At 27.5% G+C, this 57,402-nt stretch overlaps 5 protein-coding genes and 1 long non-coding RNA gene across 13 annotated transcripts; 3 read left to right on the forward strand and 3 right to left on the reverse strand.

Moving 5' to 3' along the window:
* The first annotated feature begins 826 nt into the window (after nucleotides 1-826).
* LOC132929902 (myosin heavy chain, non-muscle) lies at nucleotides 827-26,555 on the forward strand. 6 transcript variants are annotated; one of them, XR_009662176.1, is made up of 31 exons: nucleotides 827-1,980; nucleotides 7,891-8,047; nucleotides 8,116-8,243; nucleotides 16,965-16,988; nucleotides 17,202-17,225; nucleotides 17,287-17,379; nucleotides 17,441-17,603; nucleotides 17,699-17,842; nucleotides 17,909-18,276; nucleotides 18,356-18,526; nucleotides 18,587-19,372; nucleotides 19,459-19,718; nucleotides 19,787-20,003; nucleotides 20,098-20,427; nucleotides 20,686-20,809; nucleotides 20,869-21,077; nucleotides 21,160-21,288; nucleotides 21,364-21,496; nucleotides 21,585-21,763; nucleotides 21,839-22,072; nucleotides 22,128-22,313; nucleotides 22,388-22,582; nucleotides 22,646-22,810; nucleotides 22,979-23,406; nucleotides 23,475-23,620; nucleotides 23,683-23,872; nucleotides 23,966-24,083; nucleotides 24,144-24,307; nucleotides 24,385-24,530; nucleotides 24,604-24,707; nucleotides 25,728-26,555. XR_009662176.1 is itself a non-coding variant. In XM_060995536.1 (31 exons), exons 1-30 carry the CDS (start codon nucleotides 1,633-1,635, stop codon nucleotides 24,659-24,661), a joined length of 5,985 nt encoding a protein of 1,994 aa, XP_060851519.1. In that variant the 5' UTR covers nucleotides 827-1,632; the 3' UTR covers nucleotides 24,662-24,707; nucleotides 25,728-26,555. The 6 variants fall into 6 exon arrangements, 5 of the variants coding, with proteins under 5 accessions (XP_060851519.1, XP_060851528.1, XP_060851547.1 ...); XM_060995536.1 differs by having other exon boundaries at nucleotides 24,636-24,707; XM_060995545.1 differs by having other exon boundaries at nucleotides 23,478-23,620; nucleotides 24,636-24,707.
* Nucleotides 8,592-12,347, reverse strand: LOC132929966 (uncharacterized). Its single transcript, XR_009662182.1, has 3 exons — nucleotides 12,124-12,347; nucleotides 11,891-12,049; nucleotides 8,592-10,265 (listed from the first exon to the last, which is right to left on the reverse strand). It is a non-coding gene; the product is annotated as an uncharacterized LOC132929966 (long non-coding RNA).
* LOC132929951 (intraflagellar transport protein 20 homolog) lies at nucleotides 26,537-29,968 on the reverse strand. 2 transcript variants are annotated; one of them, XM_060995616.1, is made up of 4 exons: nucleotides 29,696-29,968; nucleotides 27,048-27,179; nucleotides 26,825-26,979; nucleotides 26,537-26,742 (listed from the first exon to the last, which is right to left on the reverse strand). In XM_060995616.1, the coding sequence occupies exons 2-4, from the start codon at nucleotides 27,172-27,174 to the stop codon at nucleotides 26,626-26,628; spliced, it is 399 nt and encodes a 132-aa protein (XP_060851599.1). In that variant the 5' UTR covers nucleotides 27,175-27,179; nucleotides 29,696-29,968; the 3' UTR covers nucleotides 26,537-26,625. The 2 variants fall into 2 exon arrangements, with proteins under 2 accessions (XP_060851599.1, XP_060851590.1); XM_060995607.1 differs by having other exon boundaries at nucleotides 29,686-29,968.
* A 177-nt stretch (nucleotides 29,969-30,145) lies between these two features.
* On the forward strand, nucleotides 30,146-31,750 carry LOC132929944 (28 kDa heat- and acid-stable phosphoprotein-like). The gene is made up of 5 exons (XM_060995593.1): nucleotides 30,146-30,320; nucleotides 30,446-30,666; nucleotides 30,734-30,864; nucleotides 30,929-31,080; nucleotides 31,349-31,750. The coding sequence occupies exons 1-5, from the start codon at nucleotides 30,311-30,313 to the stop codon at nucleotides 31,405-31,407; spliced, it is 573 nt and encodes a 190-aa protein (XP_060851576.1). The 5' UTR covers nucleotides 30,146-30,310; the 3' UTR covers nucleotides 31,408-31,750.
* Nucleotides 31,751-32,060: 310 nt separating this feature from the next.
* On the reverse strand, nucleotides 32,061-34,421 carry LOC132929935 (tRNA (cytosine(38)-C(5))-methyltransferase). Its single transcript, XM_060995583.1, has 4 exons — nucleotides 34,161-34,421; nucleotides 33,861-34,050; nucleotides 33,486-33,780; nucleotides 32,061-32,610 (listed from the first exon to the last, which is right to left on the reverse strand). The coding sequence occupies exons 1-4, from the start codon at nucleotides 34,213-34,215 to the stop codon at nucleotides 32,164-32,166; spliced, it is 987 nt and encodes a 328-aa protein (XP_060851566.1). The 5' UTR covers nucleotides 34,216-34,421; the 3' UTR covers nucleotides 32,061-32,163.
* Nucleotides 34,422-40,426: 6,005 nt separating this feature from the next.
* LOC132920159 (fatty acyl-CoA reductase wat-like) lies at nucleotides 40,427-55,787 on the forward strand. Of its 2 annotated transcripts, XM_060982326.1 has the most exons (10): nucleotides 40,429-40,742; nucleotides 40,812-40,905; nucleotides 45,136-45,396; nucleotides 47,295-47,440; nucleotides 48,284-48,393; nucleotides 51,127-51,319; nucleotides 51,794-51,941; nucleotides 52,041-52,165; nucleotides 52,258-52,515; nucleotides 55,234-55,500. In XM_060982326.1, the coding sequence occupies exons 1-10, from the start codon at nucleotides 40,591-40,593 to the stop codon at nucleotides 55,310-55,312; spliced, it is 1,566 nt and encodes a 521-aa protein (XP_060838309.1). In that variant the 5' UTR covers nucleotides 40,429-40,590; the 3' UTR covers nucleotides 55,313-55,500. The 2 variants fall into 2 exon arrangements, with proteins under 2 accessions (XP_060838318.1, XP_060838309.1); XM_060982335.1 differs by lacking the exon at nucleotides 45,136-45,396 and having other exon boundaries at nucleotides 40,427-40,742; nucleotides 55,234-55,787.
* The last annotated feature ends 1,615 nt before the right edge of the window (nucleotides 55,788-57,402 follow it).

Genomic DNA, 57,402 nt, shown 5'->3' on the forward strand with positions numbered 1-57,402 from the left:
ATTACCTACCTGTAATACGATTTATGAATAACAAGATACCTATACCGGCCGGTATACACGCTCTAAATTTATATAGCACATGATGACATCAGACCATCTTCCTCGATTTTTTTTTTTATTATTAATTTAACATTAAAATTTAAAAACTGGTTAAAATTGGTATTAATCGTAACATAAATTGTTAAGAACCGGAATCGATATTTTTGTTTATTACTAAGAACCGCATTGAAACCGGAATAAAAATTTCTAGAAAGTATAAGAACCAAGTAGTGTTTCCAGTGGTTGAAACATTATATTTCATACAAAAAGGAATTTTTTGTTTTAAAAAGAAAAATAAAATAAGTTCTGTTTCAGCCTTCCTGGTTCTTTTCTTTGTAAAAGGAATTTGTTGTAGATAGTATAGAATATAGATAGGTACTTAAGTAGGAATTTTTTGTACTGGATTTCATAAAATGTATTTTGGTCCCTTAGTTGGTTAAGTATTGTAATGTAAAAAGAATGATAATTTTCTCAAGATTCTACGCCTTGAAATTCACGTTTTGAAACAAAAGTTAGAAAAAAGAGCTCGAGTACTAAAGTGCATTTTATTTTAATCCAATTAAAAAAATGTATTATGGAGGTGATGATTGGTTGCTTGATATAGTTGTGATATTATAATTCAGTTGGCGGGAGATGAGTAAAAGAACAGGAGAGCTGGGAATTACGGCGTTCCTTCGATGGCCAAACTGGTCGGCGGCTTATTGTGGTGCGCGCACGCGCGACTATTTTCGCGCCGGTCGCCAACGCCGTGTATGATATTCATATTATTATTATTATTCCGTATTCGGCGTATTCCCCATTCACATACATTGCTGTTATATTACTAATATTCATTATTCGAGTATAATATTGTATTATGGTTGTATTATTATAATAGGTAAATGGTAATACGTTCGTCGTCCTTATTATTATACGTCATCACCCGTTGGCTAAATGTTATTTTTTATCAGCGGGTGTGCGGCTCGTCATCGTCGTCCCACCGCGAACGGAAAACCATAAAGAACTATAAAGAACAGCTTCTCCCGGGTGGTACACTGGTACGGCACACGAACGGACTGAGGCGGGCCACTACCTTACGAGTTGAGAACAGAGACGATCGCAGTCCGGCACCGATAGAGTTGCGAGTGTTGCGACCGTACAACTCGGCGGCACACCACCACGACGACCGCACCGCGCGAACCGTCGTCAACAGTCAACACCGCCACCACAGCGCATCGTCTATTCGTCTTCGATAGTTGTTCAGTGGAGGAGGAACGCGAGTCTTGACTGTTCTTTCTCTCTCTCGCTCGCTCTCGACCGTAATCGCGTTATTCGTATCGCGCGCGCCCGACGGACGCGACAACCGCAGACCCGGCACAGGCCATAGAATACAGATGCGTTGCAACAACCCGGACGCGTCCGCCACTGACTTTTGACAACCACCGATATTATATTTTATACTTGCATAATCTCGAGAAACGTTATTTTTTACGCGTTTAATTATTTTTGATTATTTAAACCGTTTTTGGTTTTTTTTTTTTTAAACATAACACACATATTTGTATCCGTCGCGCCCGTGGACGACGTACGCGAGTGCGCCGAACCCTCGTAGCCATGGACATGGACACCGACCGCTCGGACCCGTTCATGAAATACCTGGCCGTTGATCGCAATCAGCTCAACGATCAACCCACACAGGCAGAATGGACTCAGAAACGTCTAGTGTGGGTGCCCCACGAGAGCCAGGGCTTCGTTTCGGCCGGCATCAAAGGCGAACGAGGCGATGAGGTTGAGGTCGAAATCGCCGAGACCGGAAAGCGTGTGCTCGTCGACAAGGATGTCATACAAAAGATGAACCCCCCCAAGTTCGACAAGAGCGAAGACATGGCCGAGTTAACATGCTTGAACGAGGCCTGTGTACTTCACAATATCAAGGACCGTTACTATTCAGGACTGATATATGTAAGTCAATATCAGTACTTTTATATTAGAACCTCGGTTAGAACCATCAGATTGCCCTGTGTGATTTACAATTTCTATCGACTAACAACCGGTTTTTAATTTGACAATGAAGCATATTGTTCACCTGTGCACTTAGTAGGATAAATTACATCTATTTGTGATTTTTCCAACCAATCTACATAATCATTTCTTAGTTCTTATGATAATATATACAATGCATGTAATAAAGTTGCGACATTTGCTGAAAATTTATGAAAAGTCCCAGAAATACATTGAACATAAATATATTAAAATGTACTTATAATGGGAACTTTTAATTGGGTTAGCACTTTTAATAATCTTAAAATGTTTTAATTAATAAGCATCATCAATTTAAAAATTAAATACTTAAATTATTTTGATATCATTGATTTGTATGTTCAATGAAAAAATATGCATTTTATATTATTTATTTATGTTAAAGAAACAAATATTTTTCATTTTTAAATTGATAGTGAACAATTATCAATTGTATAGAATTGAATGATGTTCACTTGACATACAACCATAAAGGTTTATGAATAATTTGAAATTTTATTAGTATAAAATAATAGATGATCTTAAATATAATTATCTTAAAGTATTTATATTATGTATCTTACTTTTGATTACAATTATTTTAAAAGAATGATTTTTTGTTTCTAATGATTCCCACTTTTATAAATAGTCAAATAAGTTTATAGATACCTATCTACAAACATTACTACTACCTACCAAGTTGTTTTCTCATATTACATTTTTTATCTTGTATTAGAAAATTTTCCCAGAACATCCAGTGCAAATTCATAAAGTACCTACTTCCTAAAAATAAAAACTCCTATTAAGCATTGAATATTTAATTAGGTAACTTATTTGTTAGGTAGGTACCTACGTACTTATAGAACATAAAATATTTATTAATAAGTGTAATTAAAATTAGGATAATTTTTATCATATTCACTAATTTTTACACATTCCAACATTAGTTCAATACTCAACAAAATAATAAAACTATTTTTTAAATACTTTTCATGATGTGCTTACTACACAATTAAAAAAAAAACAAGCATTACCTATTATAAAAAATTAATCATAAAACTAAATAATCCACTGGGTCGTCAGATATGGTAACATTTTTTCAATCCAATAAAAATACCAATAAGGTATAAATATTTTTAATTTAAATATTCTTTAGCTTAGTAGGGCAAGGATTACCTATTAAGTAGTTAATGTATTTCTTTTAATTTAATGAAAATAAATATAAATGTTAAGATAGTAGCTCTACTATTGATAAATTGTTAGAAATCCATATAAGTACTTGTATATAATATAATTGTGTAAGTATTTTTTTAGACAAATAATAGTTAAAAATCTGTAGATTAAAAAGTAACCGTTTTAATGTGAAAGTTTAAGATGGTTTTAAATTGTAGATACTAGTAAACCATATTTGGCTTCAAAATTATACAAGTTTAGTCAAGATTATAGGACAAGGTTGTCAACAACCCTTTACATTTTTACCTATATACATTTAATTATTCAAAAGTTTTATCGTAATCAATCATTTTTTGTTGGTATAATATGTATTGGACATTAATACGCTATTTTAATATAACATACTAATGGTAGGATTTTAAAGCACTATAGTTAAATAGTTGAGTTATACCAGAAGTTATTTAGATATGAATAGTAATTATATTAATGTATATAGAGATGAATACCCATTATAATATAATTATTTAACACTATTAATCGAATACATTTAACTTTAGACTTGCAGTTAATGTTTGATGTATACTTCTTTTCTTAATAGGTATAATAAAATACTAATAATTTTTTTGTTAAATACCGACTACTTGTTTAATATAAATAATTATTAAAACATAAAACCGAGCATAAAATAGAGTATGTTGCAATTGATTAGAATATTGTTCATATTTAAGAATTTTATATAATGTTAAAGTAAATTTTTTTTAGGTTATAAAATATTGTCATTTATTTACATTTTTATTCCAACTAGGTAACTTTAAAACTGTTTGAACTTAACTACCTAACACCTAAAAAAAATTAATTGTATATTTTTAAATTTTAATTATTGTTTAATAATGTAAAAAAATACCTAATAAATAAAATAATTATAAACTTAACAACAATAATAGTCAGTATAACTAGATAGGTTGGTATTCATATTAATAAGTTTTTAATGATGAAAAAATCTATGAAACTAAGATGGTATTAAAACAAAAATATATATATGAAATAAACTGACCATCTCTATTATTATAATAGTTGTGGTAAATGCAAAATGAGTAATAAAAGTAATTTTTAATTCAACATTTATATTATGTTTAAACAATTAGAATACTATTCAATGTTATAACTATATATAACTTAGTAAAAACTAAGGTTTTTTAATTACATATTTGATTAATATTGTTTTTATGACATACTTACATAACGTACGTATTGTATTTTGTTTTTAGGTAGGTATAATATTTCGGTTATTGAGTTAATAACTTAATTTTATGAATTCAAAAAATATATTTACATTATTTAATTATGCGGTAATTGTAATTTCTATTTAATTCTATTAAAAATGTTGAATAATTAATGAAAATAGTGATTAAAAAAAATTTAAAAATAGAATATTAATTTAAGTATATTATACTATTAGTTGTCATAATACGTGTTGGTATTTTTAGAATGTTGCTTCTGTTTTTCAGTTAAAATATGCTAAAATCAAATCTAGTACTAGTTACATACATAATTTATATTAATATGAATTTTATTTCTCAAATATATTTAAACAATTTAAATCAGTAGCATTCATATTGTTATTTCGAAATGAACCCAAATACCTACTAAAACCTTTATTATTATTATTATTATTAAGCACCTTGGAATGCAGCCTGCAGGTCATATCAGGTCAGCCAGTGTGACATAATCTTGTCTGGACAACTCACCCTCGTATAAACCTCTACTGTAGAAACAGAAACATACTTAGCGCATTTGTTCGATGTGTTCATAATTCGTAATACTATATCATATGTAATAAACTTATTACTAAGCGAAAACAAATTATTATTAAGACTTGATTACTCAGACACAGAATAATATACTAGATGGTGTTTGTTTCATTCAATATTCAATCCTAGATTTGGTTGTTGGTCACCACTTGGTGTTGTCTTCTATATATAATAAGAACATTAAAAGATTAAAACAATTAAAAATAATGCTCGTTAAAAAGAAAACCAAGATAAAATAACTATGTGTCGCTTTGTCATGCCATTGTATAATATACGTTCGTTTAATATAGATGTTCATCTTTTTTTGTCTACCCAATTATCATTATTGATATAATACTCAAAATAAAATCGCGATCAATTATTTTTATTGTACTTGAATGATTGATTTTTCGACTTAGTTAGATCTGTTATATCATCTTATAATTATCGTATATTTTTTAATTTAATTCGATTTTAAAATCATAAAATAACAGTGACAATACAATTTAATATTTGCCTATATCACTGAAAACGTATTTCGTAAAATATGGTACTATATAATAACATAATATAACTTATATAACTAATAAAAATATTCAAAAGAATCTAAATAATGTTATACTATTGTGATTATTTATAATGAAAAAATGTTCTGTCTATAAAAATATTACTCTAAAATAGTATATTTTCTATTAAACTGAAAATAATTATAATAACAGTATTTCTTTAAGTTAAATCGTTAGTTACATAACGTTACCTACCTATCTTTGGTTATGAACTAAATTGAGAGAGTTCAGTGTATTGCTTTAATTACATTTTCATTTGTCGTGCTAATGGATCTGAGAATAGTCGAAATGTTTTTGTCAAATATTCTAATTAATATTTACTGTGTATAGCTCTAACGCGTATTCTTAAAAGAGGAGTGGTTATATTATGTTCAAGGAATGAGTAAAGCCTCAATCCTATGAGTCATAGTCAACATACTCGTACAACACTTTTCCAACAAATATGCGTTTTTTTATTAAATTATATTTTCTCTTGGTTATATATTTTTGTATAGCATTTATTTCGCGTGTATATTTTTTAATTTTTGATTAATTAAATTTACTTTTTTTATATAATAAATTAAGTAGTATGTATAACTATAGTTTAAAAGAATTTTTCATTTTATTTTTATGTATCTATTTAAGAGGCCAACCCGCTAATATGCACTATACAAATGTCATTTGTCGTAACCGATTAGTAATCGCAACAATAATGCTGTATGTTGGAATCCTGGTCCATTTTAAAAATTAATTCTATTACGAAACGCAGGAGAAACCTTGTCGGTGTATTGAATCATTCACGGAATTCGTTGGAAATTAGCACCATTTAATCAGATTTAACGGCCATTCAAAAATTCCTTATAGAAATCAATTAGGTCAAATAGTTTATCAGTATAATAATGCAATAAAATGCAATTTTTTTAATAAATGTACTTACAATTTATTTATTATTTTTTATAATAATATATTATTAAATAATAGTAGTTATAAATTATACATTTTATTCTAATAACTAATAAGTCATAAAAATATATATTGATGTAAAATGTGTTGTTTACGCGTCTACAATGTGTACTTTGTTTATTAAAACTTTTTTAAGAAACAATAGAATTTCTATTTTTATAGTTCATAATATTCATACCTATTATTACATTTTAACTATCGTCTTTCAGTTGATTTTGAAAACGGGAAAATATAAATCAAATAATATTAACTTTTCCAAATCCAGATTAAGTAAAAGAAATTGTATTTTTACACGCGCGCGCGCGCGCGTGTGTGTATTTTAAAAGAGTTTTCCTTATAAATTATAATGCATAAAAAAACCTGGAAAATTCAAGGTCACCCGTGCAAAATATTAAACGTATTTAATTTAAGCTAAAAATCTCATGTTAATCGTTGCTATTTATATATTGAATAGAGATAGAATTATATCCTCAATGTAAAACTGAGATAAGGTTATAAGTTAATTCATTACTCAATTCATGTTTAATATTAAAGTATAAAAGTTTTTCCCTATTATTTTAGTAATTTTAAATGTGAATAGTTCATAATATAAAAATCACAAAAGTCATCTTGCAATTATATTATTATATAGTCAAGTACCAATGAGATAAAGATTAATATTTATTATATCTATATGTAATATATTGACTAGTTACAAAAAATATAGTTAACCTACAATAAATAGAAGGTATAAAATATTTAATTCATTTACTATACAATCATAGGTAATAGCGCGTAATAGGTATTCATTAAAATAATACAAAAATGATAATTTCGTAAAAGTTTAAATAGTTTATTATATTTTTACTAAGTATAGAAGTTAACCTATACATAACAGAGAAAATAAATAAAAAATATATTCTTTAGGACAATAACGGATGTTGTTTTTATGAAACTGGTTTTTATTTGTAGTTTTGTCTGGGATTTGGTCTCTGTTTGAACTATCATAAAAACAGGACATGATGGGAAATTTAACACTTGTATATTAAAAGAACCATTAAAAATGTATATTTAGTTAAAATAATTGTGTAATAATAATACTTACAAATTCCCAAAATAATAAGAATTAAAATTATCATTCAATAAAATCTTATTTTGTGAAAATTTAGGTTGTTATTATCTCAAATTGTATTGTTGAGAATTAACATTATTTTTTACTTATAATCATTTGTCTATTCAGACAATATTTATGTTGAACACATTATATCACTAAATGTATGACAACGGGTATAAGAGGAAAATCAGGTTTATAATATGTTTCCCGAATCACACCAGGGACTAGGATTGATTATTATTTTTTTTTTTTATAAATATGTTTTATATCTAACTTTTTAAATTTTTAGACATATTCTGGTCTCTTTTGTGTAGTGGTAAATCCATACAAGAGATTACCTATCTACACAGAAAACATAATGGAACGTTACAAAGGTAACAAACGTCACGAAGTGCCACCACACGTATTCGCAGTAACTGATACTGCATACAGATCGATGTTACAAGGTTAAATACATATTTTTATATAGATATAAAAAAAAAGAAATATATTATAAGTTTTTTTTGTATTTTAGATCGAGAAGATCAATCTATACTATGTACTGGAGAATCAGGTGCTGGAAAAACCGAGAACACGAAAAAAGTTATACAATATTTGGCTTACGTGGCTGCATCAAAACCCAAAGGAGTGATTCAACACGCTGTGAGTAACAACATATTATGTCATGTAATCATTTTTATACATTTCGACTTCGACCCACTTATCACTTATTCGAAATAATCGAAATATATCGTCATTATAATAAACAGTTAATCAAATAAAATAATTTCTTTACAAAAATCAATAAATAAACATTTTAAATAGTGACATTTCCATAATATTAATTAGTCAACATATTATAATAAAAAATTTTGACAGTTTCTATTCAAAAATCATGTTTACATTATTGACATTATTTCAAACTTGACTAAAATGCAATAATTAGTTTAATTTTAACGAATTTCGTTTTATCAATTAATTTGAATAATTAGTTAAAACAAACGAAGGACAAACATTTCAAAATTTAAATTGATATAAAATAAAAACAAGCGACTACATATTTAAGTTGTTGCAAATTAATTTTATACATGTAGATTTTGTACTTTTAGCATTTCTGTAGGTTTGAAATGAAGGCGTAATGTTGATTTAACTCTAAACCACTCCCATTTCTATATTAGGCTCTTAGATGGATATCTGAAAAGTAATTCATGTAATACACCGTGCTTTTTGCCTGCATTAATAGATCTCACGTTTACTGTTGTTTTATTCATTATGTCGACGGACGCGTGCAAAACTCGACTCTAATAATGCACATATATCGCATAAGGTTTTCCGTTTTTAATCTGTAAGGGTTTACGTGAAAGCTGGTATACTATGAAAACCAGAATGAAGTTGACCTTAGTTATGGATTTGCAATATTTCTACCCATATTTGTTCTATTATTTATGTCTTTATGTTTCCTTTAGTCAGATCACAAAGTTATTACATTAGTATTATACCCTAAAGTGATTTGTACTCTTTCTAATTGATAGATGTATGTTATTACTTGGCATATACTTTATTTATATACTTCTGCTGTACATGATTGATACATGCGACACGTCGTACGTTTATCTTGTATACTTGTACGTCATGCATTTTTGCACTGTCCATTGAATATTAATATTTGCCTTAAACAGCTGCAGCACACCGTACACTATGTACGAATCATTACTTGGTGGCAAACGCGGTGAAAGCTATTATCTTTATTGGCTCGAACAATACATAATCTGTCCTTATTTTGCTTGGAATAATAGCGAAACTCGTCATTGTTGTGTACATACTGAAGTTAAACACCCATGAATGGTTGGTTTTAACTCTAATATGGTAAAATATTCATGTCTAACTTAAGTATCATGCAGTTATAATCGTCAATGTCTGCAGTGTATCGTCAGTAGTCTATTCCAATTTAGGCGGTTTCCGTTGAATGCTTAATTATAATAATTTTCTTACTGTTCCGACGACCTTACACGCCGATTTTCGAATCAAATAATAGAACATAAAATATCAAACCAAATTCGGTTAGGCCGTTTGTTTTTGACTAATATCTTTACTTGTCGTTCGTGACTCGTATTATTTTTTCATAATATATAGAGATATTCGAATCTATCTTGTCGATGTCTTGTACATACTCATGTCACTTGTGTGTATAATTAATATTCATTATGTAGAATGATTTTGTCCAAAGAGAATAAAATGTCGATATATTCTATATATTATGCAGAGAATTAATGTTTATAGTTGAATACAGTGAAAGTAATGTTGAGATTTGTCGGACTCCCGTGCGGCTACAAGGATGATGTTGAAGTTTGCTGCCTTATTTGGCGCCAAACTGATCAGTCCACATATGGTCACAATTTTTATTTTCTTAACCGTGTCATGTGCAAATTCTCATTATATAAGACATCCGCCAGGCTACCCAAATTCACATACGGTTATCATATGCATTAGTCTATTTTTGGGCATATGAATAGGTACTAACGATGCATTACCGTGTATTATATTTATTATATGTATATGTATATCATAGAACTGTCACTGATCAAAAAGTAATATGGCCGTATATTGTATAAGCAATTACTATTGTATAAAAATAAAATACCATAATTCATTCATATTAGGTTTTTGAGTTGATAGAACATTTTACTGAAACAAAAAAAAAATAATAATAATTTTAATGGATATTTAGAATTATACGATTTTAGTATAGTGTAATAATATTATAATACATAAAATGCAGAAGTTTGATTTTTACTTTGTAGACGAATTGAGATTATTTTAACGTTTTGAAAAATAAATTCTTGAGTTTCTTCAAAGTAAGTTGCTTTTTATTTAAATTCGTTTATTTAGCACACAGTCACGTCTGATTTAATAGCATAGGTTTATGAATAGGTTAAAATGACGGGTATTTAATCAGTTCGGCACGTGCTAGTGTTGAGTGTTAAATGTTAATATTATTTTAGCATTAATATCAGTGATAAATAAATAGCTTAATCTGCTCAATTTAAAACATGACATTTATTAATTTAGTTATATTTGAAAAATGTTAAGTTATAATCAATTAGTATGAATCGATTTTTATATTAATCACATTTATACTAACTTTTATTTAAATTATTTTTATCTGTTACAATATTGACAACATATTGTATTTATTCTATAATACTGAGTAATTAGATTACTACAATATTAAGAATTATCTTTACTAACGTAAATTGATTATTATATTTCAAAAGCGAAGACAGCTTTTTAATTTGGTATTAGATGAGTGAATAATCAAATACTTTAAAATGATAATATCGAAAAGATATTGTTAATTTGTTATAGACACTATATAGTGTCAAAAATTAGTGTTTTAAAGATGTTTCACGACTGGCACAATATTGACACTTGAAAAACTGAAAATGGCTTGGTTAATTATTTAGTTATTATTTCTAAAACTTGCTTTTTATTTTAATAATTCCTCTATTGATAAAAATCGTAAAATTGTGTACCGTTCATTTATTTCAATTTTTGGTATTAGCAATGTAGAAGCGCAATATCAACTATAATTGTTCACAAAAAAATGGACTGTCTTTTGACATTATAATCTTTAAGTATTAGGTATAATAATGATTATTAAATGCGTTGGTTAATTTAATTTAAAATTATATTTAAGTAAGTTGGTATAGATAAATAAATTTTTGAATTGTATGATAAAATGTGATGAATACTTATTAATGGTCTTTGTTTACACTAGTAAATATTGCGATTAGTATTTCTAGATTTTTTAATTTATTAATTTATATTAATTATTTTTTTTTCGAATTTTGAAAAATCCAACTTCATAATGTTGATCGTAGATGGATTTTTCTTTTTTATCAGTTCTTTCAAATTATGATAACATAATTATATAGTACATTAGTATTATAGTATAAACGATTGTCATTTTTTTTTGTGTGTGTCATTTTAACCAATAAATGCGATCGTTGAGAGCTCAAAACTCAAGACATTATACTATGTTGTACAGCATACTCCAATCATCATTTAAAACAAAATGTTTAATTATTGTATAATAACAATATTATACATAGGTACTATTATATTCCAGTTTGCATAAAAAATAAATTAATTTCATTGTTCACTCAAATGTAATGGACCAATGAGCCACAAATCATTTAAAAGGGACCATTAGTTTATTATTGATTCATTAAAATGTTTAGTGATTGATTATGCAATAGCAATAGTGTGTGTAACAGTATATACTTGCTTTGTTGTTTTTTGTCACTTACGACGTATATTATTTATACGGGTTAGAAGTTAGAGCTCCGTTGGGTCGTCTTGGCCTTCTATTTGTTGTTTTTATTTTTCTGTCATGTTGAGCCAACGACCTGCTTAATAATGCCACATTGAGAACCTATTATGGAATTGACGTGATGTAAAAATCGCTCCTAAAACAAACGATGGAATAGCGTATATTTTGTAATTTATCCGTCTTCGTGAAGCACACATTAAATATACGTACCTCTGCCTAGTGTTTATTCCGAAGCTGTGTCCCAAAACTTACGTGCGTGTTACCATAAATAGCTTTTTGTTCTTATCACGACGTCCGTGAGTTACGCGCTAAACATGTTAGCGATTGGCCTTGTGCGTGGCAAAACTTAAATGTAAAAAAAAAAATTACAAATATGTATAAATACAATCCATAATATCATAACATTCATAACCGTTTATGTGAAATTTCGTCTTGTTCGCTATATAGGTGTTCCGCGTACGATTCGGTTTTTTTTTATTCGAACGCTCGTTATCGTTGTTGGCATTATGTATGCATATATGACTCATACGTTTGGCCACCTTAGGGTCCCACTAGCGATTTCTACCAGATAAGTTAGCTTAATCGTCTTATTAGGTATTATAATTTAGAAAACGCTCTAGAAATATCGTTATCATAAAACTATGTACTTGCAACCTAATAAAAAACATAATACCTATGTGTAATTATTTTTAAACGCTTATAAAACGTAATCAATTCTCATAATAATATCGAAATGTGCAAAACATCTTCTTTTGAGATTCGAATCCTATGGTTAAAATAATCGTTTAAGTTTCCCAATTTTTAGTATAATTTTAATATTTGAAGTGGTGCCCCCTTCACTCAAGTCCACAAGTCCTGTATTTTACTTTAAGCCCTCAACATTTACTTATTGTATTATATGTGTATACAGATTGTAAATATTCATTTTAAAATAATAATAAAAAAAAGTTTCCTAATTTAGAATATGACAATCAAATTTATAAAAAATTAAAATACGTGTACAGAGTAGTAATAATTTCTTAAATATTAACAAATAGAAAAAAGTTGGCGATATTATATAATATTTTCCTATAGCGTTTCCTAATGCGGACAGATATATTAATGTTTTCAATCGATGTTTACAAATCATCATGGTTTGTTTAAAAACTATTGACGACAGCGATGATAATTTATGATTATAATGATTTAATAATAATAACAATAATAAACGCGTTTGAATCGTATATAATACCATAGACTTTATACTCTGAGTATAAGGTTTATGTATATTCCGCATACGTGACACGTGTGATTTTGATGTTAAATATTACAATGATCATAATATTTTGTTATTATTTCAAATTCAATACAGCTAAGTCAGCCTAACAACGCGACATCCGGTAATATGTTAGTGATAACGCATAATCTACAAAGCTGTACGAATAACAAAAATCGTAAACGTATACTTGAGTAAAGGTATTTTAATGCCCATTACAGGGGCGGAGCCAGACCAAGATAACAGGGAGGGTGATTTTTAAAGAGCACACATTAATTTTGATAAAGTATTTATTTAGGTACATTCATATGTTACTTTCCAGTCTCGTACAGAACAAAAAAAAATATATTTTTATAGTTTTAATAATAAAAATATATCACTATAATTTTGTTACCCTTGAAGTATAATTACGTCAAAAACTAAAATCGGGGACTTCAAACTATTTTTTTTTTTGAGAGAACGGGGGGGGGGGCAATCGGCCCCCCAAAATCCGCCACTAGCCTATAGTATTAAGTCTTAGGGTATCGAATAAGATTTTGAATACTTATTTGTCGTATAGAATATTAGACATTTATATTCCTGCAGATCCAAAAACCCCCATCACATTTATTAATGATAATTATTATTCGTTTCTCCTTACATCGCTAAATGCCATAAATTATATTTTTTATATTCGTAAGAAAATTCTTAATATCTGTTATATTTATGTAAAATCCTTTAAATTGTTCATTGGAAGATTTAACAATATTTTTAAATATAAAATTAATCAATTCTCTTATTGATGTGTAATTAATAAATATATTATATTAGAATGATTATTTCTAAATTATTATTCTGGGCCATCTACATTGAATTACTATAATATATTATAATTTATAATAACAGTGTTTCTAAACTTTTTTCTGTGGCGACTTCTCAAATGGATGTTCAATTTTTAACGACCCTAAATGTATATTTTGTATACACGTTTGGTATATACATATTTATATATGTTTGTGATTAAATCCTATTGGAGTCGCGACTCGCGACCCCCAGGTTGAGAATTACTTATTATATGATGATAAATCATGGCTGTTAAAATCAAATAATGGATATTTATCATTTTTTTTTAATGTAAAATTGAATTCACAGGAATACAAGATGACCATTTTTATTTTTAAAGCTGGTATTCGTTATCTTAAATACGTAACAGAAGAATTCTGGAATTGATTTAAAAAAGTGCGCCCCATTCCACTAGACACTAATACAATACGATTTTTTGATTTATACTTGTGCACATACTTGTTTTTATAGAATAATACATACACACGAGTTGCTTAATTCCTTTTCGGCGATAAGAATAACTCTGTTTATTAGTTGTGTTTCTCCGGGAGACGTGTATGAGTGTACATTGTGGATATTATATATCTATTATAATATTATTATATTTGTGGTATCCTATAATAGTTACCTCTGTATCGTATATTTGTATTATCGTGTAAAGCGATATTTTTTTTCTATTGCGCGGCATAAAACGCGACCGGAATCGTCTAAAACGCATAGCGCCGCGTCTTTGTTTCGTGCGCGCGTTTATGTTAATCGTCACGTTCTCCGCCATGCGAATTTGAACGGTGAAAAGAAATCGCGGTATCGTTCAACGCATATAAATAAAAAGTACTATAATATATATTATTATTATTAGGTATTTACTTTTAATAACGATGTTAAAAATTAAAACAATTTTTTTTTAATAAAAATCGTTAAGAATGTTTGCGCACCTTAGTAAAACGATAATATTTTTCTAACATTTCATGCACACCACGACCACATAACAATTATGTAGTGTTCTAAAAACAAAAATGTAATATATTTGTTTTTGCAATGACTTGTGTAAAAATAAAAATATATATTTAGCGTTTTGTGTGTTGGTGGATCTATTTTCTTACTCCGTGCGTGTGTGCATAAAATTAAAATATGTTAAAAAAATATAGCCAAACATACGATTAGCAAATTACCTGATCAGTGATGATCATAAACCGTAACAATTACCACGACATTTTATTGTGTTATTGAAAAGTGATAAAATATTTAACTGACCGGCTTATGATCATTTTATATATTTTTTGTTGATTTATTAAATAATATTACTACCTAATACCTATCGACATTTATTTAGCAAGTTCGCCCAGTAAAACATAATTGTGAATTCTTTTGTATATCTATCGTAGCATAGGTATGTGTATTATTATTATTAATCATATAGAATGCGTGAGATATAAAAAAATAATTTTAAAACTGTTAAAAATCAACAAATGATTCGTTCGTTAGTCATCGGCGGTCGTAATTTATTGACATTAAAGAACGTGTCTCATAGATTATTAATGAGTGTTCGACTAAAGTTGTACAGATAGTTGCAATTTTACGCGTTCAAATGGGTTCTTAAGTTGATGTGTCTTATCAATTATAGTTTAACTTATTGTTTATAGTAGGTATTTACTATTTACACAAATGTACTAAGTGGTTTTTTCTCTTATGAGCGTTTGCTTGCCTAGTTGCCTATGATAACGTTATGATAGTGTTTTACATTAAACAAATTTAAAATAATTATTATAATATGGAGTATGGACTATTCTAGAACTGTCTATGTGCTTATCAATAATTGTTCAACTTATAATTGTTTTGAAATAATTCCTTTAAAGTTTAAATTTATTGTTACAATACAATTTAGAACATTTACTTAAGAGAATGTCAGTGCACTGTTTGTTTTCTCTCTCTAGCCTACGCGCAACATAGACAAAACGCATTTACGCAGTCTGAGTAGAACTCGCTCAATTTTGGTTCTAGAGTAAATATACCTATTATAAAATTAAATTTTGATAATATTTCTGAGTACAGGACGATGAGTTTTTTTAAAAAAATTAAAATTTTGAAAATTTAAAGGTTATTTAAAAATATTGTAATTTATAGTTATTTCTAAACGATATAATTAACGTTGTATTGGAAATAATGGAAAAAACTCATCGTCTTGTACTCAGAAATATTATCAAAATTTAAATTTATAATAAGTATATTTACTCTAGAACCAAATTTGAACGTGTTCTACTCAAACTGCGTAAATGCGTTTTGTCTATGTTGCGCGTGGGCTAGAGAGAGAAAACAAACAGTGTGTGACATCCTCTTAATTGTAGTTTATTAAGGCACTTGATTATTTTCTTAAACTTTTCATGATCGTTCTTTAAATTATATGCATTTTTTATAGTATTAAATCAAAGCCTTAATTTATAACGATAAACTAAGTATCCATGTTAAATTATTATTCTTACACGTTTTCGACAATATTGTTTTAGAAGACATTTATTATAGTTTTTATACAACACTAGTTTTGCCATTGGCAATGTGTTTATTCTTTCGTTTTTTTTGCAAACCTAACTTCTTATATAATTGAGTAGAATAAACAATAAGTAAATTTTATTATTGACGTTTTTAATTTGTCTTAAATATTACGTAGACATTAAACTTCATTACCTCTGTGTTAAGTAAAACTAATATTATAATATTAGATATGCACCACTTTTATTCATGTTACACAAATAGAACCTGTACAACATTCATCGAGTAATTGTTTTAAAAAAAAACAAAACCAAACATTACGTAATTTATTTATTTATTCCATATTTAAGATTTATTTTTTTAATATATTTTACGATCCTTGAAAAATAAAAATGCACACACACACACACATACACACACATATATATATTATACTTACTTACTTGTTTTTTTTTCCATGTGTATGTTGGTTTTTGGAAAATCACAGTCCCCTGGTCCAGCTTTAGTTGTTGTAAGTATACATAATTATTATATACTTATTATTTATTTAGTTTATTATATTATGAGTATCTAACCATCCTTACCTATATTTAATACTATTGTTATTTTTTTTTTAAACTTATGTAATGCATTAAATATATATTATATATTAAAATATTTATATTGCCTTACAAAAATGTTTGCACGCTTTCCATTCGGATTGATGATGTACTTATTTAACTAGTGTAATACTAATGTTAGTTATGAGGTGAGTGGAAAAATATTTTCTAATTCAAAAAAAAAATATTCATGTATATGTTTTTGTTTAGGGTGAACTCGAACAACAGCTATTACAAGCTAATCCCATTTTAGAAGCATTTGGTAATGCAAAAACTGTGAAAAATGACAATTCTTCTAGATTTGTGAGTTTTATTTAAAATCAATATGTTACTGACTCTAAATCTATTTTAATTTTATTTACAGGGTAAATTTATTCGTATTAATTTTGATGCTTCTGGTTTCATTGCTGGTGCTAACATTGAAACTTATTTATTGGAAAAATCGAGAGCTATACGACAAGCAAAAGATGAACGTACATTCCATATTTTCTACCAATTGCTATCTGGAGCAACTGCTGAACAGAAAGGTAAATTAATATTATCTATTATTTATTTTTTATTTTTACATAACTAAATTGATTATGGAAAATAAAATGTATATGTTATATTATTTTGTTTTTAGCCGAATTTATACTTGAGGACCCTAAAACTTATAGTTTCCTTATAAATGGTAATCTCCGTGTGCCTGGTGTAGATGATGCTGCTGAGTTTAGAGAAACTGTTAATGCTATGAATATCATGGGAATGACAACTGAAGATTATTCTGGTATATTAAATTTCAATTATTTGTTTGATTAATGTTAGCTTAATGTGCATTTATATTTTTTTTTAGCTATTTTCCGAATTGTGAGTGCTGTTATGTTGTTTGGAAATATGCAGTTTAAACAAGAGCGTAACAGTGATCAAGCAACATTACCTGATAACACAGTAGCCCAAAAAGTTGCTCATCTATTGGGTTTGTCTATAACTGAAATGACTAAAGCCTTCCTTAGACCTCGTATCAAAGTAGGCAGAGACTATGTGTCCAAAGCTCAGACCAAAGAACAAGTGGAATTTGCTGTAGAAGCTATTTCTAAAGCGTGTTATGAACGTATGTTCCGTTGGCTTGTTAATCGCATTAATCGATCTTTAGATAGGTCTAAAAGACAAGGAGCATCATTCATTGGAATCTTGGATATGGCTGGATTTGAAATATTTGAAGTAATTTTTTTAGTTACTATTTTGTTATATTTTATATAATTAAATATTTGTATTAATATATTTTTATTATTTTTATTAGTTAAACTCGTTTGAACAGCTGTGTATTAATTACACAAATGAAAAACTGCAACAGTTATTCAACCATACCATGTTTATTTTAGAACAAGAAGAATATCAAAGAGAAGGTATTGAATGGAAATTTATTGATTTCGGATTGGATTTACAACCCACTATTGATTTAATTGACAAAGTATGTATTGTGATTTTAAATTCATTTTCAGCATAAACTAATTTTTCTTGTACTTTATAGCCTATGGGTGTTATGGCCTTATTGGATGAAGAATGTTGGTTTCCAAAAGCTACTGATAAATCATTTGTAGAAAAATTAATGTCAGCCCAAAGTGTTCATCCTAAATTCCATAAAACAGACTTTAGAGGTGTTGCTGATTTCTCGATAATCCACTATGCTGGAAAAGTTGATTACTCTGCACATAAGTGGCTTATGAAGAATATGGATCCATTGAATGAAAATATTGTTCAACTCCTTCAATCTTCTCAAGATTCTTTTGTAACTCATATCTGGAAGGATGCAGAAATTGTAGGTATAGCTCATCAAGCTCTCACTGATACACAATTTGGAGCACGGACAAGAAAAGGAATGTTCCGTACAGTGTCACAATTATATAAAGAACAATTGAACAAGTTAATGATCACCTTAAGAAACACTAATCCTAATTTTGTAAGATGTATTATCCCAAATCACGAGAAAAGAGCCGGTAAGATCGATGCCCAACTTGTACTAGATCAACTGCGATGCAATGGAGTTTTGGAAGGAATTAGAATTTGTAGACAGGGTTTCCCCAATCGTATTCCATTCCAGGAGTTTAGACAACGGTATGAACTTCTTACATCAAACGCTATACCTAAAGGTTTCATGGATGGTAAAAAGGCTTGTGAAAAAATGATTAAAGCTCTTGAACTAGATACAAATCTCTATCGTGTTGGTCAGTCCAAAATATTCTTCAGAGCCGGTGTTCTTGCTCATTTAGAAGAAGAACGAGACTTCAAAATTTCTGACCTCATTGTCAATTTCCAAGTAAGTTTTTTTAAAATAAATATTATTAATTATTATATTACAAATCCAAAACTATTTAGTTTATTATAAATCACGTCTGATTTTAGGCTTTCTGCAGAGGGTACTTAGCAAGAAGAAATTATCAAAAACGTCTGCAACAATTGAATGCAATTCGTATCATTCAGCGCAATTGTTCAGCATATTTAAAACTGAGAAACTGGCAATGGTGGAGATTATATACTAAAGTTAAGCCTCTTTTAGAAGTTACCAAACAAGAAGAAGTATTATCTATTAAAGAAGAAGAATTAAAGGTAGTCAAGGAAAAATTAGATTCTCAACAGCGTGGTGTTCTTGAACTCGAGAAGAAGTAATATATTTTTAATTTTATTTAATAATTTATATTTCAGGATGTAAAATGTTATTTTTTACTGATAGGTATCAAACAGCAGTGGATGAGAAAAATGCCTTGGCTGAACAACTACAAGCAGAAGTTGAATTATGTGCTGAAGCTGAAGAAATGAGAGCTAGACTTGCTGCTAGGAAATTAGAACTAGAAGAAATATTACATGATCTAGAAGCTAGAATTGAAGAAGAAGAAGAAAGATCTAGTACATTAGCTCAAGAGAAAAAGAAGTTACAAATTAATATAAATGTTAGTTCTATTAATTATTGTTTAAATAATATAAATAATTTAAAAAAAATATGATATTTTATTTATTTTAAATTTTTTGTTTTAATGATTATAGGATTTGGAAGAACAATTAGAAGAAGAAGAGGGAGCACGACAGAAACTTCAATTAGAACGTGTTCAGATGGATGCCAAACTTAAAAAATTAGAAGAAGATCTTGCGCTCGCTGAAGACACTAATGTGAAACAAGTCAAAGAAAAAAAGGTTTTGGAAGAAAGAGCTGCAGATTTGGCACAAACTTTAGCTGAAGAAGAAGAAAAAGCAAAACATTTAGCTAAATTAAAAGCAAAACATGAAACATCAATTGCAGAATTAGAAGAACGATTATTAAAAGATAATCAACAAAGACAGGAAATGGATCGTACTAAACGTAAAGTTGAAACTGAGGTAAGAATACACTTAACACAGTGTTTCTCAACCGGTTAAACTAGCTGTGGGTGTGCCGAGAGTCGCGGCCATGGTACACGCGTATATTATTATTAGGTGTTAAAAATAGAAATTTTCCAGTACTTAATTTTCTTAGTGCTCCGTCAAAATGTTTTGTTATAAAAAATGTGCCGTGAGCATAAAAAGGTTGAGAACTACTGACTTAACATATATCATCTATAGCAAAATAAAAATAATTTGTACTATAAAATGTTTTAGGTAAATGATTTAAAAGAACAGCTAAATGAAAAGAAAGCTCAAGTAGAAGACTTACAATTACAACTTGGTAAACGAGAAGAAGAATTAACACAAGCTTTCATGAGAATTGATGAAGAAGCTGCAAGTAAGTTTTTTTTTCTTTATTCTTTTATGATTTGTTATTATTATAAATAACATTTTCAGGTAAAGCACAATCCCAAAAGGCTCTCAGGGAATTGGAATCTCAACTTGGGGAACTTCAAGAAGATCTTGAAGCTGAACGTACTGCTAGAAGTAAAGCTGAAAAACAAAAGCGTGACCTTAATGAAGAACTTGAAGCCTTAAAACATGAGCTTTTGGATTCTTTGGACATAACTGCTGCACAACATGAACTTAGAGCTAAAAGAGAACAGGTATAATAAATATAAATCATTTATCAGTTTACACGCTTGACCTTTAAATACCTTAACATCCATAAATGTTGTTTCCTATTAGGAATTGGCAACCTTAAAGAAATCATTAGAAGAAGATACACAATCGCACGAAATCATTATTACCGAAATGCGACACAAACACAGTCAAGAAATATCCGTTATAAATGAACAGATAGAATCCTTGAAAAAAGTATTGCTTTGAAATTTTTAACTTGGGTATATGTGGCAAAATTATATTATTCTCTTATTTTTAATTATTTTATAGTCTAAAAGTCAATTGGAAAAATCCAAGCAAACTCTTGAAGCCGAAAATGCTGATCTTGCTGCTGAACTCAAGTCTTCCGCATCTTCGAAATCCGAATTAGAAAGGAAACGTAAAATTACTGAATCTCAACTTAGTAAGTACTAGTTTTTAAAAAAAACCAAAAAAATGTCTACAATAAATTTAATGATTCAATTTAATAATTATTAATTTTTATTTTATAGGTGAGATACAAAGTAAATTTGCTGAATCAGAACGTTCGAAAAATGAATTAATTGATAGACTTTCTAAACTTAGCAATGAATCCGAATCCATTGTTAATCAATTGGAAGCAGCTGAACTTAAAGCTTCTGCTGCTGAAAAATCAGCAGGAACAATGGAAACTCAACTGCAAGAAACACAAGTATTTAAAAACAAAATTATTTGACTTTTTTTTGTAGCTTAATTATTAATGTATCGTTATTTTGATTTTGTTTAGACACTTCTAGAAGAAGAAACTAAGTTGAAATTGTCATTAAACTCAAAACTAAAACAAATTGAAAGTGAAAAAGAAATGTTACAAGAACAGTTAGAAGAAGAAGAAGAGTCCAAGAAAAACATGGAAAAACAAATAGTTGCTCTTAATTTACAAATTACTGAAACACGGAAAAAAATGGAAGATGATGCTGAGTCAACCGCTGCAATGGAAGCTTCTTATAAAAAAATCTTTAAGGTATATTTTATTCACTTATATTAGTTAAACATTTATATTTACATTTTTATTTTAGGATGTGGAATTGTTACAACGACAAATTGAAGAACTACAAGCAACAAATGATAAATTGGAAAAATCTAAGAAGAAACTTCAATCAGAATTAGATGATATTAATATTGATTTAGAAGCTCAACGATCCAAGGTTATCGAACTTGAGAAGAAACAAAGAATATTTGACAAAACCCTTGCTGAAGAAAAGGTAACAATATCATAAAGATATTTAACACCTTTTGAAAAAAATTTTAAATTGTTATTGTAAATACTTAAAATTAGGCGGTTTCCGAGCAAATGGCTATTGAACGTGATACTGCTGAAAGAGAAGCTCGAGAAAAGGAAACTCGTGTGCTTTCTTTAACAAGAGAACTTGATGAACTGATGGTGAAAGTTGAAGAATTGGAAAGAGGAAAGAGAACACTTCAAAATGAGTTAGATGAATTGATAAATAATCAAGGAACAGCTGATAAAAATGTTTGTATATACTTATTATTCACATATTTTTGAAAAGAGTATTAAAATAATTTTTTTTTCTAGGTTCATGAACTGGAAAAGGCTAAACGAATATTAGAATCACAATTGGCTGAGATACGTGTACAGAATGAAGATTTGGAAGATGAACTTCAAATAACTGAAGATGCTAAATTAAGACTTGAAGTGAACATGCAAGCATTGAGGGCTCAGTTTGAACGTGATCTTGTTGTAAGTGACTTATGAAAATACTTTACTTAGTAATTTACATCTAACTAGTTATTATCAGTTTCCAACACCCTTATTTTTCCTTTTGTTAATGTTTTTAGTTTATTTAATCATAGTTACTATACATCAATTTCTATAGGTGTTTTTTATTGTATTAATTATGTTAATTAGGCCAAAGAAGAGCAGAGTGAAGAAAAACGTAGAGGACTTTTGAAACAAATTCGTGACATTGAAGCTGAACTGGAAGATGAACGCAAACAAAGATCAACTGCAATGGCTGGTCGCAAGAAAATTGAAGCTGATTATAAAGATCTAGAACAACAGTTAGACATGCACAACAAATTAAAAGAAGACGCATTAAAACAACTTAAAAAACTACAAGTTCAATTGAAGGACGCTACTCGTGACGCTGAAGAGGCTAGAGCTTCTCGCGATGAGCTTTCTGCAACGTCAAAAGAAACTGAACGTAAATTGAAATCGGTTGAAGCTGAATTATTATTATTGACAGAAGAGCTGTCTGCATCTGAAAGAGCTAGGCGTGTAGCTGAAAGTGAACGTGATGATTTGCATGAAGAAATGAATAGCAATTCTAATAAGGGGTTTGTGATATTATTTATATATATAAAAAAAAAATAAGAATATTTTAATAGGTATTATATTTTGTTAGCAGTACATTAATGGTTGATGAAAAGCGTCGCCTGGAAGCAAGAATATCTACATTAGAAGAAGAATTAGAAGAAGAACAGACAATGTCAGAAGCGTTGAATGAACGAATTAGAAAGGCTCTTATTCAGATTGAACAATTGAATTCAGGTAAATTAATTTACACTTTTTTTTTATCAAAAAAAAAAATATTTAATTATTATTTTGTTAAGATTTGGCAAATGAACGAGCAACAACACAAAAATTGGAGACAAATAAAATGTTATTTGATAGACAAAACAAAGAACTAAAGGCCAAATTAGCAGAAATTGAAACCAATCAACGAGTAAAAACTAAAACTGCTATTTCTAACTTGGAATCTAAGATTGCCAATCTTGACGAGCAACTGGAATCTGAAGCCAAGTAAGTTGTGTACAAAAAAATAAAAAAACCTGATGGATTAAAATAATTTTTTGTTATATATTGTCATTATTAACGGTAATTTTTAATGGTTAGGGAAAGACAATTGCAACAAAAAGCTAATCGTAAATTAGAGAAAAAAATGAAAGAAGTTGTAATGCAATTAGAAGATGAAAGAAGAACAATTGAACAGTATAAGGAACAAGTAGAAAAGGTATGTACATTAAACCTTATCACAAACATAGTGATATACATACATTTTTTTCTTTTTTAGAGCAATGCTAGAGTCAAAACACTGAAGAGGCAAATTGAAGAAGCAGAAGAAGAAATCAGCAGAGAGAAGCACCAGAAACGAAAAATTCAGCGCGATCTCGATGAACTTTTGGAATCCAATGAATCAATATCTAGGGAGAACAATAATTTGAGAAGCAAACTCAGGTTCTTAAAAATACATAATATATTTATTGGAAAACAATGCTATAATATGCATGTATATTTTTTTGTTTTTTTTATAGGCGAACTGGAGTGACCACGACTTCCAGAATAGGTGCTACTGGAAGTAAACGAGGTTCAACAATAGATGATTTATCAACAGTCCACGGTAGTTCTCTTGATGATTCGTTGGAGTCAAACAATGGATCAAATGATACAAATTCTCTTGGTAAGCAAAAACAGCTTTAAATATGAATATAATTAGAATAAAATTTTACTGTTGTAATATTCTTTTGGTCAAGTGGACGGCGTGAATTAATATTACAATATTTAGGTGCCGAAGACATGTGGTCTCGATAAATTTTCAAGATTATTACTTTTCAATCAAAAATATAAATAAATAATGGTATGTAGGGAATGGAATGCACATAAACAACCATCTCTTAGTTCTCGACTCACCAATTTAACTCATTTGTGTTAAAAACTTGGCTTATTTATATCCAAATTGAGATTTTCCCAACCCTCTGTCTAGTGAATTCAATTTTTTTTCATTTGTATATAAGCCATTGTTTTTTCCCACATTAAATGCATGGGAAAATTTAATAATTAATCTGTACCCTTGCATTATTTTTAGTAACAGCTACGTTCAAAATATTTAGTAATTTTTTAAAAAAAAAATTGATCGCCAATTGTATACATTTTCAAACTATGTTAATAATATATAATATATTATTATTATTATTGGGTTTTGATTTTTGATCATAAATGTTTATGTAACTCGACATTATTTAATACATAAAAGCATATATTATTTTTGAACATAGCTGTTAATTTTAGTAAAAAATAATAACTTAAAATCAATGTTATTTAGTATTGTATTAATTTATACTTATAATTATTATTTTTAAATGTAATCTAATATTAACAATGGTTGAACAAATATACTACCTAATAAGGATTTAATTTTTAATTCCTGACTAATACACATTAATATCTAGTCTTATCAATTTGTGTAGTTATTAGTGTTATTACTTATTAAGTTTTCGTGTAAACATAGTCTCACTTAAAAATGAATATTGGTGAACATTAAAAAAAAAAAAAAATGGACTGATAAAATATTCCATCTTCCATTTATATAATATATATATTGTATTGAATTCACCAATAGGAAAAAAAAAGAACATTGAAAATATGTAACAAATAAGTGATAACCTAATTTGAGTAACTCATAAATATTTTTCACAAGTACTGAAATTGTAAAAAACTATAATATTTGGATGATAGCATGTAAAATCAAATAAAACGCCAGTTTTAATCATTAATTAACGAAAATAAGTATGTAGTATTTAGGCTGTTAGTATTTGTTTAATCTTGCTATTTAACCATCAATTACAACCAGTAAAGTAATAATGTTATTATTTTTCAGGTCCGTGAAAACATAAGGCTCAAAAAAAGAAACCGAATTTTTTTTAATTATAGTTTTAACCAGAAACATTTCCTCCTCCCTTGATATTGTCCTCAATTATTGTACTGTACTTATATTTACTGTATACTTTAAATTGATTTGTTGTCAAATAAAAATGATCATCTCTGACATTTTACAAGATATTCTGAAACGCATTAAGTATTACAACGCCCATTGTTTTTCCGAGAATGGAAAACTGTTATTATTTATTATTTATTTATAATGATTCTATGTTTTTTTTTTTAAATTTTTGTGTTTGTATAAAATAATTTCTTATCTAACAACAATAATTACTTATATATATTAATCATTAACAATATAATAATAAAAACATTAATGCCATTTACTTTTTTATATTTATATTCAAATTACATGTTATTACTCGTCAGTAATATAATATGCTACACATTCCTTATTATTATTATTATTATTTTTTTTTTGTATTTGTTACATTTTATACAGAATCTTGGACGTGTAGATAAAATTAAAAACGAATTATTATTTTTTTATTTTACCTATATATTGATGATAATTTGTATTTTCAAGGTTGTTTTGTGAAAATCGCGTACTGATGAAAAAAAAATCATATATTTATACATAAAATACATATTATACACATATTATTCTTTTTTATACTATACGATAATAATGATTTTATTTATTATATTATGAAAATTGCATTTACCATAATTATTTTTATGCTTAAACATTATTTTATAGTTAAGGAATAATTTGATTAATCATTAAACAATAAAAAATAAAAAATAAAATAATATTTAAGTATTGCTATTTATTTGTATCATTTTATGCCTTTATTCAATATTAATGAATGACGCTCACAATTTATCCAAAACCGTGTTTAGTTTTGAAACGATAATCGATGTATTAAGTCCGTTTGGTCGGATTCGATTTTTTGAAGCGATCTGTGCTCTACCTTGTAACGTTCGAGCTCCGTTGTCTTTTGTTCGATTAGCGACTGAAATAGAAAAAAAATTTAACACTGTTTAACGTAGAACAATGTTGAATTCCAATCTCGCGACCCTAGCCCACGCAGTTACTTTTAACTTGGCGATTTCTTCTTCCGCCTTGTTAGGCAACGACGCCAGCTTGTTCGACACTACAATCGCATCTCGCTTTTCTCGCTCCACCTGTTTGGCCAGATGGTCCATGACGCCAATAAACGTGTCAACCGACTCGCGGTACAGCTCTATATCTGTTAAAAAAAAAAAAATGAAAATTACTTTTCGATTGCTTGACAGCCGTCCGTCCCTCAACGATTACCGCTCATGAATTCTGCGCATTGATCCCTCAGACCGGCCACCTTGTCCGCCAACACGGGTTCCATGACTCTAGCCTTACCCATGTCGTCGACGCAAACGACATCCGACACGGGTACGCTGTCAGCCATCCTCTCTGCAAAATATCACAATATGCATTTTTCACAACATGTCGGAAATTGAAGAGAGGCGTAAAATCTCGTTCATATTTCACAATACTTATATTATGACAATCTATACTATAAAAATATATTATAGGATATTTTTTTGATAAAAGGTGGTTAATTAATTTAACAGAAAATAATTCTATGAAGTTCAAAATAAATCAATATAATGCTTTAACTGATCGGCTGTTGATAGAGTGGTGGAGTGGTTATTATTAAGGCATTGTTTCTACCCGCAAAGGCCGTGGATTGGTAGAGCAGTACTCGCTATAACACTAAGTATTAAGTATCATATAATCATTATAATCTACTTCTGCACTATGCAGAGTATCAAATCTTGATTAATCAATTTTGGGATTACCCATCATCGGGTGATTTCAACAAACAAATAATCAATATAATTCGTTTAATCCAGTTTTAAATTACCATTCCGACACGGCGACACGTCAGAATTATCAACCCGAAAGGCGAAATATACAATAATAATGTATAATAAATAATAATACGATTATTATTATTTATTTTATCATCATTTTTATTCTTAAATATGAATAGGTGTACTAAAAAAAAATATTTTTTTATTATATTATTTATATTATTTTCTATGATATATAAATAATATAAATTGTATAGATATAAAATGTGCACATTCATCTGTTACAGTTCTTTAGTCAAGTATTTTAATTCTAGTCTTGTAAAATAGATTGAAATTACTTTTAAGAAAAAATATCTATAAATATTTTTAAATATTCTTATTTAGGTGTACAATTAAACAAATAAAATGAATTGTAATTAGTAATTGGTTATTTAAAATTTTGATGGCACATTTAAGTGTCATTATAACTTGTTATTACCTACCTAATTAGTAATTATATATATTGATACTGAAAAATAAAAAAAAATATAAACTTGGTTTATTTTATAATTCAAAAATACTTTAATGCTTTAATCAATTAAACAATTTGTGATTGTTAATAAAATGTAAAATATATAAATGTTTCAATATTTGATAATTTGATTTTTATTATAAATATAAAAGTTTAATATTTATCAAAAAACAATATCATGAAATTTATTTTCAAATACAAATACATCCAAGAGAGTAGGTATTTAAAATACTCGATTTAAAAATTATTCTAAATAGGTACGCGATAAAATAATATTTAAATATATTATAATATACTCACTGCAGATACATAATAAGACTATTTAAACTTTATTTGTTCATTATCTATCTAGTAGAATACGGGATATTATAATGAGTGTCTTTAAAGGACTATTAGACGTAGACACTTTTTACCTCTAGGGCTCTATAGTTTATTTTAGGAAAATTAATAGATTGGATGTAAATACGGATTATGTTATTGTAATTCGAGTAACGAATTAGTTAATATACCTATTACTCTGCAGTACCTTTCGACTGTACGTTGGTTCACAGATATCGCAAAAAAATGAAAAATTAGGGAGGTATACGGTGAACTGAGTCCCTGGTTATAATAGGTTTAGTTCCCAAAATAGCACATTTTCTTTCTCACTTTTACAGGCTTAGTACTATTTGTTATGTTAACACAGCTGGCGTGGTTAAAAATGTGCTTTTTTTGTTTTTAATATCTAATATAATTCACTACGTTGTAGTGTTGTACATAAAAATCACAATTAATTTAATATATAAATTCAAGTCAATTTTTTTTTATTTATTACTATTTATTGTTATTATGTACATGGTAAAAATTTATTTGATATGTTCTTAACGAATTCAAATCTTGAAATATTTTTATTTCATATTTCAACATTTCTTGTCTCAAAAAAAAATTTTTCTATTGTTATTTTTTTCATTTTAATTACCTTTTTGCTACGTATTTTTATATATGTAATATATTTAAGTAAGGCATACACCCATGTCCCCCAAAGCTACGCCACTGATTTATAGCAGATGCCATTATAATAATGAATTATCGGCTGAAATTTCCGACTGTATTATAACTGGTTAGGTAATCGCGTCTTAGCGTTTGCACTATTTGCAGTTTGGCGTTTGCAATCAATTGCTGACGGCAAACACAAACCGGCAACCGCAATAGTATGATTACATTTTAAAAGTCGCAAATACTTAAAAACAACTATGGCGTTGACGTAGGCAATTTGCTAATAATTTTGTTTCGACTATCGTCCACCAGTCCACCACTAAAATTTTCTTTGAATTACCTATTCGAATACTATCCGTCCATTGGATCTACGCATCTACGAATTGTTTTCGTTTCTTAGTTTGGAACTATTATTATACAAAATAATTCTAATTTGACGTTAGATAATTATTATTCTTGATTTATTAAAAATATAAAATGTCCATCTATAACTCTAATATTTAAATTAATAATAAATTACAATCTAAAAATACATAAATGTGTAGACTTGTCGCTTGTATATTGTAATAATATTTTATTTGCTATTCACAATATCGTGTAAATATTCAATATGTACATGTTATTACGGAAAATTTGTGCTCCAACACTTCCAACGATCTGGCAGGTATAGTGAAACGCGCGTATTTTGAATATTTTTGATACTGTTTTCGTTGTTATCTAACGCATGACGCACACCCGCGATAATACGACGGTTTTACACTTTACGTGCTTATTTGAAAACTCGACTCGGTTGGTGATAATTTTTTTTATAATATAAACGGTAACGATTGAAAAATAATGACAATGGCCAATGACCTTTTTAAAATATTTTAGGATTTCTACGCAATTACAAAATATGTAAATTAAATTGTGTTTGTGTCGATAAACACGCGGATGCCGTGGTAACGGTATCGCGCCACATTTGTATTTATACATCCTCTTTGTCACGGCCGTTTTTTCCAAGATCGCAGCAGTCTGATGCAATAACACAGCCTTAAATACATATAGTGAATTTTATCATCGACGTCAATATTTTGATAAATAATTTTTTGATACAGACTCGCTAGTCTTGTCCCTCAAAATCATTTTGAAATCCAAAATTCGAAAATAGATCGTGCACATTGCTCAGTTGTATTTGTGTTCGATAAACGTTACTAGATCATTACTAATCTATCACTGAACGAAAGCCTTAAGTGTTCAAAATGCCAAGAGGTACGTAAATCGTAATAGTTTCTTCGAAGGCGCTTTTCTTTTGTTCTGAGTCAATCTTAAGACAATGTGTTTAAAAACTAAAATATTTTTTGTTTAATTGGTTTTGTTTTTTTTTGTCTCTACAGGAAAATGGACTAATCACAAGGGAAGGAGTCGCAGGTTTACAAACCCCGAAGAATTAGAAGAACAGAGAAAACGTGAAGAACAGGAAAGAAGGTGGAAGAAAAATAACAGAGGTGATGATGAATCATCAAGTGAAGAAGAAAAACCCGTGACCAAAGGAGACAAAAGCAATAGTGAGGATGAATCGGAGAGTGAAAGCGAATCTGAAGAAGAATCCGACGATGTAATTATAATTTTTATTATAAAAGGTACTATGGTTAGGCAAATTTAAATTTTTTGTTTTTGGCCAGAATAAAAAAGGTGTTGCTGGTCTGATACAAATCGAAAATCCAAATAGGAGACAGTTAAAAGCAAAGAAATTAGCTACGCTTAACGAAACCTTAGATACAGCAGAACCAGCTCAGTTATCTAGGCGTGAAAGGTTGATAATGTTTATATTTATTGTTTTTAAATATAATTTACATAATATATGTTTGATATTACAGAGAAGAAGTTGAAAGACAACGGAAAAAACTGCATTATCAAAAGCTGCAAGCTGAAGGTAAAACAGATGAAGCAAGAGCAGATTTAGCTAGATTAGCAATCATAAAACAACAACGTGCAGAAGCTGCAAAAAAGAGGGAGGATGAGAAAAAAGGTAAGTTTTTCTTTAGTTATTATTTTTCATATTGAATATGTCTGAATTGATATTTACAAAACAATACAGTATATACTAGACTATACTCTGTCCAGTGAAAGAATGCCCCGATTCTGTACGACCCCCCATATCACCCTATCAAAACCAGTTCGCCTATGGCAGGGTGTCACTTGGGAATGCGCCAAAAAATTGATTTTAGTTGGTCTGCGGCGTGTTCTTTTGCTTAATTATTCTTTTACACTTTTTATATTATTATTTTTTTTTATAGAAAAAGAGATGGCCAAGATTCAAAAATCAGCCGAGATGCAAAAAGCACTTGGAAAATAAAAAAAATTAAATTACGGACTGATATGTAATGTAAGAATTAAATTACAATTATGTTCAATTATTATGTTAGGCAGCCATTTTCAATATGCTACTATAATATATGCTTTAATTTATAGTAGTTATTATAATTATCATGATTTACAGACATTCATCTAAATTAAATACCTATCAAATATTGTTTACATTATTTTAAAGTTTATTTTTCTTTTTTTGTAACAATAAATCTCATTTAAATAATATCCAAATGATTAATTTTAACTATTTCACAGAATACAGTTTATAAAAATTATCATATATCATTTATTTATATATGTATATTATATATTAAACTTTTGTTTATCCATTTTCTATTGTGTGTTAAATTAAGTTTCAAACAAGTTATAATCTATAATAGTTATAATTTATTTTTATACCATTGAAATAAGTAAGTACCTTCGAACGTAAATGTTACTAGAATCTGTTCAAACAACATAAAAATGAATAATCTAATAGATAAGAGTAGAGTTTTAATAATTATATCAAATAAAAATATTTGATTAATTCAAAATGTATTGCAATGTCCTTGTATGGAGATTAAATAATATCTTGATTAATGATTTATCTTAGAAGTTAGAATAATTAAACAAATATTTCATGATATAAAAAAAATCCAATATTTTAGAACTTACTTTATTAACAACCATATTTGAAAAATGTAGTAATTTACATATAACATATATAAATATAATTATGTATAACAATAATAAAATTAAGGGCTTAAGACAATAATAAACATAATAACCGTGAAACAACATAAACATTTATACTGTTTCCTAGAAGTTGGTATGCCTTTTTATTGCTGACTGGAAAATCGGATACAGGAAAACACATAAACTTTGCAATTTCTGCGGGTGTAAAAAATCTTAATTTTAAACTTTTCAGCACCTCTAAATTACTGTCGTTGTCCTTAATAATTTCTTTAATATTTTCTTCACATAAACTGGAATAAACGGAACCTGTTCCGCATAAATATGAACTGTATGAACGAGTGAAGCAACATGACCTCTTACTGTGTTTGGTAACAATGTCCAAAGCTTTGCCGCCTTTCAATAGTTGCTTGTCATTTATCAAATATTCATCTAATTCTGTGTCGGATATACTCAATACATCTGAAACTTGTTTAACGCGACTGCACAATTTATTGTCCCAATTATTTTCAGTTATCTATTTAAAAAAAAAAGTTGAATATTAATTAAATATTTTTATAATCATTAAAATTGAGTAAAATACTTTTACAATGTTTCAAATTTTATTTACAGTATAATAGTTAGTTGATTCAAATGAAAACTGTTAGGGAATACATCCAATTAATTTAAATTTGAATTTTTTTAAATCAACTATAAATAAGCTTGTCTAAACTTCAGATAAACAATATTAAGCTGTAGATTTACAGCTTATAATTACTAAATAATGTAATGTGCAACATTTAAAAATAATTTGGTAAGTATGAAGAAATCTTACAATGTGTTGGTAAACTATGAAGAAAATAAAATGTTTGTGACTTGACTAGCTGATTATTTATAAGAACAGTTTGCATCTATAAACATTACCAGGTCATTGGATATTAACTTGTATCAATATGACTGTAATAAGTAATTATATTTTTAATACTAGTATGAACAATTAAAAATAATATGTTCAAAAATTATCAGTGATACATATCTAACAGTTTCCTATGACTGGTGTATTTGCCAAGTATATGAATAATTAAATGGGCAAGTAATTGTATATAGTATGCTGAAGAATGGTATGCTTATTAGTATATTGGCCGTTTCATTGACTTGCATCATATTTAGTGTCTATCATCTGTATCAATGATCAAAAATAGTGCAAAGATACTTACTGATGGCTTGGTAAGTATTACCAGTATTAAATATTTGGTTAAGTATACCAGTCGTTAGAATATGGTTTAAAGATCAATAAATTTAATTTTCTTCAAAAATTATTAAATGGACACATATTGCTAATATTAGTATAGGGATAAGCAATTAGCAAGATTATAAAATAGATTTTGTTAGGTTGATTTCTAAGAAACTTACGATATCATTTTGTAAGGGTATTGCAAAATCTAATGGCTTCTTCTTGGCTAATAAATAATACCTCAATCTTGAATTGCATATGCCAAAGTGTACAGGACTTAGAAGAAATTCTTTAAATGTAAAACCCGACTGACTTAAAGCAGAAATTAATTTATCTCTAGCCAAAGAACTTTCAAATCCTTTAACATTTTCCACTAAAATATATTTAAGTGATTTTGATTTAGGAATTATATTTTCAATAATGTGCAGTAGTGGCTTTGTTCTTTCATCATTAATATCCTTGACAAGACCATTTCTAAAAATTAAATAAAAAAAGGAAAAATATTTTATTTTTTAAGTAGGTGTGTATTAACAATAATGAATAAAAAAGCTTACCTTGTGAAAGGTTGACATGGTGGGCTCATCAATAATATATCTGGACAATATGCATCAAACTGTTCTGGACTAAGTGAAAGGATATTCAAATCTCTGAGGTTAGTCGACGGAAAAAAATGTCTGTACACTGCATTTGCTACTGTATTTATATCTACAGCTAGGACAACTTCAAAATCTTTCAAATTGCATTCTGAAAAAAATTTACATTTATAACCCTCCATCACGATTATCTAAGAATTAACATGTAATCTTATGTATTTAAAAATGTCTCATATACTATGTACAATATTGTTGCTATACCTTTTAGGGCGAAATGCATTCCACCGATACCGCTGAAAAATTCGATAACTCTCATACTTAGAATTCGAAAATCATTTGTTATAAAAATGTATTTGAAAGAATATAATTTAATATAAATTAAATAGAATAAATTTCATTTAAACGACAAATAACAATGCAAATAAATATTGTTAAATAACCTGAATATTATGAACTAATATAATAATAATTATTAATTAGTATTAATTTTGAATTGATATTTATATTTCAATATTCAACTATTTAAACTTCAATAATTTGTAAATATTATTCTTGATAAGGAAACAACGTGGTCGATAAGAAAAATGGCATTGTGACCAACTACAATCGACAGTATGAATCTCCAACGCATACATTTTGGCGCGTTATCGTTTTTAAATTATTAATCATTTTCTATTCCAATGAGTGGGTTGACCGTAGCATACCTATATTGACTATATTATAGTTAATTTGAAACAGAAAACAGAAACCAAACATTTCCAAACGAACATTTATGATTCTCATCATCCGTCTCAAGTGTATTACAATAATTAATTAATTTATTCTTATGGCGTGTATAATGATTAATAGACGTGTAGACATATTATATTATTTATATTATTATAATAAACAGTAGGTAAATAATTGGTAATAATAAAACAGAAATACAAAAATACAATTCAATGAAAACCATAAAATAACTCAGTAACATAATAACAAATCAGAAGAATTTGGACATAGAAGACAAGGTAACAACATAAAGTTATGGTATAGTTAATGATTTAGGATCGAGATTTTTGTTAATCACTTGTTAACGACACTTAAGGGTATACCGGAAAAGTCTTCTAAGCTTCCGTTGTATTTTATATTTGGGAATTCGATGATAACACAAAATAGTTTTTGGTTAAGGTGGCCGTAATCGTGGTTTGGTGTTGGGAGACTATTCCACATGTGAGTAGTGCGTATATTAAGTTACCACATCTGCCGCGAAATGTCCGGATTCGAATTAATGTTGACTGGTTTGGTGAGACTCACCTGTATATCCTCGCATTCGATTGTATTGTAAATTTGTAAGCTAATAATATATGTTATCAATAAACGATTGCAGTAGCCAGCAGTCGCGGAGTAGTTACATTAGTTACATCCGCACAGATCCTCCACTGCAGCTGTCGGTTAAAAAAAAAGTCTGCTAAATTTGATTTATGTATTATGTATATGTGATATATCTGTGTATATAGTATATGTATAAGTGTGTATATACTATATAGATTATTAAACAGTAGGTTATATTTTGGTTGTGAGTTTAGACGTTTGGCAGAAAATTTGTGTTATTTATAGTGGTGAGTTGCGTTACAAATAATTATCAACATGCGTTTTTGACCCATAAAGATTGCTTTTACAATAATTGGCAACAAATGTCAACAATCTATAATTTTATAAGTAGTATGTATAAACAATTTTGCAATAAACGTATAATATTTGTATATAGATTTATAATTACAATCTTAGGCGTAACTAGGGGGGAGGGGGGCTTGGGTGGGCTTCAGCTCCCCCCCGGAATTTTCGGGTAGATGTATGTGCTTATAAAGATATTAGTAGGTATTAACTTTATTTTTGCCTACAATAAAAAAAAAAATATAATGTTTCATATAAACGAATAATCATTCAAGTCAGTTATAAACACCAATAAAACACTAAATAATAGGTAATCTAATTAAAAAAAATTTGCTATAAAATATTTTTAGGAATCTAGCCCCTCCTAAATTAAAAGACCAGTTACACCTATGATTACAATTTTTTTTTTTATTATTAGCTAAAATAAACATTCGGTAATTATTAATGAGCCTTAATAAGTCCATAAACAGCAGTGCAGCAGTACTTCCTGTTGCCTCTTGCAGAAGTAAACTTCCTTTAATTCGATAAAACTAGTAAGCGATATATTATGTTTAGTATGGTCTTGACTTAGATTCAAAAAATAGCAATGCTTATGGGTTGAAACATTATCCCCATTTTGCATGAGCTTGGTTCATAACAGTCCCTATTTTTTGTAAATTTTGCTATTACATGCTTTACCTTTTTTTTAGCATATCTAGATAAACATCTTTTAAGGGTTGTAACTATAGTAAACATTATTTTTTTTTCGTCTATTTTTCATTTGCTACTGCACACTGTGTGTACTACTATATGCAAAAATAGGAACTGGTTCATAATATATAGTTCATAGATTAAGCGTTCATATTTAAATTGTGTATTCACGTTGGTTTTTGGATTTTATAATCACCAGCAAGAGTAATTTAAGATAACCAGTTGCATTTGCACATTTTTTGTGACGCACGGATAACAGGGTGATGGTTAATCGCGTTTATATTGTATAGTCAAATGCAGTGCTATAGTCCTAAAAAAGGCAGAAGGTGTACTATGAGTTATACTATTAAACATTTATACTATCATTAGGTATCGTGTCTTAAACTCTTAAAGTAGCAAAAACACATAATCGTCTAACCGAATACTTTGGTGGAGGGTAAATAACACAACACACATACATTTGTACAAATTAAAATTAAAACTAAACAATTTTTTTATTAAAGTATTTTACTAAAATATTTTATTGAAAAATATTCCATAAATGTTGTCGGGATCCCGATTTTGTTAAATCATTTCTTCTCAATGTTTATTGGTTGTCATCAGCTGATCGATAGTCTTTTAGCCACGACCTCACGTACATTTCTGAGTTGAACACATCAATAGGTGGTTCGTTACTTTTAATAAACATTAAACTTGATACGTTTGAAATTAAAAGTGATGCCCTCAAATGTGTAATAATATTATTCATAAGGCTGAAACCTCTTTCGCACTCAGCTGTCGAACATGGTAATGGTGCGATTGTATTTAAAATAGGTTTAAAATTATCTGGTATAATAATAATAATCTAATGGTTTTATTCTTTATATTATTTGGTGATTTCACTACAACAGCTAGAGTATACGACCTTAATCAGAAGGTATACGGAGTTCATTAGAAATAACCAGAAGGTATACAGCGTATATATCGCCGTATACCCACTACAGCACTGGTCAAATGTCATGTATGTACATTCAAAACTATAGAATTGAAATTAAAACTGGATTATGTAATGCTCTTCTTTCCATAACTCAAATTGATTACAAAATAATGTCGTTGTAGTGTCACCTTCAAGATAATAATTTTTTCGTTGTTAACCTCGTTATTTTTTACAATGTCATTTTTTACCAGATTTTTTTTACTGTCCTTATTTACTGATGACCGGTTATACGTTCAAAAAATATTTTTTGAAGTATTTAATAATTTTTATTTATTTTTAGAACTTGATTAATACAATTTTTCAAGCAGATATTTTACTTGAGATTTAATAATTTGTTTGTTCGATAAATAAAAATTCCAGAGAAGGCAATTTCAAATCATTATTGTTATAGTATAGCAGGGGTGGCTTTAGTTCTTTTCCGGGGGGGGGACAATATTTTTTGGTATATATATATTTAAACTATAATAAAATTAGTCAGCGAGTGTTTATATAATATATCAAAAATTAGTGTATTAAGTTATTATTTAGAGTAAAAATTAACACTATACCCCGTATTTACTATTTATATAATAAGTAAAAAAAAATATTTAAATATTAATATTAATGAAATAAAAAATTTGTATATATAACCTTGACTATTGACCATTATATATTTTTGGAGAGATAAAATTCTCAAATAAAACGATTAAGAATTGTTATATTACTTATGTAGTTTTGAATGTCATAAGATTTATATTATATATTTAAATTACCTTAATTTTTGTTACTTATTATATAAAATCTAAATTTCTATTTTTCATACTAGAAAATCGATTAAATATTTGATAAAATAAAGAGTAAGATGTCTTGTGGAGGCATGGTCCCTATGCTCCTCTCCCCTAAAAGCCGACTTGTAGTACCTATAGTCAACAGTCGTATAGATGAGAAAAGGAAGCTTTTTTGTTTGTGAAAATCGCACAAAAAAAATCGTTAGAACTTACGCCATTGTAATAACATATTATAATATGTAATAGGCAACCATAATAACAAAATTATATTGTACAAAATATCGTCGTGTTACGAGTTTTGTAAAATTATTGTACCAATCGAATGGTATTATGTTTGATTTGAAACGATTTAATTATGTCCTCTCGAGCAATTCTATAAGCAACTAATCTTAGATTTAAAGCTCTTGTATACCTATACATATTTTAATATATTACTTATATGCTTTATGAAGACTGTGAAGAATACCACCGTAGATAAAATATAATATTTATCAGCTGTTGGCGAGGGATGTTTTGTGTCATTGACAGGGTTTTTTTGACGCGTTTATTATCATATCGATATACATAAACACATTATTATTGTATTAGAAATACCTCAATCATTAAATCTTTTTGTATGAATGCAGTTCACGGTTATCTACATAACCGTGATGCAGTTGCAAGCAAGTGTATTGAACACGTTTTTAATATAATGCATAGGTATAGCGATAGGGTAACTTACCCACGTTAATAATAATATTACGCAATAGGTACGTAATTATATTATATAGGTATCTATGTCGTATGTACGTGTATAGTAAGTTTGCTTCGGAATGCACATCGTAACCGGTTCTTTATACAACTTTGTAAAATGCAGTATAGGTAATATCTGATAGTCTTGGAGGAGATACTAGATTTTTTCTACCACACCGCAAATGGACTGATACACGCACACATTTATAGTGACTAAAATTAGAACGATTTTATTAACGTCAAAATGTTAAAAAAATTGTCGTTATACCTATGTCACATTATTACATTAATCGAATTTAGTTTCGGAGCGGAGTGAACATATTATTGGTACTCTGTTCAGTGAAAAAACATACCACGGCCGGGTTAATATCCGTTTTTTGCCCATCCCCATGCACCAGCTTACCATAGTGGAACCGGTCTTGATGGCATAATGCTATGTGGATACTCAGAATATTTTGCTTGACAGAGTATAGAAAAAGTTCTATTGTGAACCATATTTTACAATTATGTGTTTTTTTTCAATTAGTTGAATTTTCAACTATATGTAGGTAGTTTCTGATAGAAAATTACTTATTGTAGTAAAAAGTAAAAAAATTCCAAGTAAATTTCATACTAATCGGGAAAAACAAAAAATAAGCATGGAAAACCACGAGTATTAGCACCAATTTTTGAGCATATTTATTTTGTTTTATGTTGTATCTAATTAAAAAATGAATAATTTTTAAAACTTCAAATTTTCACAAAATATTTTTATTAAAATGTTCTTAAAGCTTAAACATAATATAATTTCATATTTATTTTGATTTTTGATATTATTTATAGACATTTAAAATATTTCCATTTTTATTTTTTTTTCTATTTTGATAAAATTATGTTTGTGACCGATAATTTAATGAAAAGTTTATCATGAGTTTATCTTACAATAATCAAAAAATATCGAAAGTACATAGTCACGTTTATTTTTACAAGCGTTTAAAGTTTAAATTTTTACAAAATTCGTTTGAATCTAGAAAATCTGCAAATGTTTTTTTACCTAGTTAATAATTCATCCAATATTTCATTTTGATGCCTACATTTTGAAAATTCTATAAATGATTCATCATAATTCATAAGTTTATAATCTCCTCACGTCTCAACTGGATAGGCTATACTAACACATTATATAGGTACATTATTGCACATTGATACATTGCTATATTGGCGTATAATTTTATTTTATTAGGTACAATTGTCAATCGTATTCATACATAATATGAATTATGGTATAATACTATAATATATATAATGGCCACACACATTAACATCATACATCTTACCCATACAAATTAATATTTATCTAGTCTATCGTTCATTATATTATGTTAATGTAAAACGTTAACAAATAGAAAATTGCAATTATATTATAATTTACAGATCATTGATCATCACTACTACACTCAAGAGATTATTCCACCCTTTGATAGTATTATTTTAGTACCTAATTATTTTTTTACAACGTCAAATATGATATATTATGTATTTATTTCTATTATGACAACGTATAGTAGTTACATAAATTTCTAAACGACGTATAGTAGACAACAGTTACACTCTGTATAATATTATTAGCTTTATAGTTTTGAATTATACATTTATCCATTAGAATAAGCAACTACCTACATGTGGCATAATGACTTTAATGAAATGGTGAAAATATTGATGTGCTGTACGAAATTATAATTTATTATGGTCAGTAGGTTGTTGTATTATTAGCATACATCAAGTTATATATATGTAAAGATTGCTCATAATTCTAGTTCTTAATAATTGTTAATAGTAAAACTTACTTTGATACGAACTGAGAATTTATGATTAGATATTAATAATTATTGCAATGGAAGGCGGTGATATTTTTATACAAGATTTTATAAACGATCTTCAAGAATTTCCTGAGAGCCAAATTCAAAAATGCTTTCGTGGTTCTGGTATTCTGATTACTGGTGGAACGGGTTTTGTCGGGAAAGTCTTAATTGAAAAACTTTTAAGGTACGTAAGTAAAATATGTTTAAAATATATTATTGTTAACATAATAGTAGTATTGAGTTTATTCTTTAGGTCATGCCGTGATTTAAATACAATTTATTTGGTTGTGAGGCAGTTGAATGGTCAAAATCCGAATGAAAGGGTCAAAGAAATGTTTACTAGTCCGGTAATTAATTAATTATAATTTTCTTCTTAGTGGATGAGTATGTGATTTAAATAAAAACTAGTTTTTAAAACTAATTAACGATAAGTAGATATCTAATATCTACTTATATTATTGAATGTAAATTTATTTCATTCATATATTTTAATATTAATATATTATTTCAACAAATTGTAGAACCTAAGAAACAGGTTGCTTTTTCAATTTTATCACTATTGCTATAATGTTAATTAATGTTATATGTATATGATAATAATGAAACATGTATACTCTTAAAAATATATTATTTATTAGGTTTATAAAATACAATATATACTTTGATTAAAAAATATCAATAATATTTTTAATAAGTATACAAGAATATTTAACAGTATATATTGCTCAGACATTTAAAAAAAAATGTAAACAATAATATTTGTATTGCATTAAAAAAATTACCTCTTTAAGTAAAATTCGTTTTCACTGTCTCAAAATGTTATTTTAAAAAATAACATACACCTTGATAAACCAACTATCTTACCTTGTGCTATGTTTAAATTTTGATAGTAGAAACTGATCAATTTCAATCTAGTAAATTAATTTATTAATTTCTTGTATAAAATTAATTTGTATTTTTATTCTAAATGCAAAAATGAATAATAATAATTCTTGGTGTATTGCTTATAAATATTTATTTATACTAATACTTAAGAATCGAAATTATTTATGCATTCATTACTAATGGGAAAATATTATAATATCATAATGCTAATACAACCTTTTCTTTTTATCGATATAGGTCAAACAAAAATGTTAATGTAGGTTAAACGATGACTCTATAATTGTATTAAAACATAAAATCAACAATAAATTATAGTTAACTTTAAAATTGTTACTTCATTATATTGTATTAACATGATATTTTTTCAATATTGCTATTCTATTAAAAAAAAAAAACAATTTTTTAAGAGCAAAATTATTAAAATCTATGTACGTGTTGTAGACATAATTTATAGTTAATGCATAATTACATGTTATAACTTATGACTTTAAAAGCTGACAAAAATACTGAGAAACGGAAAATATTCGAACCGAATGTATGAAAGGTCAAGATAATGCATACTACAGTCTATTGACAAATTACATATTATAATAAAATATAGAAGTAGACTGTAAACATCACCTGCATTGGTTTTCAATAATGATTTGTTAAAAGTACAATAATACTTGTCAATTAAATAAATAGTTTATGAACGTGGGTAGATATATATTTTAGGTATAATATTTTATTCACATTCGTGTACCTTAATTTGCATATGAATATTTCGATTTTTTATTTTTATTTTTTATAGTTCCCCCTCAGACAATATCATTAAATAATATCATAGAATATTCATATTACGCTCCAGAATATATATGAATACTATTGAATAGGAAACCATAGTAAGAGGTTTAAAATACATGTAAATAAATAAATTATAAATTATCATTTATCTGATATCACCAGGAGCGAGTGGTTACAATTAAATATTTTGATATTTTTTTTTATCAAACCAAGCAAATCATAAATTTAAATAAAATTAAATTTCACTGATAGATTTGAGTTTATACCAGCGAATATTTTAAATAAAAGTCAAACAAATACAATACATCTTATATAATTTAAAGTACTCAAAAAAAGTTATTTTGGTTCAAAAATATATATTTTTTTTTTTTAGTTGTCACAATGTATTATATATGTTACGTTAAATGTACGAATACCGGTTAAACCTAGAATAATTTACCGGTGAATCCTAGGTTTCGCTGAATACTGTTGGTAAATGTCCGAATTTCTGATTGCGAGTGAACAGTTGTGAGAGTGTTCCCACTTTTGTACCCAGGCGATAAAAATCACTCGCAATCAGTTCACCTTATGTGAAGAAAATTTTTTAGAATCGGCAATTATACCAGATAATGAATAAATTAAATTGGTATTCGACAAGCAGTATCGCAACTGTCTTTGACTGGTGGACAAGGACTAATAAGGTGTAATTGTTTGAAAAAATGTGTAACAAACAGATGTAAATGTCGATCCAAAAATTTATTGTGCAACTCGAGATGTCACAGTAGCCAAGTCTGCACAAATAAATAATTTAATAATACAATTATTTTAATTATAATAAAAAATAATATACCAGTAATAAATGTACCTAGTACATTTAATATGTCAATTTTTGCATTACTACTTAATAATAATAATAATAATAAAATAATATACTAATATATTAGTCATTAATGTACTACCTACCTATATACTTAAATAATAATAATTAATAACCTTGGTAAAAATGTTTGGACTTTTACTAACAGTGATTGTTTATCCTAAGATTTACCAAATCTCGTTTGTAAAGGCCGAACTACAAAAATCATTCGGGGTTTGACCAAAAGATGTTGTGTATCCTAGGTTTTACCGAAATCCATTGGTAAATGTCCGAAATTCAGACATTTACCAACAGTAGTCGGCGAAACCTAGGATTTACCGGTAAATTCTAGGTTTAACCGGTATTCGAACTTTTACCGTAACATATATATAAATAAAATAAATATAATTTAGAAATTTTAAAATTGATTAATCATTTTTTTCCGCAAAATTTTGTTGTTAATTTCTTGCTTGGTGATTGAAACTCCTAGATTTAAACATGTGAAAGAGAAACCTAGCTTTAATACACTAACAGAGGCATAAATAATATTAAATTATAAATATGCAATCAAAAAATATATTATTCATTTAAGATAATTATAGTGAAAGATATTTGTATTTTAACATAGCTATTTTATATGTTTTTACAAAGTATGGTGCAAATTTAGGAAGGTTCAGTAAAATATTATATTATTATTAACCCTAGAATGCTAACCATTCGTTTGTTTGACGAATATGGGAAATTTTAAATGTTATTGTTGATACTTAAAATATGTAATATTTAATCCAATATTATTACGCCTTCTTTGTATCTCTCATATATTATGTTCTATATATCATGCCAATAACGTTTGACGAAAAAAAAGACGAAATTTGTTTTTTTTTACAATAATATTATTAATAATAAAGTTTTCCAAGAGTTTAATTATAATATTTCTGATTTATTGAATTGAACCAATTAAAAATGGTTAGATGTTCATAATATTTATAGTATTCGTCATAAAGCCGAACGGTTAGAAATAAAGTCAAATAAGTAAGGTTAGTAATTTATGGTTAAATATTGAAAAATTTAGATCGGCAATGAAAAAAATAATGTATAACTTATATATATTAATAACATCATTTAATTGTTAAAAACAATGAAATAAATTTACTTGATCTAAAAATCTATAATAAAAAGGAATCACACAAACTAAACATTTTTAAAATTATCATTGACGTAAGAACTAAATTTTATATTATTCTCCATAATATCTTGAAACCGTTTTTCCATCTAAACTCTAGAGTGCTGGTATAACGTATGTCTTAATGACCATAAAAAATGGATTGAGTCCAAAAATTAATTTGTATTTCATCATTAAGTCATTACAATACGTTTCTAATGTGATTTTAATGCGATACAATTTTATGTTTGACTGCTGCTGTCCTTGTACAAGTAGGTAATCATTCAAATATAAAATATTATAATATGGTGAATATAGACTTAGTCTAGTAATATAATATTCATCCATAGTTGGGTTAAGGCACTCATACAAAAATTCACACTGTATAAAAAACCATATACTCTACTATAGGGTCCTTTCAACTCTTTTAAAAATATAACAACATAAATAAAATAACATATTAATATCAATATGTATGCAATAAAGCTATCAGATTTTACACAAATACATTATAAAATCTTTAATTCATAGATAAAATGTAAGATGATGAATAAAAACGATTTTTTTTATTAATTATATTCCCTATATATATGTTAATTTTATTGTTTTTGTCAATATCATAATTTGGTTTATTTACTATACATCAGCATATTCTTTGATTTTTAATATGAAATAATAAAATAATTTCCATTTACAATTATAAGAAATAATTATTAGTGAAAATATTAATATTATTTTTTTAATTATAAAAATAAAAACTTTGTATAATTGTATAAATTATATATTTTTAAACCTCCTGGCTCCTTGTCTAATCTAGTATCATATAATATAATAATATGTTAGTAACTGTATATTATTACATTATACTCCAATCTGTCAATCTGCGTAATTTAATTAGTTTTTCGGTTATAGTTTTTCGACCGCATGAAAATGGAAAATCCAACGTACCGCAGCCAAGTGCAAGTGGTGAGGGGTGACTGTTTTCAGCCGAACATTGGCATAGACGAAGTTGATTTGAGAAGGATTGAGTCCAAAATAAATGCTATCATACACCTAGCGACGGCGAACACGTCCGATAATCACCCCTACTGCATGTTGCATATGGCTATCTGCACCAACGTCCGAGCCACCAGAGACTTGATTCTCCTAACGAAGCGTTTTCAAAATCTCAAGGTTAGGTCTGGTCTTTTTCGGTTAACTTATGACAAGGAGGGAGAGATTTTGAAGCAATTTTGTTGGAAGTACTTAGATGATTTTTAATTATTTTACCTTACACTAATTGTATGTATTTAAAATCAACTTTTAAAAGCTTAGTTTAACATAATAATCCGTATTTATAAGGAATCCTCACGCCTTCATAAGTTTTTAAGACTGTATGTTATCTAGTTATCTAGTTAAACTGATAAAGGTTTCATAGTGCATTGATTACCAGGCCCAGGCTTACTCTCACACCAACAATTTTTGTTACTGTTCTACTCGTTGCTTTAAATGTGTAGACTGTAATTTCTAAAGAAATTGCACGAAATCCCCTATAAGGATCTCATCAAGTGCGTTTTATGCTTGGGGTCGCATCAGTGGCGTAACTACGATTTACAAGGCTCGCGACAGAACCTAGTCTTTGTAATTTATTATACATTTTTGTAAGTCCTTGTTCCCTGAAAAGTTAATATTATTTTTCAAGCTGTTTCTTGTTTAATTGAAAGTAATACTAAGCCAATAAGGCGCTCATAATCGTTAATCTCTAAATTTTATCTGTTGGTATTATTGTAGAATGATTTAAATAGTAAAAAATATAAATTTGGATTTATATTAAATTAAAATTAAATAGTAATTATTTTTCAATTCAATAGTATTATTGAAATGTTTTTCATCGTATTTTCAATTTGATAGAGTTCTTTTTATACTCGTAGGCCCATCGAATAATTAACCTTATTGTTATACCATTAGGCTACATACAGGCTTATATAAAGGATAACCCTTTTACAAAACCCTAATTTAAACTCATAAATGATATAAAATGCTCAAAAACAATAATCGTTTCATCTCTACCTTTGTTGCAATTTTAGAAAGGTACCACTGCTTATTCCAATAAAAAATATAAACAATTAAAAGCTAATATCACAACTAATATAGTAATACTCCATCATTCACCATCAGATTAACAAAAAAATACAACCTCTATATTTCTCAAATAACATAAGTTCATTATTAGCCCATTGGCCATAATTATTCTTATTAACAACAATATTAAATAATCGTTTACTATCTACTATTTCCATTCTACGATAATAACACCTTGTATCATTTTATTATACTTTTCATGTACCTATTAACTTACATAATATTCCATGTGTATGAATAATTGTCAAGATATAATAATTAAAAACTGATTTCTATACATGATAAAAAAATAAAATGAATATATATATATATATATATATATGATAATATAATGAAAAAGTATAGAATTGATTTATAACAACATCAAAAAATAATTAATTAGAGTAAATATAGCAAATATTTGATGGCTCAATTGTATCATTGAATAGTCTAATGAAAAAATATTCATTTGATGATTTCTACATAAGTCACGAAGTGTAAAAAGTGTTATACATTTTCATGAAATTGTCTGCCACTTTTCATAAAAAGGTCGATTTCACAAACAAGCTATACCTTGTAGGTATCATACATAATAAATAATAATAATATGTTGGAAAAATTAAATTTAGATGTCATGTGCCTTATGACTAGAGCGCAGATTTCTATGCTTTTGCATATTTTTTCCTTTTAATATTTTTGGATTTTTGTCAGTTATCTCCACGAATCATCATAATTTGAAATTAACTGTGAATTTTTTTTTTTGCATATTTATATATATTTAAATGTTATTGCATATTTTTGCATATTTTGGTAAAATTAAAAATGTATTGCATATAAGCTATGACCGATTATTTTTCTATAATAATAATACTAATTATTATTATTGTATAATGTAAATTAATGTATATCATAATATAGTTCTATTTTCACTTATTTATTCGTGTTTATATTTTTTCGTGCCTTTTCTGCAGGCATTTGTTTACATGTCGTCCTTGTTCACTAACCCTTCGATTTTGGACGTGTATGAACAATTTTACAATTCCCCGATACCTGCGTCCACCGTCATCCAGATGGTTGAAGCTCTTCCCGATTATATCCTGAACCAAGTAACTTCGGGGTAAGTTCAATGACTATTATTTTTAAATTTAAGGAAAGTATAATTCTGACATTTTATTAATCGTTATTGGTTATAATATATTGACTTTTAATTTTTGAATAGAGACTAAACTATGTTTTATACGTAGTTTTATAATCTAACGTAGAATTTTTCATGAATACTTTGATTTGTGTTTATTATAATACACGTGAATATTAATCATTATTAAGTAAAAAATATAATTAAATAATTTACAGTATTTTACACTATTTACACCTCGTATTTCTTTTAATTATTATTTAGCTTGTATAAGGAATTTAAATGCTTTCAAATAAAATAAAAATAATATAAAAATATTAATACATATTTATTTATTCGGTATTTATTTAGATATAAAATATGAAAGTATAATAATGATTTGCTTTACATCATAAAATTAAAAATATATTTTTAATAAATACTCGTATTTATTATTATAATAATTTAAAATTAATATTTATACCATATTACATTAAAAATAGAAAAATAAATAAATCAAACATTTTACAATGTATCTATAGAATATATGTTTATATTTTATTAATATACTTAGAATTACTATTTTCCGTATTTTTTTTGTTTTTTTTCGATTATTTTACTCTTGGAGTACCTACTAGATCTAATTTTCTACTAGAAACTACTCTCAAAGTTGAAAATCAAAGCATATAAAAAATATAATACTCATTGTAAAATTAATAGATTTATCGCTCCGCTCAACATTTAAAATATAAAAATAAATATCGAAATAGTAATATAAACGTATATTTATTACAATAGTTATTTTTATTATCTACGTTCTATATAATAATATTACGTGTTCTATAGGCTTGTGTCCGAATGGCCAGATGTGGTTACGTTTACCAAAGCGTTATCAGAGCAAATAATTCAATCAGCCGGACCAGAGCTACCCGCGTGTATCATTCGACCAGGATTTGGTAAAGTATTATATTGTTTAACTAAATTATTACATTAATTGTATGCAGTATATATGTATGTATGCAAAACTTACTCTTTATAATAATATATATTGAAATGTTTATAGATTGAGATATCTATACACCCTAATAATAGCAAAGAATTAATTTTATAACAGACCAAAAAAATAATTTATTCGTGTTTTTAGAAAAAAATTTGAATTTTTACTATAAATAAGTTTATTTTATTTGAAAAGATCAAATAAAACATCTTTATGAATAACAACTAGGTTGATAACCTGCTTATTATTATCAATATTATATAACTTTAAAAAATTAGTTAGTATTGCAATAAGGATAAACAAGTTTTTTAAATCATAATGACGTGTTGTATTATATTTTTGTATGAAAATATTGGCAAAATAGTTTTTTTTATACCTAGTTTTAGGTGGCTTTTTGACAAAAAATATATCATCGTCACAGTCAAGTAGCTTGTGAGATATGACTAATATAAATAATGTATAGTTTTATCTATATTAATTTATGAGTAAATTGTTAGTTAGTGGCGTATTTTTTTTTTTTTTTTTTTTTGAGGGAAGTATTCTCCTTGTTTGAACACTTTTTTTGTTTAAAAAAATTACTTATTGTATTAGTATGTGTATTACTCATGCCTATAAAAATATAAATATTTATATCCAAACTGCAAAAGTGAAATTTGTTTTATTAGGTTCGATGATATGTTTTAGAAACACATGTATGAATAACACCTACCTATATGTAGTAGGAAAAATTAGTTTCAAGAAAAATGTATCTAATAAATGTCGGCGAAAATAATATTATAACCTTATCAAAAAGGTGGGTACGTGCCAAGTGTGTACCTCACTGATGGGGCGGGACTCTTTTCGCCTAAAAATGACCCTTCGCTTTTCGCCCAAGAATATTATAGCATTTTTTGACAACATTTTTATAATACATACTTTGGGAATCACTTTATTATTTATTTGTGTAGGTTAGTTTTACAAAGCCATTTAGCACTATCCAGAGGGCAGAGAGTACCACGAGGAGGCGGCTTTTATTAATCTCCAAAAATATATTGTGTATTTATAGATATTATAAATTCAAAAATAAAAATATCACCAATGACATTTAATTGTTATAAATTATACATTTAATAACTGTAATTTGATGATTTATATTTTTTTATATTAGCATTTTTTTTTTGAATTTATAATATCTAAAAATACACAATATATTTTTGGAGAGTAATAAAAGCTGCCTCCTTGTGGTACTCTCTGTGTAATGGTAAATAGCTTTATAAAACTAATCACACAAATAAATAATAAAATGATTCTCAAAGTGTGTATTATAAAAATGTGGTCAAAAGTGCTATAGTATTCTTAGACGAAAAGGGAAAGTAGTTTTAAAATATTTGGGCTAAAAGATACATGGGCGAAAAGCGAAGGATCATTTTTGGGCGAACAGAGTCTTGCCCCTCTCATGTGTTTATTGGGTCACTGTAATGAACGTATTAAATTTGAATTCAATGATAGATGAATATTAATATGATATATCATTGTATACGAAAAAAAATTTTGAATGGAAACAGTTAGTCAGTCTCTATAAATAACTAAATAAGTGTATTTTATGATATGTTTTATGCTATAGCAGCTATACCATAAATAAATAACAAGCTATACTATAACTATTAAGTATTTATTTTACTATTAGTATTACAGTAGGGTGATTTAATTTTTGCCAATATCATTGTATTTGTTATATTATTAATATTTATTTATTATAATTTATAACAATAATAAGTAGGGAATGGATTTAAATGCTCTAAAAACAAGAAAAAATCATTAAAAAGTACGATTTAATGCACTCGTAACAGATTTTTTTTTAAAACGCATTAAAAATGCTATTAGAATTATTTTTAACTTGGAAAAATTCTTATTCTTGTTAATTATTCGTCTAATTACATGTATATATGTGTCTAAGTGTCTACATAAATTAACTTTGTGCTTTTAAAATCCGTTCCCTAATAATAAATATAATATTTTATGCAATATTATATTATTGTTATTAATTTTTGAATCAATATTCCCTTATCATAAGTCAGTAAAATAAGTTTAAAAGTATCATTTTAAATGAATTGATAAATGTTCAAGTATTTTTACCCTGTTGTGATTTTATCGATATTATTGGAAAAATATTTCAAATTACAAATGCCTATAAATAACTCAAAAAGATTCAAAATATTTTGAAGAATTTACTGTAGAAAATAATAATATAAACATTTGGTAGAAATTTCAAGTACATTCCTATTAGTTATTATTTTGAATAACGACAATAAAATAAAATTGAGTTGTTGATTACTAATTTTGCTTAAAAGTTCTTATTTTTCAATTAATTTATTTTTAGGCTATTTTATAAAACATTGGAAATATTTGAATTTTAACTTTCCAAAAGTACGAATTATATTAAGTTTTCTACTAGAAATTATCCCTAAAAGTTTTAAATTAAAATATTTTTATTGTCCCGAAAGGCAATTTTATCGGGTTTCATATAGTGAATATTGTAAATACGTAAAGAGACATTGGATCGAAATTAACATTACAGGCTAATATAGCGTAGTATTATAGTATTATTTATATATGAATGAGAGGATGACGTATAACGGTGTGCTACTAAGTGTTGAATGTATTATTGACGAACAGAATTTGAATTCTAATAGATTTTTTTTATTTTCTGCAGTCTTGGGCACGGCTAATGAACCGATAGCTGGTTGGATGAACGATTTGAACAATTTGACCGGTTGTGCGCTAGGTTCTGGTCTCGGCCTGGTACGGGTTTTTCACGGACCTAGTAGCGTTAACGCTGAAATCGTACCCGTTGACATGCTGGTTAATCTTCTTCTGGTGGCATGCTGGGAGTTAATTGGTAATAGGTATGTGTATGTATGTTGAGTGTGCTCGTTCGATTTGTGATGAAAGTCAAACAATAATTTATCAGAATCCCTTACCATTAGTTAATACCACTGTTATTGCAAATGGATGAAGTTTATTATACTTCATTTTTATTTATACGTATTAACTAGTATACACTATGCATTTTTTAAATCTGTACACATCCAATTTCAAACTACCGACTTTTTAACGGTCTTCACTATAATATAGAAATTTATTTATTAATTGACACTTTAATAATATATATATATATATATATATTATAAATATATATACATATATATATTTTTGTTACATAATATTTTTTATTCAATCTGTTATACAAGGAACAATAAGAAAAACTGATGAAAAAAATAAATAAAAAATGACAGATTATACTGATAGTAAAGGCCTCCCAGAGGTACTATGAATATATAATATGTAAATATATAAATTGATAAATGTATGGTTGACAGGACGGACGTCGTCAACGAAGAAGTACCCAAAGACACAGTTAACACTTTGATTTACAATTATGCTTCGTCTAATTTTAAACCATGCTCTTGGAATCAGTTGGGAGAAAAGTTTTTTAAAAATGAAAAAAACGTTTCATCACCAAACTTTGTAATTATAACATATTTATTTGATAATTATAAATCACTTTCTCCGATAATTATTCATTTAAATTTATATTTCAAAAATCTGTATCATTATTGTTTTCAGTTTTGGATGCCGTTTTATTATGTTACTAATAGCATATTTATTTATTGGTTAATGACGTTTTATTTACACACTGTTCCGGCCAAAGTTGTGGATTTGTTCATCTGGCTTATAGGAAAAGAACCCAGGCAAGTTTGCCAAGTTTCAAGCTATTCATATAATTTTTGTATGCTTTAATTTTCGATCACATATCACTCGAATACTTTTTTTTTATTTATAGACTGAATGAGTTTTATAAACGAGTGCATACAGCAGCTAAAAATTTAAGTTCGTATCAACAAATGCACGTTAGATACCATAATCACAACGTCAAAAACTTAATGAACAAATTATCGTCGAGAGACAAAATGTTGTTTGACTTCGATATGAGCATACTGTCGTGGGATGACTATTTTCATAAGTATTTGAAGGGCCTTCGGGTATATTTAATGGGAAATCCCTTGCATATGCCCGGAACAAATAATAATACACTGAACAGGTACAGAAATTAATTTTTAATAATGATAAACCAGAGAAGGTAATAACAATAAATCATGATCGTGGTGGTAAAATTTCAATTCAACAAAATAAATAAGTACATAGCGTATATTGATACAATGTTATTATGATTTTTTTTTTTTTTTTATTGCTTTTATTAGAAAATATTATAGCATAACAATTAATAAGACATGATATAGAATATAATAGAGAGTGTTACAATAATATACATTTATAACAATGGAGATAAGAATACATTGAAAAGTGACTTAGGGTAATATATATAATATTAATTAATGATATGCGCTAATGAAAATTTTAATTTTAATTATAATGAGGTGCGTAGTTTGTTTAATAAGATAATAATATAACGATTTATATTGAGGAAATAGGATTATGATTATGGAATAATTTGTTTCTGTAGGATGGTGGTGAGGAGAGAAATGAGGGGATTTATTAAAGCGGATAGTTCTGTGATAAACTTAGTTAACAGATTATCATTTGTGGAAATATTAGGTGATATATTTTTAGGATCAATGATAGAAGCGTAGGAAGCTACGGGAAGGTGAGGAGGTATTGAGGTAGGAGTAGTGTTTGGAATTGTGTATATTGGTTTTTGTTGAGTCGGTAGAGTAGTTTTACGATGTTTGAGTAGTTCATTATATTTTGTGGCTTTGATGCTTTTTTAGTTTTTAGTAATATTTTTGTACACGGGACAGCCCTTGTAGGAGGCTGTGTGTGGTCCTGAACATAATGCGCATTTCGCGGGAGTGGATGACGGTTTTAAGCATTCGGAAGATAAATGGTTATCTCCGCATTTAACACAGCGAGGTATATGGTGGCAAAAGTTACTTGTATGAAAGTAAGCTTGGCACGATTTGCATTGAGGAGAGGCACGTTTTTATTTGGCAGCTCAATTTTGATTTTGGTGTGTAACAGCGAGTCCCGATTAAGAATGACGCTATTATTAGTTGCAGGTTTTAAGTCGATACGAATAAGAGGTAATGCGCTTTTATTGATACGGTGTAAAATATTCATGACCTGAATTACTTCATGACCCTTATCTGTAATGTAGGCTTGTATATCTTCAACGGGCGTAAACGGGTGGAGGTGTCTGATAAATACACTGTACGGTTTTAATGGCTTGGCCAGGTGAGTGTGGAATTGGATCTGCTCGTTATCGGTTAGATATTTAAAAATAGTATTCCAGGCAATTATACTGTCAGCGTGTATAATAAGATATTTAGGAGTTGATTTAAATTGAATGCTTGACTGGTCAATTATATCAAAAAGATCATTTTTGAGCGTAGAGAATACGTAGTCTTCACTTACGTAAAAGGGAAGTGTCTGTATTTTGACCATTGGGAATGACTCTATGTGGGCCTGAGGTGTGTTGGGTTGATCTTGAGATGGAATATTGATGGGCGGAGGACTGAACACCTCCGGAGAAGAATCGGCATCTTCGGAGAGAGAGGCATATCTATTGGGAGAAACAAATAATTTGCTTTTTTTCACAATGATGATAAGTTACGTTTTGAAGTATTATGGCGCATATTTAAAACTGAATATAGAACGCCATTAGCGAAAGACTATAACGGACGGAGGTAACGCACGTCTGCTCACGGTGAGCGTTAACGATCGACTGGTCATTATGATTATATTGTATTTTTAACAACTGTTCAAAAGCGATCTATATTGGTTAGATTGACGGGTTGAGTAACTATTAAACGTACTTCTATATCTAGAGCATAATATTATAAAATATGCTATATAGTTATTATTTAATATAATTACCGATCTTGTCAATCAATCGAATTGTTACCTGCAAGCTCCATTATGTTACAATTAACTTTTTATATAGGATCAATATCACTGTGTGATTATAGCCCCCTCTATTAACGAAAAAACAAGTACAATAATTATTATTATTCTTTCGAGTTCTGAGTAAACACTTCACGGTTTCGTGAAGTTACGGTAAAGTTATTAGGTACTCGATAGAATCATTAAAATCGGTGTAATCGTTTCTTTCGTTAACGGAGGGGATGGTGTTCATTTGAAGGAAGATTGTTTCGTGTGGTCAGCAAGCAAACGGCTTATTGTTCATCATTGTATTCTTGTTATATGTATAATATACTACATATAAATTAATTATATGCACTATTATTGTACTATTGAAATAATGCTGAAGTAAAGTTAATCAACCTTGAACCTATTATAAAATAATTAAAACTGATACAACATAGGAACGTTGACCTATATATACATAAAGTGTAAGTAGTGTAGCGTCGTCAATTTCTTTCAACTTTTAGTGATATATACACACTTTTAATCATTGTGTATTTTATATACATAATGATGTACACGACGGCATAACTAAAAAAAAAAAAAAAATTATACTAAACGCCACACGTCGCCCCGACACTAAAGATGAGATTTGTGTTTTTTTTTATTAAATATTTCGGTTGTCTCATTCTGATATTGACCCATAGCCCACGGTATTGACCGTCCTATGAAAAGTGAATTCGCTTTGTTGTGTGTTCTACAAGGATAGCGACGAAAAAAACTTATGATATGAGGTGTCATCACTCCTGCAAGTTTGGTAATATATTATACAGAGCACAAGTTTTTCGTATAATATTTATATTTTAATTATTTCATTGTATTTTGGAAATACGATTTTAATGTTTGAATGCTATTATAAATGTAATTTTTGTTTCAGGTTGATTACAATTCATTACAATTTTATAATTTCTATATGTGTACTTATTGTGATGTATACAATATATTTTTATTATTAAAATAATGTATATATATTTTACGTATGATATGTATAGATAAAATATTTCTAAAATAATCAAAAAATTAGTTATAACATTAAACGCTTCTTAACCGTCTCTCTATTGTACGTGTACCTATATCTAAATTATTTATGTAAAACTATTAACTATAATAAGTTTATAATATAAGTTATAAGATATAATATAATTTACTTAATATTTTCATCATTGTACGTTTATAATGTAAATGTATACATTAGTATGTAGTTATTGCATTATATATTTGCATATCATATTGAAAACAAATTTTTAAAAATAATAACTTTATATTAGGTTATGTTATGTTATGTCGTTTTTGTATTTGTTTGATATACAGTTTGTATTGAATATAAAACTCAGGCTTTATAATAATAGATTCCTTAAACTGTCTATTATAAAATTTATATTTATATATATTTTTATGATAATATATTACAGTTACTCCTTACACTAATCGTATACCTTTGTTATTGAATTTATAATAAACTAGTTTTTTTAGTTTATATATGTTATTTTTAATTATATATGTTTTATTATTTTAGATTGCTAATTATATGTTTTTTTATTTATGTTTTTATCTATTTTTTTAACTATAAGTAATAGGTATAATATATTGTGTATACATACTGCAGATATTAAAATTATAAAATGTATATACATTTTAGAAAGACAAAAACTTTAATGTAAAAAACATTATAGTTATTCTACTTATTACAAACGATAAGTAAATTGGATAATAACAAAAATATGAAGAATTTCTATTTTAATAAATTTTAGAAATATTCAAGTCTATACATAAAACCAAATCGGTTTCAAATCAAAATTTAAGTATCTTCATAGGTATTGAGCCTAGGTAAATCAGTGAAATTCATCTAATTTGTTTATATATAATATATAGTATATTAGTATCTTAAGAATGTATTTGAATTGAAAAATAAATTACTATCTAGTCTGTCTAAGTGTATTATATTACATTGTGTTTTTGTTTCAAACTAAGCATAATATGTAATATAATACTTATAGGTACGTACATTACATGAGGTTACTAAGCAGTGGGTGGTAAGAAAACAGTGCCGCGCTAATCTTCACTGTCCAATACATATTCATCATAAAAATTAAAATAAAATTTAATATAGCCATTTATTGGATTCTAAGAGTGTACATAAATTTAAAGCAAAAAAAAATACACACACACACACACACACATATATATATATAAGTATGTATTTTATATACAAAGTGATCCATTTAAAGTAGGAAACTATTAATGTACTTGAAAATATTTTTCCTGAATAATTTCAAGTGATTAAAAAATAACATTTTTCTAAGAAAAATATTATTATTATTATTTTATTATCGTTATCATAATTGAAAATCATACTTTCTAATTATAACTTGCTATTTGCTAATGAAAAAATGTATTTTTAATTCTTTATTCCAAAGTAGAATATTTTTTGGAGTACTTTGATATAAAAAAATTGAATTTTGGACAAGTGGATAATGATTTATAAGTATTTGAAGATAAGATGAGTGATGGTACACAATATGTACCCCGCAAAATATTGATACAATACATCATATATTTAAACTTAATATACTTATAAGTTACAATAAACTACTTGTCCGAAATCTGATGTTTATAAATCGGAATACTCTGAAGAATAGTATGCTCAGAATATGAAATTTAAAATGTGTGTCATTATTTAAAAGAGTAAACAACTTGAAAAATAATAACAATGAAAAATAGTAAAAAGTATGTACATATTTTTAATTGTTGTTTTGTAACGATTTAAAATAATTACGTAAAAAAATATTTTATTTTCTTAAATAATGAGTGTTTTAATTTGAATGGATCACTCCGTACATCTATTTATATTAATTTAACGTGACCAGTTCTTGTATAAAAGATAAATTTATCCCTTTCCACCCCACCATCATCACCATTTGCACTGCTTTATTGTAAAACATTATTATGTTGTTATTATTGATTAAAGCTATACTAATACTTGCTAATACTTGAGGGAAAAATATGTTCAAAAAACAACATGTCACTGTTTCTTGATTAAGTATTT

Source organism: Rhopalosiphum padi, chromosome 1 (assembly GCF_020882245.1).
Source record: "Rhopalosiphum padi isolate XX-2018 chromosome 1, ASM2088224v1, whole genome shotgun sequence".
NCBI classification, from domain to species: Eukaryota; Metazoa; Arthropoda; class Insecta; order Hemiptera; family Aphididae; genus Rhopalosiphum; species Rhopalosiphum padi.

Excerpts from the sequence above, each read along its gene's own strand:
- LOC132929902 (XM_060995536.1), top strand. The coding sequence starts at position 1,633 with ATGGACATGGACACCGACCGCTCGGACCCGTTCATGAAATACCTGGCC. Across the intron at positions 19,719-19,786 it reads GTTCTTGAACTCGAGAAGAA|GTATCAAACAGCAGTGGATG; the intron begins GTAATATATTTT and ends TTTTACTGATAG. Across the intron at positions 20,004-20,097 it reads AGTTACAAATTAATATAAAT|GATTTGGAAGAACAATTAGA; the intron begins GTTAGTTCTATT and ends TAATGATTATAG.
- LOC132929951 (XM_060995616.1), bottom strand. The coding sequence starts at position 27,174 with ATGGCTGACAGCGTACCCGTGTCGGATGTCGTTTGCGTCGACGACATG. Across the intron at positions 26,980-27,047 it reads ATGCGCAGAATTCATGAGCG|ATATAGAGCTGTACCGCGAG; the intron begins GTAATCGTTGAG and ends TTTTTTTAACAG. Across the intron at positions 26,743-26,824 it reads AAGAAATCGCCAAGTTAAAA|TCGCTAATCGAACAAAAGAC; the intron begins GTAACTGCGTGG and ends TTTCTATTTCAG.
- LOC132929944 (XM_060995593.1), top strand. Across the intron at positions 30,667-30,733 it reads CTGAAGAAGAATCCGACGAT|AATAAAAAAGGTGTTGCTGG; the intron begins GTAATTATAATT and ends GTTTTTGGCCAG. Across the intron at positions 30,865-30,928 it reads CAGTTATCTAGGCGTGAAAG|AGAAGAAGTTGAAAGACAAC; the intron begins GTTGATAATGTT and ends TTGATATTACAG.
- LOC132929935 (XM_060995583.1), bottom strand. The coding sequence starts at position 34,215 with ATGAGAGTTATCGAATTTTTCAGCGGTATCGGTGGAATGCATTTCGCC. Across the intron at positions 34,051-34,160 it reads AATGCATTTCGCCCTAAAAG|AATGCAATTTGAAAGATTTT; the intron begins GTATAGCAACAA and ends AATTTTTTTCAG. Across the intron at positions 33,781-33,860 it reads CCATGTCAACCTTTCACAAG|AAATGGTCTTGTCAAGGATA; the intron begins GTAAGCTTTTTT and ends TTTAATTTTTAG.
- LOC132920159 (XM_060982326.1), top strand. The coding sequence starts at position 40,591 with ATGGAAGGCGGTGATATTTTTATACAAGATTTTATAAACGATCTTCAA. Across the intron at positions 45,397-47,294 it reads AGCGTTTTCAAAATCTCAAG|GCATTTGTTTACATGTCGTC; the intron begins GTTAGGTCTGGT and ends CCTTTTCTGCAG. Across the intron at positions 52,516-55,233 it reads AATAATAATACACTGAACAG|GTTGATTACAATTCATTACA; the intron begins GTACAGAAATTA and ends TTTTTGTTTCAG.